Here is a 72,089-nt window from a genome sequence, read left to right as displayed (position 1 = left end):
AGTCAAGTCACTCCCACACTCTATCTTCAGGCATAGTCACAGAGTCACAACGGCAGTAATTGGAGCCTTCAAGATATTACAACCTCTAACTGTTCATTACTGTCCCCACTTGTCACTTAGCATCTTTCAGCTGGTGGTTATCAACCCACAGTTGAGCCACCAGAACAGATTATGTAAATCTTAATAGATTCAATACCTAATCAGCCAGGTCTTCTCAAGTCACCTTCATCTCCTATGAGGAAAGGCTAAGAGAGTTAGGGTTCTTCAGTCTGAAGAAGACTCCAGAAATACCTTATTGTAGCCTTTTTATGCTTAAAGGGAGTCTATAAGAAAGTTGGGGACAGATATTTTTGTAGGGCCTGTAGTGACAGGACAAGGTGTAATGATTCTAAACCGAAAGAGGGTAGATTCAGACTAGATATAAGGAAGAATTCTTCTGTGATGAGGGTGATGAAACTCTGGAACAGTTGCCCAGAGAGTGGTAGATGCCCTTACCAGTAGCATTTTTATCACCATCTCACCAGTCTTCACCATGACTTCACTCCCCCAGCCTCACATATGCTCTGCTAGAACATTCTACAGATGAAGATCTTATTTCTCTTGAGCCACATCACCTTGGTTTTGTCACATGGTTGAGCAGCTGAGCACATTGATGCTGACAGCTGTGTCTTGCTGCCTCTCACCTGAAGTTACACCAAGCCAGGGCCTTGCCCAGCAAACCAGTAAGGCATAGCATGCTTGAAGATTGCACTGGACAGACCATGGAAAGAGAGACCATTCTCAGGAGAAATAAGTGTGGGATAGAATATTTTTGGAAGCACCAAATTACATGGGTGGTTGACCATAACAACAGACTGTCCTGTCTCCAGGGAATCAGTTGAGGAGTACAGAGAAACAAAATTCATGAGGTCTCTGAGACAAGATGAAGATGACCCCAGCACAATGTTGCAGTGACCCAGTGGTGTTGATTAACGATCAAAGCAGATCCCAGGAGTGAGGGAGAGGATACATACTCACCTGGGCAACACTCACTCTAAGTCCGTGCATGCCACACTCACATCATAAGCTGGGGCCCTTCCAAAGATCATTTTGAAATTAAGCACTGTCTTATTTTCAGCCCCAAATTGATTGGGACTCCAATGTTATGAGTCAAGAATTGCCACCTCACAGATAGCTAAAGCCTCTTTCTTCTCAGTGCTCAGGAAGCATTGCTGGGTGGGTGAGTACCTTCTGGAGAAGCAGCTACAAGCAGGTGTTTGGTAACATTTCTTTTCATAAATTCTCCCCATATTGCTGATCTCCCCATATTTGGAGTTATGCTTCTGCTGGTAGTCATAACTCTTCTCACAGACCCAGATGCTTCAGGGAACAGGAACCTGCAATGCCTTGGTTTTACTGTACCCCGTTTTATCATCAATAAGAAAAGGATTGACAAAAGAACCAGTTCTGTCCCCTGTTCCCTGCTCGTGCAGCCCAGCACTGGAACACCATATTCAGGCCATCACATCTTCACATCTCTATCACCGGCCTCTAGCAGGAAAGGGCCACTTTCAGAGGTCCAGCCAGCAACAGATCCATGTTGCCACCTACTGCCTCCTGGAAACTGTGATGCCCTGGCACTTGGTGACATGCAAACAACACCTTACTTGTGACACAGTGACTTTCTAGGTTTGTTCCTGTGGTAATAACAGCCTCGTAAGCAGGAGCTAACTTTCCTACCACAGTGCAACAGGCCATCATCCCAAACTACACTTGAGAGATGAGAATGAATGGCATATGGGATATGTTGTACTCTGGGCTATCTATCTCAGGGCACCAGCTGACATAAGCACTATCTGATGTGCTGTGAATAATTCAACAGGAATGGATGCATGTCTGCACCAAATTTGTATTGCCAGGTGATCCAGTAATGCATAAATCCAATCTTAGTGATCATCTGACCACAGCCTAAATGTTCAATGCCTGGCTCTATCATTAATCTCACTGTGTGATTTTAGACAAGTCATTTTCCCTTCCCTGAGAATCACTTTCCCCCAGCTGGAAAACAGGACATAACAGGTTTCTGTAAACCTGTACCTTTTGGGGGCCTACTGTCCCACTGCAGGATATAAGTAAATGCTGGTAGGATAGAATGAGTGTTTGCAAACAAAAAGAGATAGTAATAAAAAGAGATGAGATATGCGAGAAGGGAGAACAGCTGTGTTTGAAAGGTTGGTTGGAGGCTAACTGTCTCTGAAAATAAGAAGACTTAGTTTTATTCAGAAAACCCATTTTAGAGAAATAAACTGCTTCTCTGTCCATCTGGTAGATGCAATTAGCCCAAAAGAGCCCTTTCTGAGGACTGTACTCTGGGACACATAGATCAGCATCACACAGTTAAAATAGATATATGGGAATAGCATAAATAAATTTATCTTTCTTCAGCCAAATTGTTGGGTGGGGAAAAGAAAAAGAGAGAGGAAATTGCACAATATGGATGAGAACTTATTCTATACTCTATTTAAGCTGTTCCAAACATACACCTTTCTAAGTTCCACAACAACAGTTATGCTAAAGTAGTGTGCAATGTTGAATAAAGTATTTCATTTACACAGCCTATTTTTCTTTCACTATCAATGTCAATCGTATACTGCCACTGTTACTACTGCCCTTAATGATTAATGGGTTTGCCATGTTTTGGAAGAAAAGCACTTTTAACTTGAAGCCATAGAAGAAATAGGAGAGCAATACTATGGGCTATATTCAATAGTGGATTTGAATATTTCAAATCTGCCTAAAGCTTGGTTTAAGCCTATACATCCTTTCTGGTTTGTTCTTTTTGTTCTCTTCTTTTTAATGTATACCCCTAATGCACAAAACTGAGACTGCCTGTAAGTGAATTAGTCCCCACTTTAACAAAGCTGTTAAAGTTAAACATGTTTAAGTATGTGAGTAATCAATAAGCTCAACTCCAGGGACATGAAAAAGCATGTGAATACACAGCTCCCTGAATGCATGCCTTGGCATGGCTGAGAAGGGGAAATTCATCTGCAGAAAGCTGATCCCAGAGCTGCTCAGCATGGGGAACTACAAATTAAAGCAGCCATCCATGAGTTGAACAATTTTCTGTCTAACACAGCCTCCTGAGTTTGGATATCATGTGTTGCCCATCATCATTGTAGCTGAGCACATTTGGAAAGTTAAGCCAATCATTTTACACCAGATTTTAAGATTAAAAATGCTTATGCTTAAGTTAACAACCATGACAATTTACTTATGTTAGTTTTGGGCCACAGAGGGAGCATGTATTGCTTTACACACCCACCCAGAGGTAACTGATGATTTCAAAAAACCCCAGGCCTAAAGAATATGAAGAAAATGTATTGTTCAAATCAAGGTTAATTTATAATGCACTTTGATCTTCTACTAAAAAGTAACAAATTAAGAACATTATCCTATGCCTACCACAGATTTAAAAATATTAAAGATCTAGTAACTCCTTTTACGCATAGAGATCTAACATCTTTTACCATTGTGTGGGATTATTTCTTAATTAATATCACATTTGCTAGCATTTTATCCAGCAAAGGTTTAAACATCTAAAAGAAGAGAATTTACAGTTTATATTCATTCTGTCAGTGCTGAGATAATGGTGTTACTGCTGTTGCATAAAAATATTTAAATAAGAAAGGTTCTTGCCAATCCAAATAAGAAACAGTCTGCCAGGGTACTATACATGTGTCTGAATTTGAGCTGGTTTTTCAGATTGTGAGTTTTACTAAATCCTTCAGGTAAAATGAAAGGCTGAGTCTCTGTCAAATTACTGAGTAAAATAAAATACCCCAAACAATTACCACCACCCCAAAACCCTTTATATTTCTGAATTATATTTAGGACAGGTATTTTCAGACAATAAACTGGACACAGTGGTCTATCAAAACCCATCTGTGAAATGCTGATCTGCCAAAGACTTTCTTTTAGAAGTTAAGCTGGTGCTCTTTTTATTTCTTTATTACAATGAAAAATGTGAATCTTTTTTCTTCTGATGTGGGTTTTTTTTCCCTACACTTGTTTGCTTTAAAAATAATGGGTAAAATCCTCCCCAACTTAAGCCCCAGGGGGATCTGCCAAGATATCACTCATCTAGTACAGATTTCACACCATAATGTAAGTATTATGGATGTTGCATTTTAAATAAAAACATCCTCCTTCCAAATGCTTTTTAGTCCACAAACTTAAATAAACTGAAAAAAATCAAAACAATAGAGGCTAAAAACCTTTTTTTTCTCCTAAACACTTGACAGTTTTGCTCTTGATTCTTCCAGTGTTATAATTTAGTGGTTTAGTTCTCACAGGCAAGCAGGCGAGACAGGACTTGAACTGTAAACATAAAATCCCCTCTTTCTTCCCCCGGTTTTAAAAAAATGCCTTTCAGACAGACTTTATATGGCTAAAAATAAAAAAGCAAACAATACTATTATTTTTATGGGTCATGATTAAGACCTGAATTAGTTGCCTTCCTCAGTTAATTCAACTTTTAGCTAACATTTCATTTTTGAGCAAACAACATTGACTCATTCATCGAAGTTCCTAACAAACACTTCCTCTCTATTCTTTGGAGTAGAGATCTTTAACTTTTCCTTAACTGTACTTTTTTTCTGTTTTCAGGGGTTTTTAATGCTTTGATGTGCAAACAGATTATAGACACTGTTGATTTAGATATCTACATGCAAACACCAAACAATACTTCCTTTTCCCTCAGATGGCTAGTCATTGAAATGCATGAGGGCAAGGCAAGTTTAAGTTGTGACACTGTAATAGGAATTCTTGTGAAGCACAGAGTGCTCAATAAATGACAAAGGTATCTCTTGAGGAACAGCTGAAAGCCATTTATATTCAGGCATTTCTACAACACAGAAAAGCAGAATGAGACAAATTTTCTGCTGTTATTTTTATTGATTAAACCTCATGTTAAATTTGAAGTAAGTGTATTCAGTGCAGTGTAGTCTCTGGAACCCCCTGTCTAATCCAACTAACTTGAGGATAAGCTCGCAGTTGTACAGACAATTTGTATAAAGCAGCTGTTAGCCATGACACATACACAGTGATGCAGCATAAGAAAATTTGGGAAGGGGAAGATTCTTTATGCTGGAAAGAGGCTTGAAATGTTGCATGACAGGACATGCAAAATGCTCTTCTACAACATAAAACAAGTAATATGCAAGAGCTACTTAAAGAATAGCTGAAATATGAGCAAACGGGTTATAAATCGTTATCCATCTGTTACATGCAAGGCTTTAAGAATGCAGATTCATGTCAGCATACAGATTGCTATTGTATTATCAAAGATGTGTCAAAAAAAAAACCAACCCAAAAACAACAGATGAAAGGAAGACAGCAAAACACACAATTACCTACATGCATCTATATGGGATTGTATTCCAAAGAGCTGGTCACCTCTTTATTAGCAGACTTTACAGCTTCCCACTTACACTTCTTAAAATTATACAAGTATGTGCCACTTTGCCCCCCAGTGAGGCAATACATCACTCACAGTGCACCCATAAGCTAACTGTGTTGCAACTGTGTTTGTGTTTCTTTCCATGAGCTCAGCTAGAGGAGGCCCATGCCACAGCCTTGTGTCCTCTACTAAAATGCAGCTACGGACTACCTACAATTGCCTATGTCCCCACTATTAGTGGCCTAAGAGCCTCACTTGCAGACAGGCAAATCTGATTCCACCTGGTCTTTCCCTTGGGGCAGGTGAGGGGTATCTTTGATTTTGCTTCACAAAGAGCAGCTCCTTGTCTGGGGGGAGTAATTCTGATCTCTTTTCATGGGCTCTTGCTCTTTACTTTCACTAGTAGCTCTCACAGTGATTTCTCAGCAAACATAGGCCTCGTTCTGCTCTAAAAGGTATGTATCATTATTTCAATGTCATATTCCTTTACAGTGTTATTTACAGCCATATAGTGTGCTCCCATGTTTTTGTTTTCCTGCTTGTGTGTGACCCCAGGAGAAAAGCAAGTAACTCTCTTGCTGCATGCTATCCCTCACCTCTTCAGTGATGGTAGCTCTGAATACTGGTTTCAAGCCCTGGCCAGAAGACAAAATATGCATGCCATTTCCAAAAGCTGAATGTAAACTTTTCTGACACCTCAGAAAAACTCATTTATAGTAACTGCTTCTGGCAGAAATGTCTGATCCAGAGAGAACTTGCTTGAATTGGAATTTACTCTGGTCTGAGCTGTGAATTATGCTTCTCTGATTGTTTAGTAGTTTAGTCTTCATCTTCTAACACCTCACTCCCTTTCCTCTCAACTTTGAGCCTGACTGATGGGGAGGGTGGAAAGTCTTTCCTTGCAGACATTTGGGGCTCTCTGTAGGGAAGGAAATCTGCAGATCAGGTGATGGGCTTTGCAATGCCTGTTTAGGCTGGCAGGCTGCAAGTTTTTCAAGCCTGAAGTTCTGACCCACAGAAGGCATTTCTGATGTTTTCTCCCATCTTCTGTCTTCCCCACTCTCCTAAAGATACTATTGTGACTTTGGAGCACCAATCCCTGATATTTATACACAGTGCTTCCGGTCCGCTATCTCATCCAGCAGAATGTAAGTCATTTAAGTTAAGGATGTGGCATTTGCAGGCTTAGTCCAACAAGTAAAAGATCTGAATTTCCTCCAGACCGATAAAGACAAAGGGTAATATTACCTACCAGTTCAGCTGCTTCTCCCAGATTCACTGTGTTTAAGTGAACAGTGATAAACTCAGATACCTAGTATAGCAGAACCTCTAGCTTCTTTCCGAAGCATTCATCAGTCCTCCCTCAAACAATTCTGTACTTATGGGGATTTTTGGTATTCACCTGCAGTCACCATAGAGCAATATATAAAGGGGACAAACTGCAGGAGGAAAGACAAACTGATAGATTGTTAGACAGACTGAATCAGTTTGTAGAGTTGACAATTATATTCATTAACTCAATCAGCCTTCGGTTAATAGTGCGGGTTTGATTGCCATCTTGCCTACAGGTAAATCTCCATCAAAATTACAACCATCAGTTAGTCCCCATTTTTAGAAACTATATGTGCTGGCAAAAAAAAAAAAAAAAAAAAAAAAAAACAGAAAAGAAAAAAGGGAAAAAAAAATCTGTTGCCGTTTCCTTTCTTCCAGCAGCAAAAAGCTGCTCCAAAAGCAGCTGGAGGTGCGGAGCCACAGTGACCTCAGCCGGCGCTGGAGAGACCATGCGGCTCCAGCACCCCGGTGGGGACCGCATCCACAGCTCCACATAGCCATGCTCCCAGCTTGAGGGTGCAGAGCACTTTCCTGCCCTATGGTACTGCTTCTGTTCACTGCTACTGTAGATCCAGATGCTATAGTCAATGCCAGACTGAGATCTTCCCCAATCCCTCACTCTCATCCTCTCTGAGAAATGTGGTTCAGGATGGGCACGTCTCCATTGCCACTGGGTAAGGATGTATGACAGCAACTTGGCAGATGTTAGCTGGTACTAGTGATAAGGGTTTATTATGGGTTAAAATTAATTTTAGATTTCTGTGCAGGCACTTTTAGGGGTCTTTTTGAAACAGTGTCCCAAGCATTTAGTAAAATAAGCAACATACATCTTATACTGATGTCAGCCTCAAATTTAAAGGCTATGGTGACTTGGAATTAATAATTCTGAATAAAATCCCCTATAAATTAATTTTATTTAAAAATTTTATGCTATACAAAATTTTGTTTCATATTCTTATGTTGCAAATTCTTGAGTCACAGTCCAAAGTACAGCTTCATGAAAAAACAATGCTGTAAAAAGTGTTTACATACATATCGCAAGGCGAAGGGTGATAATCTCCATCAAAGAGCTCAGTTACATATTTCTGCCCATATTTTGTGCTAATTTATGAAAATAAGAAGATCTTTACATTTGCAAATGGCAGAGTTGTCATCTTCACCAGAAAACAAAACTTTTTAGCTTCCCTCACTTTAAAATGCATCAGGTGTTAATAAAGCCATATAAACATGAATGAGTCTTAGTTTCATGGATAATAGAGACCTCTTTTTTTTCCACTGGTAAGCAATAAACCCAAGATCTTTTGTTTCTCACCACAGCAAATAAATCCTGTGTAACACCAGAACCTACAGGTTGTACACTCAGCTAAAAAGTATTAATTTTGTTCCATTTGCATCCATGGAGCAATGTAGGTTTGCATTGAACCAAGAGCTCAACTTTCTGTGTGTTCAGGAGCAATGACTCCATAGTCTGCAATCCTCATAAAATGTAACCCGTCTTTTCCTGGCCCAGGTTCACATGCCATGAAACAGAGATCCCGTTGTTGGGAGCTGGAGGAGGTCACAGCACCAAGCTGCACTGTAAGAGAAGGTCGCTTGGAGGGTTAGGGAACGAGGGCAGTTTGGGTTTACAAGTGGGAAGAGTGGGCTGGGAATGGAGCACAACCAGTGTTCACAGTTCATGTCAGTAACATGATGGACAAGTTTCCAGGGAGCCCCGGCTTCAGCTTTGAGCTGCTCTTGGAAATTTTGAAAAGTGATGCTGTGTCCCTTGTTCAGAGAAAGTTGTCTTAAAACTTACACTGCTGTAGAGACAACTTTTTGGGGGGTCTGATGTGGTGTACCTGGGTCCTTTTTATGTCTGACCACTTGTGTCCAGGAGCTTTAAACCTGTATTCATTTTACACCATAACTGTATTCATTTTAAACCATAAGCAAATAGTACCTGTTTCCTTTCCCCCCTTTGAAGTTAGCATGGAATTCATACACACCCTTGGTTTGCTGTTTTGTTTCTTTCTGCTAGCATCATCCAGGGAACCGGAAACAATCCAGAGGCTTCAGATGTGTCAGAAAAAGGTAATTTTTCAGTCAAATCCCACCACTGCTATCAGGAGTACAGATATTTCCAGCCTAGCTGCAGCCTGGAGTCAGTTTTCTTTTGTGTGCTCTAATGTGCTTCAGACCAGCCAAGGCTTCTTTTTCTTGTTGTTTTTCTTGGCAGGGTGGATGTTGGCTTATTGGTTATGAGAGACTGTACAATCATTGCAGTGGAAATAAAAAGCCCTGACACTAGAGCAGTAGAAATAACAATGTTGGTTTCTTCCCACTAAGTGGAAATAACATGCTCAGTTCCACCAATTTGAGGTACAGAATACCTGACACAAGATGGTGTGTAACACTTTGTGTTTTTCTGGGAAAATGTCTCAGCATCACTGCACTGCGCCAGAGCAAAACTGCACCAAAAATGGTCAGGTACAAGGTCACTGACAATAGGCCAGATTCTCGGGGCTGAGGTAAATCGGAAGAATGAGACTAAAAGGATTTCTATCAACTGATAATACAGCCTGAAACATTTGTTACATTATTAAGTCAGTTCCTGGGTACTGTGCCCCCATACCTGTCTGAGGAAGTCTTTTAAGAGACTCTCTCTAACCTCAATAAATAGATAACAATTGATAGGCACTTACATATAACTGACAGGGAGAAATGGTGACCTGGGTTTAATAAATCATGCAGCTTGCAGAACTTGACAGCATCATATATTTAAAGGTAAGCCCTCATAGATTTTGAATAAAAAGGAATCAATTAAAGAAAGGCATACTTTTTCTGTTCCAGTTTCACTATATTAAGGTAATAAAAAGCCAGTAAGTGGCCAGATTCACCTCTTTCTTCCACTGATCCCTTTGCAATGCTGTATTGTTGCAGATTGAAAAGAAAACAAGTCTTTCTAGTGACTACTTGGAACATCATTGTTAGTATACACTGTATTTTATAGGACTTAAATAGTATCTGTAGCTAAAATGTAATCTTGGGTTTTGGATGGACTCTAGATGTGTATTTTCATTATAGTTTCAAAAACTCTAGGTTAAATTTAACAGCAACACAAGGAAGTACAACTGTCTACTTCAGTGGACAGTGAATCAGGACTGACCTAATCCAGGGCAGACTGAACAGGCAAGGAGGGTATTTTCCACATGTACATAAATCACCAGCATTTCCATGAGGAAATTTTAAAACACAATTATGAAGAAAAAAACAAAGGAAACATAAACATTTATCTTTAAGGTTTTTCCTTTCCCTTCTTCCCACAAGCATTCTTATATTCTCAAACAAGATAATTCCTACAAAGCTTCTATCCTTTTATCCTTTTTATTCTATAATGCTTTACTTAGCATTAAGTTCTTTAATTTTCCTTCACATTTTGCTGGCAATTTATAACGAAAGCGAGTATCATTTGGCATAATGGAATCTTCACCAGGGTCAGCAGTAGCCTTCATTCAGACGAAGCCTTGGCCTATCTTTGTGAGGACAAATAGGGCTATACAATGGAGGCTGAGCAGTGCTGCTACATGACTGTCTCTGTTTCACATGACACAGAGTACAATGCTGATGAAGCTGAGAGAAACATGTCTGAATCATCCTCATCATTGGACTAGTCTCCTGTTAATGGCATGGTAACAGATAGTATATTTTAAATCAATAACCACTGCCTTTGTAGAGCACCCTCCATTTGTCAGCTCACAAGGCAGTCATTTCAACTTTTCCATGTTGGTTAAGCTGGAGTATAAATAACTGACTTTCCAAAGATTATTGATAGAGCTTGTTTTAATTAAATAACAGAAGGTGAACTAGGCAGGCAGAAATGGTCAGGGGACTGGGGCATTAGCTCAGCATGAGAAAGATTTATGTTCTTCTGATACATGCTTCTGCAGAGCCTTAAGGAAACCCCCTACCCTGTTGTGCTCTGTTTGACCAAAGTGGACAAATAATCCTCCCTTGTTTCACAAGAGTTTGATGTAAGGATAAATGTATCAAGGATGAGAAGAGCATACAGCCTGTGTAACAAGAGTGACGATGTGCATGTCTTACCATATGATTAATTGTGAGGGGTTTTTGAACTTTGCATGGTCTGATCACCTTACACCCTCCCTTGAAATAAATTGTTTTCAGTTACAATGTGATTCTATCCAGTCTTTGTAAATAGCAGATCGCAGTATTTGTTTGATTTTTTTTTTCCCAGCACTGGTCTGAAGTGCAAGAGGAAGATGTTCAAGGGGAAGATGAAACTATACATGGATGCATTTCTAACTGACTGTTGCAGCTCCTCAGTCACATTCTCAGCTGAGACAGCTACAGGGTAATTGGATTACAATTACTGTAAGTCTCCTTATTGACACTATTTGAGCATCTAGTCCCATCTTCCAAAATCAGGCACTTTTTCAAAGGACTATGATATCTATAATGTTTTTCCTGGCTGTTCACAATTAGAAAATAGAATGAACTTTTACAATGAACTTCTGAGCTTCTCTGAATTTAAGTTTACTTTTACTATAATACCGTTTTTTATGTCACAACTAGACTGCAGATTGAAAGGCTGACAGTGTCGAGGGAATTTGGTGTTTTACATTTAGAAGGAACATTTAATGAATTATGCTGCCCCCAGATAACCCCTATTTCATTTGTATATAATGCTCAGGGCTAAGGATTGTCTTCCTGATCCTTTTCAGATGTTAGGCAGTATGATTCAAGAGTGGTCACATTACTGCTCCCTTCCTTACTTCAGACTCAATCCTGCAAGTGCTGAGTGCCTTAACTCCCACTGAGGACATAAAATGGCTTTAATATAGCAATAATCTTAAATTTATCAAAAGCATAAAGTTCAGAGTGAAATCAAATGATGAATTTTTTTCTCTGTGTGGCTGGTGGGCAAAACATATTATGTAAACATGACCTTTTAGTAATTTAATATTTAGTGCTTTTTATATTTATGCCTAATTGCTAGATTTCTTTTAAATGAAAAGTACTCTAAAACATTAGATTACCTATAAATGTTCTGTCCCCTTAATCCCTGGAGGTATTACTGACTCAGCTCCCACTAACCGGGCTTGTCAGTTTGCTGTTCCACATCTTCAGGAGGGGGGCTACAGATCTTTAAGTTGATGTCGGAAATGAACTAAGAGGAGTGCACCAAATAGCATACTGGTAAGAATATAGGAAGAAACTAATTTACTACTTAACAGCCATGTAATGTAAAACTGAGAAATTAATCAGACATCGGGCTTCAGGGTGCAAGTTTGTTGTCTGTCAGGGTCAGCGAAAAGATTTCTCCCCCTCCCCTCTGTCAAGGCACCGGTATAATTGGCTCCATGCATTATAGAAAGCAGCACATGGTGATTGTTAGTGGGCTCTGGAAACTGGGCTTTACCTCCAGCATGCTTCTATGTTTCACACCGCACATCCCAATTTTGTCTTTGTTTTCGTTTTGTTTTTAAATGCGTACATGATTTGCAGCCTATAAATGCATGTGTGTATTGAACCTATGTGAGATATCAGACCAGATGAAAAGGTTTTGCTTTTCAGCTGTGAGGTTTAGCAGGTGGATGTAAAGCCAGTTTCATGGGGGTCTATGAAGTTGCAAGCCCTCCAAGTGACTGGACCCTCACCATGGCTGCATTGTTTAGCTAGTACAGGTAGTCCTCAGCTGTAAAGTGATGAAAAATGAACTAAATTCACTCTGAAAATAATTTACAATTTTTATACAAAATGCAGCACAGTCTTAACACAACCTGAGGGCTGTGTTTAGCCACTGATTTCTATCCCACCCAGACATACAAACAGAGCAGCAGCCAATGCACAGTGATGTGTTCAAACACTGCCAGCCTGAGCCTTGGCTAGGAGAAATTAAATAACTTCGGTAAATACAGTATATACCACTGCCTACAGTGGAACTGTGCTAATTTAATTACCCGAGGATCTGCTCTGTGTTTCATCACCTATGCATCTTTGATTCATTCACCTGCTTTTAAAAGCAGGATATGGAGATCCTGCTATGATATGGAAATGGTGGCATCAGTGTTCCTGCAAGTGCTCAAGAAACATGTGATGAGGCCCTTGGTGACATGGTTTAGTGGTGGACTTGGTAGTCTTGAAATAATGGTTGCACTTGATGATCTTAAAGGTCTTTTCCAACCTAGCTGATTCCCTGATATTGAGACTGTGAGCTAAGATGCTAAGACTGTGAACCCAACTTACAATAGTTTGAAACTTAACTGTATTTTCTGGATACTTTGAAGATACCTGAATTCCTTCAAAAATCCAAAGCAATTGAAGATATTCTGTTAGCTCTCTGCTGAGTGTTTAATGAATCATTTCACACTGACAATATGGTCTCAAAGCTGCATAGACAGTCTTTGAGATTGGTCTCAGCCTCTTTGCTATCTTTACTTAACACTGCATCTTTCTGGAAAGACAATGAAGCACAATCCTAAGGCCTCAAAAGGATATGCATTAAAACTCATAGATCCACATCTAAATCTCAAGAAAAAAAAAAAAGAGAGGTTGCATTGCATGCAGTAGGCATGTAAGAAAATGCTCAGCAGGATCTGAAAGGGTTTTGTTATTTCCATTTAGGGAAATAAGTCAATGACAGCTATACCCTTATTTCAGGCAAAGTTCTGCCCTGAATAATATCATCAAGAATACAAGGGTTGTTGAGTTATATATACTGAAACAATTAAATAATATGGTGGTGTTCTGCCCAAAAAGGAACAGTTTTAGTAGTGTCTTGAATAACTGAAACTTGCAGAGTTTTTTCTGCTAATGTGCCCAAGAAGGTAGTGCAAGACCATCCGTAGACAGCTATGTAAACTGCAAATATGTAAGCAATGACTCTTCCCCAATTCCCCATGTAGGTGCTTTTAATCATTCAATACATCATATCTCATTTCATTCCATTCACAAATAGATGTTCTTAAGATTTTTATGTCGTTACAGTGCCTGCCCTACTCTTCTGACAGCAGTTTTCTTCCCTTAGCTGGGGCAGCAAACCCAAATGCGGTTCAGTCCTTCAGCCTCCATCAAGAGGAGCTCAGCCTTCTCTGGTAATTTCAGTGAATTCAGCAGGCTCTGAAGGAGGATGGCAGAAGTGTGGCTATGAGCTTCTTTCTATCACCGCTGGAATAGCAGCCATAATCCCCAGCCAACAGGCAAAGCAGATATCCAGGGACAGTGATCCCTTAAACTACCTCAGTAAGCACTGGCAGAGGCCATCTGAGCACACACTGAGGGCTCACCACTCTCCCTATGAAGAATGAATGCAGATAGCTACTGTGCCATCAGTTTTCATCTTACCATACCACATGCTGATTTCCCTATATAAGCAGGCCTTTGGCTGTCCTTTAGAGTCTGTTTGCTCCGAAGATCTTTCTTGGTCAACTTTAGAACTGCGAGGAGTAGTAATTTGCATCAGAGATGCCCCTGTTATTTACAGAGACTGCTTTTGGACCCTGACCATATTAAAAATCTAAACAGAAAATCTTGCTGACATCTGGGAACCAAAATTTTTTGGGTCAAACTGATTTGTTCACTGCAACCTACTTATGATATATTTAATTAGTCCATACTTCTGGGCAGCTGTCAATCACTTTCCTCTGTTGATTGGTCACAGATGGAGGTGCAGTGCTGGGGCAGGTGGTGGATGTTCCTGGAACTATTGAGGAAGATCAGCTATTTTGTTAGCATGTCTTTTTCACGCTCTCAGGGTTAAAATTGTCGCCAGACTCAAACTGATGGTTTGATAGTAAGACATTTCAGGATGAGATTTTACTTCAGGAAACTAGCTTCAGGGAATATCCTTTCTCCTCTGGAGTTTGGGGCACGGCTCACAGTACCACAGATTCCTAGGAAGATCTGGAAACATCACCTAAGAAATTCCTGCTTCATCCAAAATATTTGCAATGTACCCTTTATTTCATCTCTTCCTTACCTGTGGCACCACTTTTGAGGCTTAGAATCTTCATAATAATTGTACGGTCTTTCATTCAAAGGTCTTGGGGGGTGTTTTATAAGTTTTGGTTAGTCTGTATTACAGAATTGCCTGCAAGTGTAAGACACTGAATATCATGACACACAGTTGGTCCCTTGCCATTCCTACTTTTCTAAATGAACATGAGCTCAAAGAAGAACCTGGAAGGCAACACATCTTTCCCAAACTAAGAGGAGCTTAACTCCTAGGTTTAGAATATGTCAGACAAACAATGTACATAATTTTATTTACTGCAGCAAACGGACTGTTGATGTTTTCCTTCACCAGGTCTTTTCCACTAAGAGATCTCAAAGCAGCAGCCTTTGTTGTGAATAGTAGAGAAAAATGATAATCGCAGTGCTGTCTCCTGCATCCAAATGAAGGTGTGTGAGGCACACACATAACTTCTTGGCAAGGATCTGTTTGTCAAAATGAAAGAAGCCAACTGCACGAGGGAAAGAGACGACAGGTCTTGACAAACCTGTAGATGCTAGCAAAAATGTAAACAAGAAGTTGCTGTGACTGATGTATTAATGTAACACCGCCAGAGTACTTGCTTCAAAAATTAACAACTGTTGATGCTTTTATGACTAGTCAAAAGAGCAAGTGTCATGATTTCTGCTATGTTTGACATTTTCTACAGTTTCTACTCAATTTTAATCTCTGTGTAATACTCAGTACTCAGCTTTCTACAAGAAAGACAGAATAAGTAAGATTTCTACAAATGGGATAATACATTTGAAGACAGCTGACCTAAGAAAAGAGATAGCAGAGATGAAAATTTCTTGACATTTTTATGAACTCATCATTTTTGCCATTTAATATATAAAAAGAAAAACCTATTTCCACTGATTGATTACTTTAATGAATAAATGTACTCAATGATTTGGTGGCTTGAGTGGATTAAATTTCCCTTGCTGGCAGGAACTGGCCTTAAATGAAAGTGTTTTGAGGGTTTATTCATTTCTCCTGCACCAAAAAAAACAGACAGAAAATCAGTCCGGATTTCCAACCACTTTGATCTCTGTGTATATTTTATAAACTCTTGTCTGAACCTCTGTGAGCTCCTGTGAAGCAAAACCCAATTACAGGTCACCAGATTGTGGGCTCAAATAATTCTAAACCAGATTTTTCACAATGTCACTGATGTGTTGAACACCACCCAGCAGCTTATAACCATAACCACCTTATTTTGCATTATACCTCCTTGCTGTAATCAATTCAAATGCTCATCATCACATAAGCCTCGCTCCTCACCTCCACAAAATGCCTTCTGAAACACAGCAGCAAATAAACAGTTGATTAAAAAAAAAAGAAAAGAAAAAAAAAGGCTGCATTGCCAGGTATTGTTTTGTCCATAAGTTTTGGATGGACACAAAAAAAAAAAAGACTGAAGATCACTGCAGGGAACAACAGGGAAAAGGAAAAGAGGAGAGTTCATTACAAAAACCTAAATTTGCCCCACTTTTTTCTAGTAGATCCGTTATCAGACTCATTGGTTATGGTGCAACATAACCTGAAGTTCTTAAACTCATAAACTTAGTGTGCAGTTCTTCCTGCAGGCCTGGGTCAAGCACCATGTGATATCCCCACACTAATACAGATCTTCCTTTGGGTGATGTATGTGCTAACGTCAAACACACACTCTTGCCAAAAGGTGAATGTAAATCTGTTCTCCAAAAGGTAGCCTCGACAGAGTTTGTGTTGGCCTGAGCCTATAACATATGTTCCAAAAGTATCTTTAAGAAAGTCAGAAAAAAATGCATTTAAAAAGTTATACAATGTACTGCTTTACAGTTTTACATTTTGAATATGTTTGCTTGCTTTGTAAATTTATGTCCCCAGCAACTGAAAGTTGGAACAGACTGAATAAAGAGAAGCAAAGAACAAATAAAGGACCACAACATGTATTTTCACTAGCAACATCGGCTTCAAAGGGCTTTGCTGCAGACAGATAAACCTTGTGCATGTGCACAGAAAAGAACTCAAAACTATGGTGAGTCATTTGCTCCACAGTTTCATTTGCCTGGTTGTGTCCTGATGTTTGTGCCTGTCGTCTTCATGCAACTTGTCTCAAGCCACAGTTGCAGCAGAAGGGGTTTGTAAGCATTCCTTTGAGGCTGGCTGCCACTCTCGGAGGCACTCTTGGTGTTCATGTCCATACAAATACACCTGCCTATTCACTGTGTCAAGTCTGTATTACTTTTTTTCTCATTTCTCTGTTCTGCAACATTTCCTAGTTCTATTGAGTGGCTCCTCATTAACTTAAAAAAGATCAAAAGAAAATTGTGTTTGCGTTTAGTAGTTGGTCATTCTTGTCCTATTATGGAAAATGTACAGATACTGTAGGAAGTGTCAGATGGTTAGAGTAACAACAACTGAAGCCTGATTCCTCTCTTTTTGTTAGAATACTAAACTCTCTACATACTGAAAGATACAATACCGAAGGCCACAAAGACTTTTCATCCAGGATAAAAGCGTAAAGGCAGAGACAGAATTCTCTCACAACAATTATTAACCACAGTGCATCCAGTACACAGCGATACAGGCTATACCTGCCCTGGAGAGCCACCAAGGCTGCTATTTTGTGAGACATGCCTCCAATACAAGGTGTGTTTCTCCAAGAAGCTTTGCATAACTGTGTAGTCAGTGCAGACAGATGGAATAAAAGGGGGAGCAGAGACGTTGCTGTGATTGGCAATTAGTTATTCAAAACAGCTCACAGTGCAATAGCACAGCATCCAGGTGTGGTTTTAACCCACCTCAGAATTAATCTGTCCAGAATTCAAAAGGCCACTGTATTTAGAGCCACATTTAAATTGAAGTTTAAACTTCCTAGTTTCTAACTATGTCTGTTTATTCAAAATGAGATTTTCCTGTTGCTGTTCTCAGGAGTCCCAGCTAGCATACTATCTGACTCAGTAAATAAGGCAATTGAAGCTACATGAGCATCTAGACTATAATTCTAAAATGACACAGAGCCACAAGCAGCAATAGTTTACCCTATAGAAAAGTCTAGAAAAAAGGGAGGTTTTCCACTATTTGTTGTCTAGTGAGGTTTGGGTGAACTGGCTGAGTAGGTTTACGTGAGCTGGCAACAAAAGCTCTCTTGCTTCTGTGGAATTGCTCCAGCCCTGCAACAGATGAAGCAAGCTCCTTAAAATCCTCAATATAGACTTATTTTATTTGGGCTAACTGTATTAGCATGAGTCTGAGCACAGAGTATTTGTGTCCCTAAAACATGGAGATTAATTGATAATTAAAATCAGAAGAGGTGCACCAGCTCAGGAATTCTTGTACCCTAGCAAGAATCCTAAATGCATCTGATTGCAACTCAATACTGAGGAAACTTTCTATTTGAGGGGAAAAAAAAAAGCAGTTGATGCCCACTCATGGCATTTCTACACTAATGGAAAAAAAGAAATATTGGAAAGACTATTTTAAAATGCAGTTTTCTCTTAGAGCCCTGTGAGAATCACCTATGATACTAGCATAATCTGGTAGTGCTGTGATATCTCCTTTCAAATCCATCCTTTCCTCAAGGACATCAGGAGAGGTGAAAGCTGACAGCATTTCTGTTACACTGACAGAGCTGTGGGTCAAGCGAGCATCACACCAGTTTACACGAGGGCTACACTTGACCTTGTGTCACGACAGCTCCCAGAAGATCCTGCAGTAAGCAGTGATGTATTCAAGGCTGTCCATTCTGGCATTGCAACAAGATCTCCACTTTAAGGGCAACATTGAGGGCATCGTTCATCCTGGGGCAAACACAGAGCACTAGAAAGATGTTCTGCTACAAAAATTTTGCGACAAGCTGCCATCATCTCCTGCAGGGCAAATACAGGAGTCTACTGTTGAAGACAAGTGATCAGAGCCTGCCTCAGGTGCTGACAGCACTTCTTTAACACATCCACTTCTCTAACACAAGCCTTATTCTCAACAACAGCTGCTACTGATTGAGCTGTTACTGATCGGGCATCTCCTTCTTGTTGGCTAAAAGGCAAAAGTAAATCTGTCGGAAACAACATGCCCAGCATCTTGTGGGCAGAGGGTTAGATCAGCTTCTAGTCTGCTGACTGCATACTCACAACCAGCACAGCGATCCAAATGTGCTTTTGTACAAGCCTTAGGAAGACCAATTGATCTTTTGGAAGCAGGAGGGAAGGCTGTGTGATGAATGGGCAAGGCTCCTTTCCAGCCACCTGACCTGCCTGCCATCTAGTGTATGTTCAGGACATATTTCCAGCTCAGCACAGGAATAGCTGAAGAACAAAGAACACAATTAGCCTGGACGAATGTGGCGTATTACTGATATCTTAGGCTGAAATAGCTTGGCCTTTTTGCCCCAGGACTCTGCATCATGTAAATAGGGCATACCCCCCCCAAAAAAGGCAGTAGTGATTGTTACAACAAACTATGCTTGTTTTCAAAAACACAGCAGGCAAAACCCAGTGCTTACTTAACTGTAAAAGAAGCAGATTACATTTCCGACAACCAAATGTACCACATTTACATACAATGTGCATAAATTTACAAACTAGGTGTAGTGTTCTAGGCATACTACTTTTTAAATTAGTTATCTGCTTCAGCTATTTAGCTGTCTTTCAGTAACAACACTGATTGTGACAGACATGCACAACTGCTGAGCAGACCAGTGGTCCTGTGCCACACCAAACCCCAGTGTTCAGATTAGTACATCAGACACCAGTTTGTTCGCTGCTGTGCTGAACAGCCAGCTCTTTGCCACAATCCTTCATTTCCTTACACCCATCTATTTCAATTGTTTTTCTTTAATGACACCTTCTAATTTGGAGTGAGTGAATAACAAAGGATAGTAAATTTGACTTGATAAACAAGGGTGGAACCAAGAGTAGAGTAAGTCTCTACAGATCTCTCAGTAAATTTTCCATGCAGGTCCATGTTGTCTTGTCTCAGAGAAATCAAATTTGTACTAATAAGTGCCTAAGAATTGAACAATAGAATTACCTGGGCTTTCTGACAAAAAAAAAAAAAAAAACAAAAAAAAAAACACTTCAAAGGTGCATCAATGAGATATTTTAGATAGATATATATAAATTAATACATATATACGATTGGTCTCCAAATCCATGGAAAATAGTCAGAATTATAAAATTATCCTAAAATTATCAAACCCAGTCTCACATCCATGTTTAACAGTTGTTTAATCTCAAAACTGAGTCATGATGCTTTTGAAATCCAAACGCAGACATGCTTGTGACCGACAAAGTTCCTGGAACTCTGAGCTATGAATGAGTCTTCTCTGGGAGCACATTAAAATCAGACACAGCAGTGTGGAGCTAATTGCCTCCTACCTGGGCTAATGAACATATGCAGCAGTGCAGTAATGCAGCTATCCTACCTGTGGATCTGGCACTGCCTTGCAATTAAGATGTAATGCCGGGGCCGTGCTGTGAATCGCAATCATCTTCCACAGAACAGAAGACAGACAGAAAGAAGTCAATTTTGTAATGGTCAGTGATGAATTCTGTTGTAGCTCCAACTGCAATGAACATACACATGCGCTTATTTTGCTAAATTAAGACATGCATGTGCATGAGATCAGAGTTCTCAAGAGTATGACAAGTCTCCTTTGCCCTACTTTTGGTCTTGCACTACCACAGCAGCAATATCGTGCTGTTTCCTTCCCTGTTTCCTTTCCTTCCCTGTTTCCTTCCCTGTTTCCTTCCATATGCACCCAGGCTAAAATCAGGTACTGGCTGTGGGGACAGTAACATCTCTGAGTCATTGCCTGCAGAAAGGCTTCCAACTAGAAGTCCTTTTGTCAGTGTAACCTAGTGGAAATGAGGCAAAACGATAGAATTACTGTGCCTCTTAGGTGTAAAATATTGCTTTTGAATGAAGTTGTTTTCTGCCTGACACATACAAGAATGGTTAAATTTTAACAGGGACCTGGGGCTCATGTTTCTGTTGTACAGCACAGGGTTGAGCAGGAGAAAAGGGAAGCTGAAGCAGAGGAGAGATGGCTGTTACAAGAACCATTCTTTTTGTGTGTTCGATTTTCTAAGAGAATTTTGAAGAGAAAAAAAAAAGCCAATTTCATCTTTGTTTCATTCAGCCACTGCATGAACAGGGAACAAGTCTGGATCTTTCACTTTGACTGCATACATTCCCCTCATTTCAACAAGCAGAGTAACAGCAGCAAGGTCTTTTTTTTCTGCTCTTAAGCTAAAGGAATTGCTGTGCTTACACAGGCTGTAGATAGGTAGTGTAAGGGGTATCAGTCACAAACATTTAGCCAGTTTGTTACACGCATCTGAAAATTAATCATGAAACCTTGCTGCAAATCTGTGCTATTAAATCTTTGCTTGGGGTATTTTGAAGAGGTTTGGATTAGGAAGGTCCTACTGGTCCTATTAGTGGTAAATAATGTAGTTTATTGATATTTTTATTTCAACAACTGTGTAAAAGTGCCCATTGGGCAAACCTGCCTTCTCCAGTTCCCCCAGAGTACCTGTGAATAAATACACATTAAGGCTAGAGTAGTTCATTGTGATAAGTAGAGACATAAAATGCCAAAAGTGAAGAGAGATCTCTCTGCTTCTGGTTTGGGGCAAGGAGGGGATGGTGTGCAAGATGGGCCTCCCTGTGTCAGGGCAGTGTGGGCTGAGGAATGGGTGGTACACGCAGCTATAACCTGGGACACCCTGTGGAAGGGCACTGCAGGACTACAGCCGCTGCTGCTGAAATTAAGAAGAGGGGAGGAAAATTGAATGCAAATTGTAATTGCAGTGGGTCCAAGGCACAGGGCAGAAAACATTCTCCATTTGTATAAAATATAGATTTATACGTAAATATTCAACAACAACTTCTCTAGTAATGAATAAGAAATAAATTGTTTATTTGATGTATGATAAAACCATTATTTTGCACAGATGAGGCAGATGACACTTGATTTATATTGTCTTGTAAAAGCTTCAGACAATTAAGGAGAAAACTGTTTGGAGACTTATTACATTGACAAAATTCTGGTACAGCTAACAGCAATATGATTCACACAAGGATCGTCTGGCATGTAAAGCTCGTTTTAACAGATACCAATGTGACATACATAAAGCTGTCAGGCTTCCTCTAAAGGACAGTCATCCACTTCCCATTTCAAGTGCCAAATTAATTATATTTGACATTTAATTTATAACCTAAGGTATTTTAGGTTTGGAACTCTACCGTGATAACAGCAGATCAAAGCAGTGCTCTGTTTGACAGAATCGATTTTTCAAGTTATTTTCCTTGTATGTGAGGGTCTCGATTCGGATTTCTGTATCAAGCTTGCGTCCAGGACACTGATACCTCAAAGCAACGAAGGCTTCTTTCGCCTCCTCCCCCAGCCATTCCGTGATGAATTGTTCTGTACTTTTGGGCAAGTTTATTCCGCAGACTCAATCACAAAGCTCCACCTAATGGAACTAAGGGAGAACTGTGCACAGAAAAAGGAGAGAAACGCTGCTCTTATCAATGGAGACTGCTACACAACTGTAAACAATTAATCTCCTCCACCTAATTTATAAAGCCTCGTCGTATTAAGACTTTAAAAATTTAGATGGGAGAAAAAGCAAAAACTTCAGTTTTTCATCTGACTGAAATTGTAACTAATAACAGTTCAATCCATCAATACTTGTATTTCACACTGGTAAATCTCAACTTCTAGGTTCCAAAGCATTTTAAAATTGTAAATATAAATAATAACCTGTAAATGTAGGTATATATTTACTGATAGGTGATTCATTATTGAAAATTAAATCTTTCAATAATGAAACAATCAACTAGCTCTTTTAAAAAATGACAAAACCATTCTATCAATTTCCCCACTGAAAATGAAGGTTTTCTGTGCAATTTTAGGTCATCCACTGTTATAACACTAGAATACAGCTGGAACATTAGCATTTCAAGATACTGCTGCAGGAAAAGAGCTGAGGAATTAAAAACACTTTGCAAAGAGCAATGCCATTTTCAAAGCATAGCAATTTTTTTATTTTTTTTTTTTTTAAACAGAAGAGCTTTGCAAATGTTAATATAAAGGATTGGACAAATTCCTGCAAAACCTTAAAAATCCGCTCATGACTTCAGAATTGCTCTCCATTTAAAGGAAAGCTCTGTGGTCACTTTCACTTTTTCTGCAGCAGAAGGTACAATTCTAAATGTCACCTTGTATCAAGATAAAGTGTTTCACTGAGGAACCAGGACATTTATCAGGATCACCTTATCTGAGATGACTGAAGCAGTAATAGCCCTAAATCTGTATTTTGGAACTGTCAGTAGCAGGACAAGACCAGCCTGTTGTTTTTAGTAAAAGCAGTAGTATTTATTAGTCCTCTATCAAGTACTGCACTTTGATAGTCTGGACAAATACATCTGTATAACTGTTTTAAATTCTAACGTTTATGATCAGACATAGTGGTATGACATCCACAGCAGAATATATTCAATTAGAAGGGTGATTAAATCATGTCTTCAACAAATCTCAATTACGCTAAGGTGAGTTAAATCAGGCTATTTCACGGCCGGCTCAGATTTTGTGGGTTTTATCTTGTAACTTCACTGCTATCATTATCCGTGGTTCACTAACATGTTTTTCTTCACCCTACTTCTTTCCCTCCTCTTCCTTTGATGCCCTTGATCAGCGCGAGTAATGAATGGCTCTGTTCTGCGCGATCCTTCTTAATGGCACAAAAATGTAGCTCTCTGAAACCAGCTTTTGGCTACACTCGGACAAGCAGCTCAGAGTTTAAGAGGCGGATGGAGAAAGGCAGGACCGGTAAACGGGCGGGAGAGCAGTGTGATCTCGTTAGTCTCGGCTCCCGCGACACCAGAGCGAAGGGAAAGCCGCGTCCGCCTCGTTAGCCCGGCGGCAACCCCCCCGATGCGCCACAGGACAGCACGCTGCCATTGCACCCAGCGATCGAAGCACCGGCAGCAAGCAACCAGACAGGCCGGGAGGCCAAAGAGCGGCCCCCCAGGGTCTGGTCGCCCCCGCCCGCCTCCACCAGCCAGGATATCCCAGGGCCAGGGGCTGCGAGGGGGTCGCACTTTCACTGCCCTCTGCCAGAGGCACAGCGACAAACCCATCAACAGCTCCGGCCCCATCCCAGGAAGAAAGCAGCCGCTGTTCCGTTGGAAACGGAGGCTGTCTCCATCCCGAGCTATAAACCGACTCTGGCAGGGCCTGCCGCTCAGCCCCCGCCGCCGGTGCCCTGGCCATAGAGCAAACAGCTCAACCCCACGCTCCGACCCCTATCCACCCACCACCAACCACCCCCAGAAGGCGGGGCGGCTCCGCGGCCCTTCAAAGCTCGCCCCGCCCCCGGCTGAGGTCACGCCCCAGAGGCGTAGCTTAATCTCTCCGCGTGCGCGAAGCGGGCGGGGGAGGAACTGTGCGCATGTGCAATTCATGGTCCTCCGCTTTTCCCCGCCCCCGAACGGTTTCCAACGCAAAGTGCGGCTTAGCGCATGCGCTGACTACTAGCCGAGCGTCTGATTGGCTGTCCGGTACCTTCAGGCCAATAGCAGTGTCGGTTCCTTTGGAGGTGTGTTGGTTCTGCTTTCCAATGGGATTGGAGGTTGTTGTCAGGTGGTGCGTGACGCTTTCCTTCCTTTCCCACGTGGTCTTCCGCCAAAGATGGCAGCTGCGGCGCGGCCGGGGCCGGGCGTGGAGGAGTTGGTGCTGCTGGAGAAGCTGCTGGGCCTGCCGAAAGGGAGCAAGTACGGCGTCCAGGGGGAGCGGAAGGTGAAGGGAGCGAGGAGGGGCTGGCAACGGGCGGGCGGCCACCCACCCTCTTCCCCAACGGTCTCTTACCTTGCCGCTTCCCCTCCCATCTCTCTGTCTTGGCCCCGCCAGATCATCCCCTTCACCGCCGTTGCGACGGTGGCTGAGACCCCCCAGACTCCTCCTCTCGGGGGAGGTATGGGGAGGGTGGGGCGTGCCCTCTGTCGGCCTCAGCTGCCCATCCCGGCTCCGTCAGCTCTTCGCTTGAGCGGGGGTGTCATTTTCTCCCCCCAAGTCGCTTCCTTCATCACCTGTCCTAAGCTGTGGCTGTAGGGCCTTGCTGCCTACTCGTAGGTTCTGGAAACTTCTTTCTTTCGCCTGTGGAAGGAATATTGCCTTTCGTTGGAGAGATGTCGGCTTAAAATGTGCTTGTTCTTACATCACCTCTCCCTATGCTTTTCTTGTGCCAGCACAAATTACATCTGTGCTGGCATGGTTAAATTGCATGGAAAAAACATACGGTTTTGTGTATCAAGAAGGTCTCTGTAGTGAGGAGTTGTTGCTCTTAAATATTTTGCTTTTTTAAGTAGAAAGCTTGGTGTTTTGAAGTTTTTACAGAAACATTATGTTCTGTAGTTTAAGAAGCATTTTGGGCCTGAAAAGTGTGATATGGGGCTGAGAGTGTTACATATGTGTAAAAATGGTGCTTTTGGAGAAAAACAACAGAAAAGAAGGTGTGTGGTTGCCTTGTGTTGGTTTCTAGGGTTTTTTCCCTTGACTTTACTGCTTATGATTGAAGTCTTGAATAGCAGTATATGAAATCTTTATTTGCAGAAGCTTCCTAAATTATTTGACAACCTGAGTGGTGTTTTAATGCTCTAAAGTAGAAGTCTGAAAAATCAAGTAACTAGATTGATCTGTCGTTTTCCAGACTGCATACTGAGAGAAAAAAGTGAGTAATTGTCAGACTCTTGGTGCAACTGCAAAATGAAAATAATGATTTTTAGCTTATACTTTATGTTAATTAAATCCAAACATAGAGGCTCCTTTGTGTGGTCAGATACTTTGAAAAAAAAAGAAAGTATTGCATTTTAATCAGCTTTTTTTGTCTTTTGATGTTGTAAATGACTGAATGGGCTTTAGTCTGTTGCAGTTAATTTCAATTCATTCACTTAATTTCTGATTCTTAGCAGTTCACTTTTCTTTTCCTACAGTTTAGTATGTGCTAACATCACTAAAAAGAGGTGGTTAAAGCTAGAGGTGTGATGTGTTGTCCTCCCCTGATATCAGTGAATTACTAACTTCTGTCAGAGCATTTGGGAATAGGATAGTAAGTATGAATAAGCATTTTGGTAAGCCTTGCTGCTGTGATCTGCTCAGAGAGAAGTTGGATGCTGCTGACTTTACAATCCTAGGTCAAGGTCCTGAATTTGAAAGTAAGCTAAAAGTTAATTACATTTCTGACAGTGTTAGAATGAGCACTTCCATTTTTTGCTAATAGAGGCAGAATTTGATTAATTTGAGCTAAAGGTATCTTGGCTTGTGCAATACCATTTCTTCTATAAAAAATGAAAATATACCATCCCAAAGAGTGAAAAGAGAATATATACGTGGTTTTAGTGTTATGAACTTTAGCATCAATATTTCTAAATTCTAACATACTGCTTTAAAGATCCTTCTGAAGAGCTCCCAAAAAAAAAAGTCTTTTCTTATTGAACTTTTTTTTTTCCCTATTCTAGGTTCCTGTTCTTCAGACAAACAATGGACCTGGTCTGACAGGAATAATGACCATAGCTGGCTACCTAGTTAAACAGGCTAAGAAAGAGCAACTGCTTGGAAGTACTGCAGAAGAGAAAGCTATTGTCCAGCAATGGTTGGAATATAGAGTGACTCAAGTAGATGGAAGCTCTAGTAAAGAAGATACTAGGATAATTTTGAAGGTAAGGAGTATTTAATTACCTTGCCACTGAATTTTGGAGTCACTCGAGCTTGAAGAAAATTACGATGCTAATGTGTGTGAGCAACCAAGTAATAAAACTGAGCAAATGTTGAAGACTTGGCCGTATCTCTCAGTACTGGCTTTTATTCTGCTTGCTGCTTTTCACTTTTCTTGACAAAAATACCCCAACAACCTGAAACAAGAGGGAAAACAACTTCAGCTGTAAAGTATGGGAAGCAGAGCTCTTAGTGTTTTATGGCTGTAATGCTGGAAACTGCCCAGGGTGTTCCAGATTGTTTAGAGATTGTTCAGCTGCCTAGTCTCATATTTGCCATGTAAGATGGCACTTTCCTACCATCTTCCTAAGCCTCAGTTAAAACAAGTTGATGCTGTATTTCAGGATAACACTGCTCTGTTTTAAGAGCAATTCTTACTGATTTAGTAATTATGGAATACAGGCCATACTTTATGTTGCGGTACTTGATACTGATATCAAAAGGAGTTACTGGACAGAATTCCTGTGTAGAAAAGGGAAATCATAAAGGAACTCTGCAAAACTACCCTTCACATAGAGCTGCCTTATATGGAGGGTTTAGTCTGCTGGAGTAAATGTTTCTTGTACTCTGAAGCTTACTTTCTCTTAAGCAGGTGGAAACATAAAAGAGGATCTCAAGGGTTACTCTGTTATTTGAGCAAGAAGTATATGGCAAGGAGTAGATAGCAAAACTTACTCTATTTGCTCCTTCTTGTGACTGTTAATCAGTATTTTTGAAGTCTTGTGGGAACAGAGCTTGAAGAGAAAATTTGATTTACACAGTTAAGTGTTAAGGGCTCTGTTTAATAAGTGTATATGAAACTAATAAAATTCAATCAGTTTTTAAAGTGTTTATTTTTTCTAATTTTAAAGGTGTATTTTAGATGGCAAGTATGCAATGCTCAATGCTACTTTTGAGTCTGGGTTTAGAAATAGCTTTGTGACATGAGCAGTATTAGAAAGGTTGAGTTTATGTGAGTTTATAGCAGAGTTTATATGAGTTTATAGCAGAGTCTTAACACTTCTGACTTCTGTTAGGTGTGGCAAATCTGAGTCAACTAGAACTATTGCAGAAACAAAAAAAAAAACTAACATTCAAGAGTTAACGTGTTACTTAGTCAAGGAAGATCTTGCCTCTTAAAATTGTGCCAAGCAAAACCTTGTTAGTAATCTTTTCGAACTGACAGCCTCTTTGATCTTGAGGACTTTTAATGTCATGTCTGCTTTACAAGGATCAACTTGATGACAGCTTTAAAGAACCATTTTTCTCGTTTATGCCCCCAATAATCTTGAGTTATCGAAATCTCATTGTGGCCATGTACTATCTTCCATCGGTTAAGCATCAGTTTGTTTATATTACTTCCCTTTTTGTAACATAACTGCTGTTATTTTCTACATGCAAACCCTATCAAAACCGTTACAGTCATGGTTACTCTACAGATACTGCATGAAAACTATCTACTCTTTGGGATTTCTGAAACTTTACTGAAGGAGGCATTGATTAATTGGGGTTTAATATCAGTTTTACCTGTACTTTGAACAGGTGGTATGACAGGGTGGCCCTCAGAGGTTCCTGTTGTCTAATTCATGTTGTTTAAAAAAAACCTTTATGGCAAGTATTACATAATTTCAGTCACTTTTTCAAACAAACTGGTGATACTATTTGTTCTTTCCCAAACTCTGAGAAGACCATATGAGAATAAATAACTTTTATTTGCTTTTCTTGCTCTTCTGTTACACAAAAACAAAAGCAAGTTTTCTGCCTTCTTGTAACAAAATACATGTGCTCTGGATGGCTTAAGTGATGATACCTTCTTTGTCAACGCACACATGTGGGTATCTGCAGAACTGTATTTGTGTATTAAAACCAGACACAGTGATATGATGGTTTCATGTTGAAGCTGATATCTCTTTTCAGTTTTAATCTTAGAAGTACTGGCAGTGTAGAAAATACACTGAAACACAAATATGTACATAAATTGGGTGTTTCCAAACAAAGCAAAATTTCCTTACTGAGAAATGGTGTCATGTGAGGGAGAATCTCTGCCTTTAAGTATTATCTGATAGATAGTACAACTTTAAAATATTCCTTAGGATTTTTTTTTTTTTCTTAGCAGATGTTGAATAACCAGAATTTATTTTGACAGAGGGCTGCTGTGGAATTGTTCCAACACTAATAATTTCATAGTATAGCAATTAAGATTTTTTTTTCCTTTTAATTTGTTCTCTTGCTACCATTATTAATCAGAAAAAGAGGCAGCCTACCATTAAAGTATACTATGCCAAGAGGGAGTACGGGTGAAAAAAAAAATTAAAAACTAAAATAGGAAGGGAAGTCTGAGGTTGTAGTTTTACAACGTGTCTGGAATACACAATGGCAGTCTTGGGACAGCTGCAGCCTAGAGCCACAATTTATAATAAGCTGCCAAAAACAGTTCAGTTACTTCTGCTATAAACTTTAGGCTGTCTGTTTAACCCTTAATTGAGGTGATGTGGTTCTGAAAAATGTCAGTAACTGGTTTAATGTTTGCTAATTTGATTAGGAAGGGGTTTCTGTTGGCCTTAGGAAAATAGGTTCTTAAGTTGTTCTTGCTGGCATGTTGATTCTTACTAGGCATGAAAGCAATCATGAAGTAGCCAGACCATCTCAGCCAGGCTTTTTATTTTCCTTCAGAGCAAATACTATGCTGTTCGAAGTGGCCAATGAAAGTGCTCTTGGTGTTTGGTTTTTGATTTATGTTCCTGTACTGAGCAAAATAAACAGGAGTAGTACCTCTGGGCTGTTCTTCAGCACATATGCAGCAATGATGGTTGTTAATAGTGGTGATAGCATAATATCTTAACTTTGTTGTCCACAGGATGAGCGCGTATTTTCATTTGCTTCTTTGGTTTTTGGTTAATGGTAAACGAAGCTTCATAGGAAAAACTTGGAAATTACTGAGGACTTGTGCCTGATAACTAGCAGTGTTTCTACTCTTCCAGGAAGGAACAGAATGTTTGCAAGACACTTGTGCCATCAAGTGTCCACTTACGTGTTAATTAATTCAACTGAAGAGATCTGAATGTCTGCCTTGACAGTTTTAGGTACCTGAAACTTGAGAGTTCTTCCCCCCTACTACATTTTCAGGGGCATATGCTAAACAGTTGTGAACTTGCTGTAGAAATCTCTAGATTCTGAAGAATAATTAATTATAGCAAAGAATTTTTTGTGTTCTGCTTTCAGTGTCTTAAACAAAAAATGTTCCAAAATTTCAACTAGTTTTGTCCTAATTTCCTGTGCTGTCTGGCTATAAATATGACATCCAATTAGAAATCTGAATGAGAGTTTCAAATCTTATTTAATGTCCTTGTTTGAAAAATCACTGTTTCCACAAATATATAAGCAGGTTAATCCATACTCTGCCCATGCCATTAATCTCAGTTCTTGTACACTGTTTTTTGACAGACTTCTAAATGGGATGCCTACCCACTTTGGCAAGCTTGTTCAGCATGTGTTTATTAAACTTCAGGTTTCTGTGTTCACTTCGCTACCTTTCCTGTTAGCACCGGGATATTTTTGTGCACTTGCAGGTGTAAAAGATTTTATTTTGATTACTTGAGCAATGTGTCTTGAGTATTTTTTCTTCCGTCCCTTACAGGGAACTCAGTATGTTAAATATAATTCTCTTCCAGACCAGGTTTAGCTCATAATTTGCCAGTTAGAGAAGTCTTGCGTGAGAATTAAAAATATGCCTAAGACCCAGCAGTGGAGTTCTGCTTTTCTTGGGTATGGCTGCAGAATCCTTTCTTGAGTTCTGCATCGTCAGAGGCTTTCCTGACACATTCGAGAGTGCTCAGCTCTTTGTCTTTGCATGATGAGATATAAAGGCATTTAGGGTATAAATGACCTTGAGAATACTGCTGATTGCAAGGATGTGCTTCTGTGCACACACAGTATGTGCTGGGCATACATACACACACCAGTGGTGTGTTGTAGAAAAAATAACGAAAACAGTATCAGTATGATTAGATCCATTGTCATCTCTTGAGTTGTGTAAGAACCAGCTGTTACTTATCTGAGCTATTGTCTTGACTTGTGGTGCTTGGAAGGGATTCAGTAGCCTTAGTGGATGAATAGGATTACAGACACTTAAATTGCATATTTAAAAGATAGTAAGTGATACTGTGGGGTAGCCAGAAGTGTGTCGTGGGTGGGATACGTTGAGCTGTTGCTCCAGATATAGGCTGTAAATTGGATTTTGTTTTTTTTCCATAAAACAAGGAAGTGGGAATCCATCAGTTAGTCCATAAATAATGCAACATCTCTTCTTCCTGTTGCTTTTTCCCCCTTATACCCAAAAATGGAATTTGAATTGCTGTGGTGGTTCAGTGTATACTAGTGCATCAAACTGCAGTTATGCCTTAAATACCTGTTTGAAACTTAATAATAATATTGCAATAATAAGTTCATAGAGTTCCAAGCAATTTCCAAGTCTATTTCAGTCATTTAATATTGGGATTGTATATATGTAATCAGTTTAAGTAGTGATGCTCAGTACATGAAAGACAGTGGTACAAATGACAGACCTGAGTCTTCTGGATGTGGTAGAAACTCAGATACAGTTTTGTGTTCATGTTTTCATTAATCTTTCCAGGACAGGAACACTAGTTCAGTTTAATACCAGGGTTACTTATGACAGCTTGACTTTAACCCAGAATTCTTACACAGTTGGCTATCAGCCAATAATATAATCATCTATGGGAAGCAAACCCATTAGGCAAGATTAACTAGATGTGCCTAGTGCACATGAAAAGAATTGTGCGTTTATGAATTAGTTTGACTTACAGGATGAACTTGTAATATCTGTCTGTATTTTATGCAAGAAAAGCACATGTGCAAGAAAAGAATTTAAAACTAATACTAATTTATCCAAGACTAAGCCATTTTTGCCAAATTCCATTTGTTCAGTTAACTGACTTCATAAAATTTTATGAACCAGAATAAATAATTGTTCACACTGTAATAGTTTATTTTGCATTTAAAGTTTTAGGATTTTTTTTATTGATTGATGAGTATTCTGTGTATATATACATGCACAGTACAAAACTTTGAGCAGGGAAATAAATGTGTTGATTATGCCATCAAGAATGATGATCTTTTTACTTTATGAAATACTGAGTCTGTAGCTTGCACTAAGAAGAAAGAGGGGAGGGAGGATATAATTTCAGTGGTGTTACTTCTCACTATGTGCTAGATTTCTGGTTAATCAAAGTGAAAAATACCGATCAGAGAATCTGTGTCACAACAGATCATTTCACTTTTTTTTTTTCCTAGTAGACAGATCTCTGGGTATATTTGGGGGTTTTCTTTCCTGCAAACCTTTTCTTAACATTGTATTTGCCTTTGTGATGTGTGTATGAAATTCCACAGAATGGTAGTTACATACTTAAACTAATCTGAGAGCTTACTAACATGAGCAAAGCAGTAAACCAGTCTAAAGAAAAGAAGCTATATAGCCAGGAGCAGATGACCTTACAGAATTTAGCTATGCAGGGGTAATATTTTTCCCCAATTTGCTCTAATAAAATCAAAGCAGACGTGAGGATGTTTAAATACTACAGAAGCACAGGATTTCTGTCATGAAGAGCTAATCAAAGAATAAGGTAGCATAATGGAGTCAGACTTGTTAAAATCAAATGCAGGGTTAGATGTCTTTGTCTCAGCATTTTAGTTTTGTGTTTTGGTTAGTTTTACATAGGCACTGTAGGATATCTCTATCAGTAAAATTATGGAGCCACAAGACTGCAATCTGCCAATGGCTAGATATAATTTTAAAATTTTTCTCTAATTATTAACCCCTTCTCTTTGCCCTAGACTTTTTTTTTTTAAAAAAAAAAGGTTGTCTTAAAATGGAATGTGCTGTAATTGAGACCAAAAATCTATTTCAGGGTAATTTTTGAAAAAAGCTATATTTGAGTTTCTTGCCTCTGTTTCTGGGGCAGAGGAGGGGTGGCTTAACGAGGTTGCTGAGGAAACAGGAGGGCATTTACTACAATTTTTTTCAATAAGCAGAGGAATACTAACCGAGAGAGCTTCCAGATTGCAAAAACTAAAGCTTGCTTATGCTAGGGTCAGGTTTAATGTAGGTAACTTTGCTGCTGTGTTTCTTCAGAGTGAAGTAGGGGGCAGAAAGGTGCATAAATACAGTGAGAAATAGGTAAGATGTGGAGGAGGGAGGTACAGGTTATGTGTGACTGCCTGTATTATCAGAAGCAATACACTTGAGAAAGAGTAAGTCTGTCAGCCCCCTGTTTTGCAGCAGAGAATGACTGCATACAAAAAGATAGAATAAATGGACTTTCAGTAGTACAGATTTGAAATAATTACTCCCTGAACCTAAATGGAAGCCTTCTGCTACCCACCCTTAGCCTCTGTTACAGAATAGTTAAGAGATAATCTTAAAATGCTGAAGCAGTGTTCTTTTTGAAGGAACTTGAACAACAACTGAATTGACAGTATCAATCAATACAAGTTGCTAACAGTGATTTCAATGTTAATAAAAGCAGGTGTCAAATGATACCAAGATATGCGTAGCAGTTCCAGATTGCTGACCAGCAGCGTTGAGTCCTGGAGGACAGGAGAAGCTGCTACTGTACTGGAAGAGCAATGCGCTCTTTTTTGGTTGTAGAACTGTATTTTCTGCTTATGAAATGTTAAATGTCTTAATAGCAATGTTTCTGAGTCATATGTGCTAACAATAAAAGAAGTCTTGGTTTTGGAGTTCCAGTAATTTGGAGCCAAGAAGACAGACTTGAAAGTATTTGTGCGGAGTCAGATTGGAATATAAAGTAAATCACACTTGTATATACAAAAATTTGAGCGGGTATAAGGGGAAGAATTATAAAAAATTATGTGCCAGCAGCAAACTGGCTAGTACTGAGTTTAGAGAGCAACATTTAAATTTCATTGAATCCTCGCTGTCAAGCAAGGATGATAGTTTATTATCTTGACACTTTTTTTTTCTCCTTTGCTGAACAGGGATAAATTAAAGCTGGCATTTATTTTATGTGCATGGTCTCCAGAGGTTTTCTGTTATTTTCAACAATTGCCTTAATATTTTGTCTTACGATGTCAATACTACAGCAGTACAATGACTTTTTCATTTTCAGGATCTTAACATACACCTTGAAGATAAAGTGTACCTTGCAGGAAACATTTTTACCTTAGCAGACATTCTGATGTACTATGGATTGCATCATGTCATGGTAAGTGTTATTTGAATTATTTTTATATATACAGCTGTCATAATTGTTTATGTAAAGGGCAGCTTATTGTTGTAGAAATTGACCTACTGAATTGCTTAGTGAAAGTCACAGAATGAAAATTGAGAGATTTTTACAAAAAACTTCAACTAAAACTTGGGTTTAAGTTGTAAGCTTGTTTTTGTGGGGTTTTGGTTTTGTGGGGTTTTTTTTTCCTTTTAGTTTTTTTTACTTATTTTAATATTAGTTATGGGTCTGTCAAAAAGAAGTGTATTACCTGTAGTGTTCCGAATGCTTTAGTTACCTCTACATTAACCAGAGGTGCAAGAACAGTACACTTCGAAAATCAGGCTGAGGCAGAGAAGGGGAGGGAAGATAAAGTAATGAAATACTACCAAAAATGAGAACTTAAGACTGTTGAGGAGTAAGTTCAAATGAGAAAGTGTGAAGCAGAGGAGCAGGAAGGGAAGCTTCATTTCAGGAGGTTTTTGAAAACATGTTAGAGTATGTCACCTAAAATTAATTCTGTTAAACCATATTTGCCTTGTAAAATATCTTAAGTAGTAGGATAGATGTGCTGACTAGAGTGTCAGAATGGGTTACCTTTCATATATGATATGTAGACAGAAAAAATGTGTAAGTACTTTCTAAAAATGTCTGTATATGCTGTAGGAAAGTATGAGTTCAAATGGTAATTTTTTTTTTCTTTAACAATTTAGGCAGGGGAAAATCAAGCCTATTTTAAATTTAGAGTTTGCTCTAGAGTAGACCATCTAATCAAGAAAACAAGCTTCAAGTTACTGCTCTGGGAAATAGAACAGATGGTAGAAACAAATGACTTGGTGTTCCTGGGTGCCTGCAACCATCCAGACGCTACTTGGGACAAGTTTATAGTACAGCGTCTGTTTCTGAAATGTTTGGCTTCATGGAAGATCATTTTCTGAATTGGAAGGGTATAAAGAGCAAATAATGGGGTGGCTGTCCTAAATAAAGAGGAAGAGTTAGAAGCTGCTAGCTAGGAATTGCATGTATTTTGAAGATTTCAGACTTGGTTAATATAGGTTCCTGACTATAAAGTTAAATACTTGAACTGTAGAATCTTGTGATTTATTTTTTCCTGTAGTGAGAGTACATCCAGAGCTGCAGCTCTGCCCTACGTTTTGGGGGGTGAAGCTGCTCTATCTTTTAATGTGATGTGGTCTAGTGAAGCAGTTTGTCGTACGCATCACTGTTTCAACTAAGCCTTGTGCAAAATATCAACAAATGCTTCCTTTAATCCTTCAAGAGAGAAGGTGGAAATGGGAGGTACGGAGAGGGAGATCCACAGTTCTTGCTGTCCATCAAGCTGTTTACAACATTGATCTGAAAATACTACTGATAATGACCTTCAGGCTTAATCTCTTACCTTTTGCTAGACTAACAACTACATGCTAGCATGTACATTAGTAACAAAATACTGTAAGTATTAGTGGCAGACCATGATTGTCCTGAATGAGCCAAGTATTACTCAAACATTAAAAATCTTCTGGCGCAACTTTAGTTGGAAATGATTTTAAGACCACTCAGTCGTTCTTCACCCACAGTTTCATTTTCCTTTCGTGTTACACTTTCCATAGTGTTTCTGAATATAGATCGTACGTCTTTATGTTACTTCCCTCCTCCCACCTTCATTAATGAAAGTCAGATTCACAGGTAGTTTTTCAGGCTTATTGCAGACTTGAGTTTTGAGTCTAGAAATACACTTGTAATAATAAGGCAAGAACTAAATTGTATACATTGTTGTTCTGCATCATAATATAGGTCAAACACCCAAAAAGTGTAATGCTTGATACTAAGCTTTTTAAAATCAATGTGATTTACATTGTCATATGTAATTCCATGTCTCCATGTATCTGATACAAATATTGTTGTCTTTAGACACTTTGATTACTTAAGTATATATGTGGATAAGTATAATGAACAATGAAGTTCTACTAGATTAAAGCATAGATTCAGAGAAAACATAAATTTGGAAGCATTGCTTAAGGATAACTCAAGCAATCAGTAAGCATTAAATTCCCCCTGTGGTAATGAACTTGTTTCCCTATGTTTTTATTCTTAAGTATTTTCAAACAGCACAAGTTCAGTTCTATTTAAGAGAAATAATCAATACAAAACTTTGACAGAACCAAAGAGGTAGTCTGAAATTTGTATGTCTGACTTGGATATTTCTGTAATAAGGCCTAGAAAATAAGTTATGGGTGAAATTCAGATCTGCAAATGGAAGATGCCTCAGTCAAAGTTTCGGGGTCAAATCAAGTACAATCAAGTACAAAAAAATGTTGTTCTCCTCAGATCAGAACTAATACTGAACTAAAATGAGAATGCACTAGGAGCTTGTTTTCCACTTTTTTTTTCCCCATAATGAACATTTCCTGTATAAACAGGTTGCTGTGGATTTTTGTTAATATTCACTGATACACTGCTTTTAGTAATGTGGTAACAGGCTTTCCTTCTGAAAAATTATGCTAGAAATGGTACTTAAACTGAAATACAAAACCAGTTTCACTTTAAAGAGAAGACTTGATTTTAAGCATGTTCCTTCAACAACAGAAAATTAGTCAAAACTATGTGAAAGTGCATGTATTTCATGAAATACACTGTTCAGCTGTTTGGGGTTGGGGTTTTTTTTTCCGTCTTTCCGTCATATATAAAGGCTAAATTTAAAAAGATCCTTTTCTTGATATTTCTTGAACTTGAGATATATGCAGGTATTTTTAGACTTTCCATGCACATTCAGTGTGTGGGAATGGGAATTTATGCCTCCATCCCCAGTGCAGCTGTAAGCAAATATAATTAAAGCATGTATATTTATAGCTCTTTTAGAAACTCTTCTAGTTGTGTTGTATGATGACCACCTTGATTACCCTTTGTGAGCTTTGTGGTGGAAGAATAAAAGACTTTATTCTTTTTTTTTCTTTTCCCCATGACATAAAAAAGCCTGACAAATTGAGTGTCTGCTGCTTTGCTATTAAAATAATTGCTTTAATAGCAAATAATTATTTTAACAGCAGAACAGCAGCCTTTCTTAACTTGGGGGAATTATCTAATTTAATGAGGAAGAACAGAAAATACCCATCTAACAGTGTTGTAAAAAACGCCATGGAAGTGATCTCTAAACAATTAACCTAAGAGTTATGTTCCAAGTAAAAAGTAGAGCATGCCACAAAGTGCTTTTTAATATGTTTCACTGATGGAGTACATTATGTAAATAAGTAAAAATATCTTGCTTGTTGTGCCTAGAGTACAGAAAGGGGTTTTGTTATTAGAGTAGCTGTCTGTTTTGCCCTTCAGATGTTTTTTCACTACACTAACAGAAGGGAGGAAGACTAGTTTTCCAGACTTTATTTTTTATTTACATCAGGGAAATGTGAAGATTGGGAATTGTCAATATAAAATGATGGGAGGAAATACTGCACCTGCTGCAAAATCTGAAGTTTAGTTCAGCATTTTCCTAAACATGTGCTTACCCATTAAAGACTTTGAAAAAGGGCATTGTAATTATAACTTTACATGTGCACAACTGTCAATTAAAGCTGACGGTATTTTTATTACCTGCTCATACGTAAATATTTTTCTTCATTTTCAGTAATTTTATGATGACCTTAGAATACACATGTTGCTGTTTTCATGCTTTGTGTAATTTGTAAATGGTCTACAATTTTATACCAGACACTAGCTTCCAACTACCATTATAACAAACTGCAGATGATCAAAGCATTTTCCCCTAAATGGTACTGCATGGGAGGTTTTGTCATGGATATCCTGCACTTGCAGAAGCTGAGGCAATTTGTGAAGCACTCAGTGTTACATCTTAACAGCTTCCATTATTTTTGTAATGCATTTAAAAATTCTGGAGTTTTCCTGTTACCAGTGTCATTCTCTTCCGCTGGGCTAATGCTGATTGACTCCTTTATGTTTCTAGCTCAGCAAAAATAATATGTGGCTGTGTTTTAATTGATTTGTCTGTGCACTATACAGCTTGTAGGAATAGTGTTTACATTTCCTTGCCAGCAGGAAGAAACTCAGATTTTCTCATGCTGTTTAAGTGGGGTTCATAGCAATTCAAAATCGCAGAAGTTGTTGAGGAAATACATGTGTAGTGCTATGCTTGTATTGTGGCAGGTGAGTTCTATAAGAACAGCTAGTTGGGTTTAGGAGCAGCTGCAAGATCCCCGATTTTTGGTTGTTGCTGCAGTTATTGTGCTCTTAACTTCCTGATAATAGAGTTTTAATGGTATGTGGCATTGGTTTAGTATTCCTTCCTCCTGCAACTCCTTGAAATTATTCTTCTTCGATAGTTTTCCCATGGCTCATCTTCTAGTATATATCCATATTTTATTTTTACTACTACGTACTTAAATCTTCACAGTTCTTAGCCAAGTGCTGGGCTGTGTGAAAAAACAGTCAGGAAAAAACAGCAAATATTACAGGCAGCTCTTTTTCAGGAAAGGGTTGGTGCAGCACAGGGTAAAATTTAACATGACAGTTGGTTTTGAACACCAGCTTTTCACTTAAACAGCTGAGTAAATGAATGTGTATAGTTCTTTCTGTGATTTAAAGTTTGTTGCAACATTTGTTTCCAGGTGTCCTGTGCCCAAGATTAAATTTGCAGTGCACCTGCATTATCCGTGAGATCTGGTATTTGTAGAACAAGGCATAAGGAATATGGCATCTGTTTAGCTTTTGAGGAGGGGATTAACCTTGATTAGCTCTAGAAGTCTAAATGTGAGAAGTATTAGGCATGTCTAGCTATGATTTGTCTATTAAAACTATCCTCTACAGGTGTGCCCTCTTTCATTGCAGGTGTCATCAAGATGACTAAGTTAAACTTGATGGGTAACTTAGCTAACTGAAAATGAAGTGAGGTGAATCCCATGCTGCTTGGTTTAAGTATTGGGGAGATGAGATAGGGCAGTTGATGTGAGGATCACATTTGTTTCTGATGCAGATTTTGTAGTCTGTTTTGAGGACTACCTGATATGTAATTCAGTTGTAGCGGGTTAATGTGAGGAAACACATGATTGTCTAAACTGATAAGCTGACTTCATAACACAGGAATGAGGAGACCTAAAGTTGCTGATCAAGGAGTAGTAAAGCAGGTGATAGAGGATAGGAATGGTTCTTCTACAGCTGGCTTAATTCTGAAGTAATGAAAGACTTCAGTGAGGATGCTGGTGATGTGAACTTTGGTGGCTTTAAAAGGTATAGTTAATATCTGTACTAGTACATGACTTCATCTGAGCCAGTTCTCTAATAAAAAGTAAAGGTAGGCTTGAAGCTTCTGATTAATTTTGGCCACAATTCCAGTGGCGAGGAGCTGTTGGAATACCTATGTCGTAGTTGGAGGCTTCTTCCTGTCTGCACTTGCAGCTGTTTAGGTTTGGATTAAAATAAACAAGTGTATATGCTGTTGACTTGAGAGTACAACAGGACTTCAAACTGTAGGAGTAAGTGATAGTACTTTAATAAGTTTATGAAGTATGGACAGGTTTCCAGTTTGGTTTACTGTAGTAATTTGAATCATTCCATGGCTGCCAATGTGAGCTAGCATGTCTAAACATTTAAGTGTTAAGCTATGCTGTTTCTTAGGAACTATTGTATGACTACTGCTCAAAATAGAAAACAATTTTCAACTTTTTATCGAGTCTGAAATTGCCTAAAAAAAACCCAAAACATATTGCTGTACTTATCATACACCTTGAAATACAAAGCGGTTACTTTACTGATAAGACTGGTGGTTAGATTAACATGAAAGGCTAGTGCCTGTTGTGGAACTCTTTCCTGCACCCCCAGAAATGTGTGCTAACCCCATAAGTAGACAGATGCATTAAATTCAAGCAGGCTAACACCCTTTGTAACCCATCATTGTAATGCAAATATATATTTCACTTTCCAGGTCTGTTCATTTGAGTAAATTAAAAGTAAATCCATATTTTGGGTTGTGATTTTTCATATGTGAAGTTGAGATAGAATACTGCCGGACTGTAACAACTTTTTATACAAGTTGGAATCAGCTATAAAACTGTCCACTTTTATTTTGCCTTACCACATGTTTGACACTAATGATGCAGTGCCTTGTTTTATTGATGCCTTGTGTTTCTTCCCCATGCAGGTGGACCTCACAGTGCAAGAAAAGGAGAAATACCTTAATGTGTCTCGTTGGTTCAACCACATTCAACATTATCCAGGTGTCCGGCAGCATCTCTCTAATGTAGTCTTTATCAAAAACAGATTATACACTAATGCTCATTAAGGAAAATCCTAATGTCATGTCAGAAGTGTGTTTGGGAGTTTAGAAGTCATACTGTCCAAAACCACTAACTTTCAAATACTGGTTTGTAACTTTCTGTATGTGAACCAAAACTGTTGATGCCTCAAATAGAATTGCATTGAATTGCTGTTGTTCATTCAAGAATTTGAACTTATTAAATTGTATCATGTATCTGATTAAATACAACAACGGTAGAAAGATTAAAATCTAGTTTTAAGTCACTATTTTTTGAAAATGAAAAATTCTTTCAATTAAATATTCAAGGGTAATAACATGGTCCTTATAGGAAAGAATGACTTATTTTCCTTCAATTATTCACTCCTTTTGCTATTTATTGAATTTTTATGTATGTCATGCTTTCTTTTCATTTTATTTTCCATGGATGTTTACACTAGTTTTGTAAAAGTGAAGAGCTATATTGTGTGCCAAGGGTATGAAAAAGGGAACAAGCAAACGTTACGAAGTATTTATGTGACTGAATAAATTATTTTAAAACTCTTTAGTCTTAATTTGGCTGTGAAACTTCTTAGCTCTACAGCACAGAAAATTTTGTTTCACGTGCTGCTTCATTTTGTGGTATATGGATTTCTATTTTGATTCTAGAAGTGTTTTCTTTCAAACTGAGTAACAAAGGTTAGTGTTCTGTCAAGATTCCTGCTTCATATGCTGTTTCCACCCAAGTGCGAAGGCAAGTTTCAAGATGATAAAACCCAAACCACATAATAGGAAAAAACCAACCTCCCCCTCAGATTAAGATGATAATGAGATCCTCTATCAAGTTTACTCTCAAGGTTGGATCAGCAGACATTTGGACAGTGCTAACATAATGCCATAAGGATACACCTGAACTAGGTAATTACCTTCTGTGCAATTCAGTTAATGTTTTCTTTTAAAATCCTGAAAGAAATATAAAGATACTTTCATATTTTTATTGGTAAACTTCCATTTTGGTTTCTACAACAGTATTCAGCAAACAACTTCTCAATTGTAGATTCTTTTGTCTTGTGCTCTGCTTTAGAAACCTCCCACCCAGTAAGGTGAATATAAAGGTACCTTGGAGAGGTGTTTGAGCCTTAGGGAAAAAAATAGATACTAAAATCTATCCTAGGACATAATAGGATAGGAGAAATTTGCATGAGTAAACTTACCTTGCACAATTCCAGCCTAAGAGGTATTTTCTGTATATACATAATTTCTTCAGAGGGTTTACAGGCACACTTTCAGGAATGTTGTATATTGTTAAAAATGAAAATACTCTGGTTTGAGAAAGTTCTTGCTGTTTCCCAGGGGAATTAATTCTTGGCTTCTACTATATCTCCTTTAGTTACCTTTCTTCCTTGCTATTTAGAAGTAGGCTTTGCATACGTGATCTCGCTAAAATATTGAGATCTGTTAAAGAATTGTGGAATGGGCTTTAGCAGAAATGTACATTGGAAACTTCATACTCCAAACTTTTCACGTTTGACTACCTGAGGATTTGGGGTTTTTATTGTCAGTACTTGCACTCTTCATTCCCAATTTGTTACCTAGTAAAATATAAGTATATAAGCAAGTTTGCTTTTTTTTCCCATTTATGGTTGGGAGAAAGTGATGATGAGACTTGGCAAAATGCCTTTTATGAAACTCTACTGTGATTAACCATTTCCTGTTTCTGAAGGGTAGCATGGGTGGGAATCAGTGCATTTGGTTGGAGTTTGCGATATTTCCATGTTCCATCTTACAAACATTGGTCTTATCAGTGCTGTTGTGAGTGAGAATGATTGAAGCTTTGTAAAGCACAGTATGTGCGAGCCTTCATCCATGGAAACAAGCAGCTTATGTTACAGCTAAGAACACTGAAATGGAACTAGAGTTAAAAATACTGCTGGAAACAATAGTGTCGTCTGCTCAGGCAAGTTTTGTAGGGATGCTGCTGTGAAGTGTCTTTTTTAAATCCCAAACAGCCACTGTTTACAAGTGTAACGATTTCTCAAGGTAGCTGCATGCTACTGTACCAGTATCCCCTAGCCTCTTGTGCCAGTTTTATTTTCTCTGGTGTAGAATGGAAGTGTTTCTTGCTGCTGAAATGTTTAAAAACAAAACAAAAAAAATCAGCTAACAGATGAAATGTTTAGAAGTAGATTAGCAAAATTTAACTCTGCTACCCAAAAAGGCATTTGGTCATTATCGTATGCTAACTTGAGCATTTCTGTTTTTCTCCCCTGCATGAAGGAGCTCAGGGAGGTAGAGGGCTAAAAGCAAAGAATAATAAACTGAGATTTTTGTCTTTAGAGAGATAACTGAGAAAACTAAAGAGTATTGATTTTCTTTCCTCTTCCCTTTTCTGTATAGTGCCTTTTGATCATCAAGGACAACTAAATCTATACAAAAACTTCTGAAAAAAAACACAAAATATAGCTTGGTCTGTGTAGGATTGTATGAGATACATTTTTTTATGATGATGCTTCTTGGTATTTACAGGTGAGCTGTGTGTGTGTAATCTTTCAAACTAACATCAATGGTTTGTATGAAGAGTGCACATGGGTAAATGTTCTGCTGATTTTAAAGCTACTAACACTTGTCTGTGCAATATTTTATCATACTTTCACTGAGCATTAGTAGAAGTGACTTTCCTCCCTTGCAACCTTCTTTCTCAAAATTTCAGTTGCTGAAGGGCACAGTAAATACTGTGATGTTGTTTTACTTTTGTTGCTTTGCAGTTTGATGATGATGATGACCACAGTGATGTGTGGAATTTATTTTCACAGTATTTCATAAACAGTGGCATTCTCATTTGTTAATGTATCTCATTATTGCAGTATTATTATTTTGCATAATTGTTCTATCTAATTTATTCAAGGGGCCTGACATGTTATGGTCTTTTAAGTATGTGCCTCTGGGACTTGAGGTTGTTGCCATATGGTGAGATAGTGCTGCATGATAACCTTTCAGCAACTGAAGAATTCAGCAGTAAAATAAATATGATAATCATAAGTGTTCAGTGAAAACTTACACTTACCACTCGTCTTTTCCCCTTTGATGCCAAGATGGCAGCTGCTTGCAGAAAAGCCAGGCCGAAACAGGTATCTGATATGTTAGAAATGTGCTGATGATTTTTAGTTGTCTTTATATGTATGACTTTATTTTCAAGTGAGAGTTCAGAAGTCTCACGAGGCAGCTCTTGCACTGAGACTTATAACTGGGCAGCAGTGATTTAAACACAAATCCAGGGTTAAAGAAAAGTGAGTAGAAATTAGAAAATTGAGAAGATCTGATTTACACTGGACAGAAAAAAATACATTCCAGTTTAGACCTGGATACTAAGAAAATCTGACTGGACTTGATGCCAAGCCTTTTCAGCAGGACACCTGTAAAGAGTTTTGTTTTGGTTTTTTTTCTGTGATAGATTAAATGTATAATGGGTAATAGAGGGGAGAGGGAGGGAGGGAGGGCTGGCTGAGTTCCTTTTGTGTTGTCAGTGATTTACCTATGAGATTGACATCTCAGTTTTCGACACAGAAAACAAGTTAGGAGATACCACCTCAGGTTAACAATTGAAACAGCCAAAGTCTGTTACCTTTCTTCACTGCTCACCCACAGTAGGGACTTCCTTTCAAAAGCTTTGCTCCTATGGAATTACCAGAGATGAGGTCTCCTAGCTAGCATCTTAGCTGTTAGCATGTAAGAGGTGATACTTTGACATCCTTTTAATCTTGTTTTTTGATATTGTGACAGGACAAGGGGTAACGGGTTGAAACTTAAACGGGAAGTTTAGACTGGATGTAAGGAAGAAATTCTTTACTGTTAGGGTGGTGAGGTACTGGAATGGGGTTGCCCAGGGATGCTGTGAATGCTCCATCCCTGGCAGTGTTCAAGGCCAGGTTGGACAGAGCCTTGGGTGACATGGTTTAGTGTGAGGTGTCCCTGCCCATGGCAGGGGGGTTGGAACTTGATGATCTTAAGGTCCTTTCCAACGCTAACTATTCCATGATTCTTTATAGCCTACCCTAGCCTCTTCAAAATGTTTTGAAAACAAAGTAGCTTTTCTCTCAGGATTTTTTTTTGCTATTGTCTGAATCTTTGGAAGTACACAGGCCCAGAAATGGGGACCTTTTTTTTTTTTATGGTACATCTTAAACTTCCCAGAAGGTGGTGTAGTTCATTTCGGTATCTTGATAAAATAATTGTTCAACTTTGCTTTCTTTCTCTCACACGCATGTACACCCATTTATTTAATGTATAACTCATGAAAGAGTAATCTAGACCCTCAGTGTGGGTGTGGATCCTGGGTTATTAGCAGGGAGCTGAGACACTAAAATTTAAGATGCACACGATCTTTGCAATTCAATTAAGACACATTTGTATTAACTATTTTATATGAAAATGCAGCTTAGAAGTGTTAACATGGTTTTTGTCTGTGAAATAAAATACACTCAAGTGACATCACAAATGAAAACAACTATAGAACTTGGGCATCTTTATTCTCCTCTTGTTTTTAAAAGCAACAGATGATCAAAACTCTGCTCCCTAGTGCTGTGGATTTGGAAGAGGTAAGGACAAAGTGTTTCACAAGAGATTAGCTGAGAAAGATGAAAATAGATGCAACTATAAAATCATTGTCAAGAAATCCAGTGTAAGCTCTTTTCAGAGGTCTAGCAAACCTAGACTCTAGTATGCGATTTTTTTTTATATATGTATATTTTTTTTTTCCTTTTCACTTTCAATCCTATCATTTCTTTTAATCTTCGGTGTGTTTCATGGTCTTTTAACTTCAAAGTGTAATTGTAATGATGCAGCTGCTTAATGGATTAATATGTTTAGTATTTTTCCCCTAAGAGCAGAATTTCTTCTTTGCATCTATAATTGGATCGCGCTGCTGCTGTCCCTAATGGCTATGCCAGGTTTCATAGTCACCATACACCTGAGCACATGCTTACTCACTTGGTAATGTTAATTTTTGTTCTAGATTTATCAAATGAATTGTGCTACACACTTCTTTCGTGCTTTATTGCAGAAGATGAGAGAGGGGAGATGCCATCGTACACCTCTGCTGCACGAGCTTTCAGATTCAGGCTGGTCTTTGCATTCCACTGCTACATGTCTTGAGTATTAGATTTATAGTACTTCAGAACCCAGCTCTAGGGAGATACGTAAAGATACCAGAGATTTGGAGGGGAGGGAGGATTGATTTTGTAGCAAAGTTACTTGTTGCTGCTCTGTGCACATTCCTGCAGGCGTGGCCTTTATTTTCCATGCTGGTAGTGATAGTAGCCTCTGCGGCTGCTGCAGAACATGGCACACCCCAGCTCTCTGCAGGCAGGCAGGAGATGAGCAGTTTTTTATCATTGCTGCATCTGAAGGATTCCCCTTTCCCTTCCCACACTACCTTGGCCCCTTTAGGAAGGTTTACATCTATTAAACTTTCCCTTCTGTGTTGGAAGAACTAAATCTTTTTCAGCATTTCCAGGCTGGTGATCTAATTTGACAGCTCCTCGGTGATGTCTATTCCACTTCAAAGAGGCAGGTAGCCTCAGGCAAGCCAGCTGCATTGTGGATTCTGCAGATTTGGCTTGCTGTTCCTGCTGGGTGTCATCTGTCTTCTTAGTCCTGCAGTGGATAATTTTTGTCCTCCCTAGCATCATCTGCCTGAGCAGTTTCTGCCTGGCAGGCCTGTCCATCCAGGTTGAGCATCAAATACAGTAGCCGCACAGCTAATCTGACAAGGCATTCCTCCAAACAGTGCACCCCCAGGCCTGCTTTGGCCAGCATCGGCATCACGGCCCGCAAACTTCCACCCATCACGATCATGGTCTCAGTCTCCCATCACGGGTGCAGCCCATGGACTTATTCTGCTGGCGTAAAGTATGTCCCCCGCCTTGCCCTCTTAAGGGCCGTCGCTCCCATTCCTCCCATCTTGGCAGATGTCTGCCTCAACAGGTTTGGGCTTCCCTGCCTGTTGCCGGCATTTGACTCGGACACCGCCACTTGAATGAAACAATCCTTTAGTGGATTACCATCGCTAGACAGCCTGTGGGGGAAATGACAGGATTCGGCACGTTCATCTAGAGATTCTGCAATTCGGAGTGCTGCTAACACTAATGGGAAGTGACAGGGTGATCCCTGAAAGAGAAAGCGGGTTCCATTGCACGGCAAAAGTGACAGAGGTTGTTTAGCCTATCTTCCAAAAGAATACATGATGACTACATATGTTGATTTTCATGCTCCAAGCCAGAGCTATTTCCATATTTTTGTGACTTGATGGCTACTGCCTACAAACTGACAGGTTAGGGGCTCCACAAGTATTGTCTTTTTATAGCCATTCCCTCTTTAAGTCCTCCTTAATTTTTTTAAATATGTTTTGAAAATAAGCTTGACAGTGCAGTGAGAGTAAGCAAGAGGAGGAAGAAAAAAAGAAACAAACCAGGCATAAATGCAACAAATAAAGCATATACTTAAAAAAACAATAAATAATCAGTGTTCAAACAGAGGAGAAATGGTTTCAGGACAGCAGTAATAGAAACCAATGCACTTATCTGTCAAAGGATTTGTCCTTGTTGCAGTCCTATAGTTCCGAACCTGACATTACTCATGATGCAAACACTCTTTCCTAGAAGTGCAGTAGTTATAAACCCCCTTAACCTACAGGATTTTCTCCTCAGCAAATAAAAAGATAGCTGGAGCATAAGGCTTAGAGGGGAAAAGAACTTGTTAGAGGGAAAGACTAGGAAAGGATGGCAACTAGACTGGAAAGGGATAAAATTAACATTTGAATAATTCTACCCCTAATTATCAGTGAAAATCAAACCAGCTGATGATCAGTACAAATACTGATCAATACAATAAAACCAGTATAGATCAGTACAAATACCGATCTATAGGCTGCAAGAGTGGTTACCTTGTTCAGGGGGTCGGGGGGGAAGGGGGATGTGAAAGCAAACAGTATTTTTAGTAACAATTCTTATCTCTGCTAGTAACCTATTTAATATAATATTTACAGACCATGTAACAATGAAGGACTGAAGAACTATTTTAGGTTACGTATTTATGCTGATTTTCGTAATACTTTAAATGGGGTATTGAACACTTCCCAGGGATTCTTTTTATTATTTAAACGGATTCTAACCACATTTTTACTCATTTTGGAGGAGTTTGTTTCAGTGAAACCAATTCACTCATTTTTAAGGCTGAGTTCACAAGGTTATATGTATTGTCAAAAAAAATAGTAATGGTGATTTCAGTGGGCAGTTTCTGAGCTTTGATGATGGGAAACAATTATGAATGGGAACATTTTTTTGTGTCTGTTGTGTAATAGTTTCACACAATAAAAATAAGAAAGTCCTTTTTTGGAGGCAGGTGCTCCTACTTACAAAAGCTATGCAGAGAAGGAAATGGGCAGAACTAATTTCTAATAATGAAATGTATAATACTTCTGCTTTCAACTGATAAAACACTAATTGTAAACTGTCTCTTTTCGGGTATTACAGGTCAGAACACTGAAGGCTGCAGCAGCTGTGGAAGAATTTGTGGTCCATTTCTTCCTCATTGACCATACAAAGGCACTGAGCAGTGTGGTATGTAATGCAAAGAATAAAGAATGTGTTAAAGAAAACAAATGGTAGGTGCAATGACTGAAATAGGGTCAAGCTGTTCTAAAAGTTATTGAGCTTATGAAGCAGGAAAACAAAGTCCCAAGAGAAACTTATTATACTGTAACTACAACTGTTGGACATGTTGGCTACAAAACTTAAGCACGGCAGTCTATTTTACATCCAGCAAAAAATACATAAAATCGATAGAGTTCTTTCAAAAACACTTAAGAATATTAAGATATTTTCAATATAGTTTGAAAATATTCTATGCAGTTAAAAAATATTAAATACACTGAAAATATTTTATATACTTTGAAACATACTGTTGTAAATATCAGCAAACTGATTTATCTGAACACGTCTTCTAAACATGAACAACATACTGGTGTTGGGGTCTGGTTTGGTGGTTTTTGGTTGGTTTAGGTTTCTTGGTATGGGTTGTTTTTTGGTTTGTTTGTTTGTCGGGGTGTCAAGTGTGTTTTGTTTGGGAGGCTGTGGTGTGCGTTTTGGTTCGTTGTTTGCTCTGGTTGGTTGGTTTGGTTTCAGGAATGCATGGCTGTGCTGTGCTCAGAGGAAGCCGAGCCCGAGGATCTGGAGCCGTCCCCGGCTCAGCACTTGGGACGGGACAGTCGCAGCGGGGCTGGCCGCACAGGTCTCCCCACGGCGGTGGCACCTTCCTTCCGTGTAGAAACCATTCCCCTCAGCGCAGCCAAGGGGGGATCGGGGGGAGGATCTGGATGTGCCCGGTGACAGTAGGTGGTCAGACCAGCCAGCCCGACCCGACCCGCCCGCCACGGTTACCACAGCAACACTCGCTGCCGCTGCGGCCGGCGCACGGCAATGACCTCACAGCCGGCTCTGGGTCGAGGCGGAAGCTCGGAGGGCGGGGCGGGGTCGGGCTGCCCGTGGGCTGCCGCGGGAGCTGGGGCGCTGAGCACCATGAGCGGGGGTAGCCCCGCATCCCCCAGCCGGGCCCGCCACAGGAAGCGGGAGGCGCTGGCAGCCGGGTCCCCGATCCAGCCCATCATCAAAGGTAAGGAGCGCGACCGGCCCAGCTCGGTGGCTCCTTACGGTGGCCGATCCCGCAGTGTACAGCGCGGGAGGGAACGCCGCGGCTGGACTGTTGCGGGGCTGCGGGCCGTTAGCGGGGCCTCTTGAGAGGGGCGGAGCTTCGAGTCGCTGCGGAGGGGCGGCTGTAGAATCACCTGGGTTGGAAAAGCCTTTGCGATCATCAGATCCGACTGTTACCTTAGCACTGCCAAGACCATCACTAAACCTTGTCACTACGGGCTTCTAAGGGCATCTAAGGGCACTAAGGTTTTTGCGCGCCTCCAGGAACAGAGATTCCACCACTTCCCTGGGCAGCCTGTGCCAATACTTGATCATAGAATCATAGGTTAAGGTTGGAAAGGACCTTAAGATAATCTAGTTCCAACCCCCTGCGATGGGCAGGGACACCTCACACTAAACCATGTCACCCAAGGCCTTGAACACTGCCAGGGATGGAGCATTCACAACCTCTCTGGGCAACCCATCCCAGTACCTCACCACCCTCACAGTAAAGAACTTCTTCCTTATATCCAATCTAAGCTTCTGCTGTTTTAAGTTTCAACCCGTTACCCCTTGTCCTATCACTACAATCCCTAATGAATAGTCCCTCACCAGCATCCCTGTAGGCCCCCTTCAGATACTGGAAGGCTGCTATGAGGTCTCCACGCAGCCTTCTCTTCTGCAGGCTGAACAGCCCCAACTTTCTCAGCCTGTGGTATTGGTGAAGAAATTTTTACTAACATCCAGTCAGAACCTCCCCTGGTGTAGCTTGAGGCCATTACCTGTTGTCTTCTCAGTTGTTACTTGGGAGAAAAGACCAGCCACCACTTTGCTCCCTTTCAGATAGTTGTAGAGAGCCTTCTTTTCTTCAGACTAAGTAACCACAGTTCCCTTGGTCTTTCCTCGTAAGGCCTGCTCCAGACCCTTCACCAGCTTTCTTGCTCTTTTCTGGACCTTCTGTGGCATCTCAATATTTTTGTTGTTGTGAGAGGCCCAGAACTGAACACAGTTTTAGAGATGCAGCCTCACCAGTGCCCAGTACGGGGGGAGATCACAGCACTGGACCTTCTGGCCACACTGGTGCTGATACAGGCCAGGATATCGTTGGCATTCTTGGCTGCCTGGGCACAAGCTAGCTCATGTTCAGCAGCCGTCAGTCAGCACCCCCAAGTCCTTTTCTGCCAGGCAGCATTCCAGCCACTCTTCCCCAAAGAGTGGCTGCTTTCCCTCCCTCTGCGGATGTGGCATGGTCTGAGATTCAAAGCTGGGCATCTGGGAGTCTTAACTGGCTTCTTAGTCTCTTGGATTTGGCTTTACTCTATGGAGTACAGCCAAATCCAAGACAGGTGTCTGGCTTTCCTTTGCAAAGTAGAGTCCGACAGTGGGTCCTTGCCAATAGCATTAAGTTCCTGGGAAGTTCCTACTTTTATCTTGTTTGCCCAGGCACATGTGTTCTCGCCTAGTTCATCTGTACACAGGAGCAGTTGAATTTGGAACTCTTTCAACCTGTGCTGTATCTACTGCAGTCATGTTCCCCAAATATGAATTAATTGTTCTTTCCATGTGGCTTATTTTGACCCTTTTAAGAGTCCTCTGGATTTTCTAAGTGGCTAGTTACAGCTCAGAGAAAATGCTCCTGTCTTCAGATTTCCTAGCTAGAAGCCATCCAGGTCCCTTTCTGTCTTATAGCTTCCCCAAATACAAGGGTGTTTAGCACTCAAATAAAAATCTCAGCAGAAAATAAAGTTTGTTTTTATTTTAATTATCCCGTTAAGTCTTTGGGTTAAAATAACAAAAAGGTCATATAACATGGTTATATGATTGCACTTTTTTTTGAATGGGACAGGATTCAGGGTGTGAAACAGGCAGGTGTGGATACAGTAGAGAGGGAGTTCCATGTTGTAACTCAACAGCTTGGATGGAAAAAGTAGGGCTCTTTCTGCAGACCGCAGTACCAGCTAAGTACCAGTTTAAGTGCTTGGAGCTACACTGGAAGCTGTACTAAGGAGGAGGAGGAGGATTGAAACCGAGCATGCTGAGAGACAGAGGAGAACATTCACCTTCACAGAAAGGTGTCTGCAGCACCTGGAATACCAGTTCATTGCATTTTATCTAAGTTGCTGGTTCACTGAATAGATAGATTAGCCAGCAAATAATGTTCTGGTGCTCTTTTGATTTTGCATGTGTTTGGAGAGCAGTAGTCTTTCTTACATTGGAGTATGGTGTGCTACTTTGTGTTGTGTAGCCTAGTTTGGAGTGTGAGAATAAAACTAAAAATCTGACTTTCATTTATCTTCTAGATGTTGGGGAAATCTACTCAAGACTACTGGATCACAGACCAATAATTCAGGGAGAAATACGTTACTTCATTAAAGAATTTGAGGTAAGTATTTTTATCATATCTGGTGAAGCAGTCTTTGGGGTCTAAGACTTTAAACAGATTTAGAGATTATTATGTGTATGTAAATTATTCAGAAAGACTTGATGTATATTTGCTGCCCAGGATAACTTAAACTCCTGTGGTGTATATATAGTATATATAGCTTTAGTAAACAAAGCAGTAATTGAGGTCTTTTTATTTAAGAAGTTTCAAAAGGGGCATAAATATTTTTCTGGCAGAAGACTGGCAGGAATACTGATGTAGGAGAATGTAGTGTTAACATCTTAGAGATGCCTAGTTGTTTTAAGGAATATATTTTTGGCTAGTATAGGTTTATGTCTCTTTAAGAAACTGGTTTGTTCCTCAGCTGGATTCAGCTGGTACAGTTGTAATTTAATTTTGCTTTCATTTTTTTGTTCTGTGAGAAAGTAATATTACATGAAGAGAAGAGCAACACTTTATGCAAAGTAAGAAAATGGTTAAAAATCAGATCAATGTAATCTGATTAGCTGCAGGTAAGGCTGAAGTATGGAAGGTATAAAAGTGTTTTATGCAACTTTGCTTGGAAAGTGTAATACAGTTACCACAAGATGGCAGTAAAAGTGTAGAAAAGTAGAATCTTCTGTCAGCCAAAGGTGGTTTCTGAGTAGATTTTCATTCTTGCAGAACGGGGATTAAAATTAGTCCTGAAAATACAGTTATAACTCAAACTTTCAGTCTGCAGACCTCATAAAAAAAAAACACAACAGAAAAAGAAACAATAAAATATCTTCCTTCCCCCCAGATTTTTTCTAGGATTTCAAGCAGGTCTAATTTGTCTCTATACTGGCAAAATATGTATGTGAACCAAAGTCTCCTCAGATCTATGGTGTACGAGCTTGAGAGCCAGAAGGAATGATCCGTTTTCTTTGCTTGCCCTAAACAAGTTCTATGATGCACTAAACAGCTTTAAATGGCTTTTCAGAGGAAGAAAAATTTTCAACTCAATTATAAAATTAGAACCAGTCTAATGGAAGGTGTCCCTGCCCATGAAAAGTAGGCTTGGAACTAGATGATCTTTAGGGTCCTTTACAATCCAAGCCATTGTATGATTCTATGATAAATTTCTCTTATTCTATTACTTAGACAAGTTTCATATCCTTAGATATTTTCTTTAATTTCTGGTGTATATTTCAGGGGGGACCAGAGGGGGTGAGACAAAGCAGAGGATTATTTACAGTTTTGCAACTTAAAATTTCATCCAAAGTTTATACTTCTTTCTCACTTGGAGATAGCAGATATTTTTTGGTTGCAGTAGGATAGGACATATGCTTTTTCTTTTGATAATTAGCATCTGGTGCATAAAGTATGTAGCTTTGCATTCAGGAGGTCTGGAGCCTGTTTAAGTGCTTTAGTTGTCTGTGCCTGTGTTTCTGAAGTTTTAAAACTGGTGTGGTGTTCCAGTTGCTCACTTTGTGTGGTGCAGTATGTTTTGATTATCTAAAATTGCTGTATGATTCACAACTTTCAGTACAGGAATGCCTCTGTACAACTACTCATAACCTGGAGGAGATTTTAGAATCCTTTCCATTGTCTTAAGTGAAAATACAGGTGAAATTCAGGGTGGAAGTAGTGCTGTGGCTTCAGAAAAATAGGGGTTTGGGTTTTTTTATGTAAACAATAAAGCAAGCACAGCTTCTTTTTGTAATTATGATCAGCAGTGGGCCAGAAGAATGGCTGCCTTTTTAGTCAGCTGTCTTATGTTATTTTCTTAGTCTTGACGTCATTGCTTTACTTCAGTAAAAATAATTTTACTCACATTATTTTAACCATGTAAATCCATACGGTCAGACATCTGCTAAATCTGTAAGGTCTGACATCAAGCAAGGAGAATCACTGCTATGGTATTTCTCTGTGACAATGAGTTATAAAAATGCAATGCTTTCAAGCTCTGCTTCTCCCTGTTGTTCTTGATATGCTGGAAATAATTTATACAAAAAAATGCATTTTTCCACACAAATGTTTTCATTAGTATTTCATAAGGGCCAGAAATGTTCAACATATTGTTGCATTTTAATTGAAGAATGGAACATTACTCTCTTTTTATTTTTATTTTTTATAAAACTAATCTTATCAGTTGTGCTGAGTAACACTTTAATAGACAATGGTATAGTCTCTGAGATAAAGCTTTTAGTTTATCAACTGGGAAACCAACTTATTTTGGAAAGTGGAAATTCCTTGCTAGCCACTCATTTTATTTCAATTCTTCTGGCAGGAAAAACGTGGCCTCAGAGAACTACGAGTACTTGAAAATCTGAAGAACACAATCTTTGAAACAAATGAACACATTCTTCCTAAGTGTGAGCAGGCAATGAGTGACAATTTGAATGAAGTATTCAAGAAATGTAAGCATGTTGCTTCTTCTTTCTGTTGTTGCATCATTTTGAAGAACAGTTTAAATAGCTTGGATCCAAACTATGATTTGTGGAAAAATTACCACCCTTGGATAAATTTTCTACCATTTATGTGCTTTGTTGTCATTTCTGTGAGATTCTGTAAAGGAAACAAGGACTTTTTTTATATCTGTTGTTTGAGCCAACACAGCTCTTATTAAAGTCATGTTAAAGCTTTATTGTTGATTGAAGTAGAAGTTATTTCATCTCAATCTTGATATTCACTTAGAAACAGGATGGGTTTTCATATTGGCTAAAGTCATGGATAAAATTTCAGTTTTCTGTTTTGTTGCAAGTGTTCTGTGGTGTGACTTTCACATCTCTTTCTGTGGGAGAGAGTAATACTGCCACCATGATTTAAAACAAAATTTGCTGCTCTATAGTTACAAAATGTGTTATTGTTACAATCTTTAGTCACAAATAGAGTAGTAGTAATAATTGTTGTATGTTAATCTAGTTTCGTCATTATAACCATTCAGTCTAATTCTTATTGCTCAGATTTTAGAAGAAAGTTTAAAACTTGTTGTAATAATTTTTCAGTAGCTTTTTTTTTCTTTACTCATTCATGAGGATAGCTTCTGGAAAAGGTATTTCAAGGGAGTATAGCTTTAGCTGCCAAATTTATGCAGTTGAAATGTGCCAGTGTGAGTTTTGTTATATTTGATGTATAGCGTATTGTATAAGCATTCAATTTTATAAAATTTATTTATATGGCATCTGGCATATGCAGAATAACAAATGGTAGGTGATGCTATGCACACAAAATAATGGCAGGAAAATACTTGAAACTTAAAATTTAGTCATGCAAATAAGGAATTAATGGAATAAACCTCTGATATTACTACCTGAGTTCCTAATGGTCAGCTGTGCAATACATTATTATTACTAAATCACAGAATGGTTGAGGTGGGAAGAGTCCTCTAGAGATCATTTTGTCCAACCTCCCTGCTCAAGCAGGAGCAGCTAAAGCCAGGGCTTTAGGTTGTTCAGGGCTGTGTCCAGTTGGGGTTTGAATATTTGAACAGATGGGCACTCTGGATGACCCATGCCAGTGTTCAACCACCCTCACAAAAAGTGTTTTCTTCTGTATAGATGTAATTTCATGTGTCTCAGTTTGGGCCCAGTGTCTCTTGTCCTGGCAGTGAGCACTATAGTGAAGAGTCTGGCTCCTTCATCTGCATTCCTTGCAATCAGATATTTATTCGCATTGATGAGTTCCCCCCCAGGCCACCTTTTCTTCAGTCTGAACAGTCCCAGCTCTCTCCACCTTTCCTCATATGAGAGATGCTCTGGTGCCTTAATTGTCTTTGTTGCCATGTGATGGACTTGCTCCAGTAACTCCATCTCCTTTATTTACTGGGGAACCTAGAAGTGGACAAACTACCACAGATGTGGCTTGTGTTGCTGGTCCTCCTGCTTGGGATTATTTCTCCCTGGGTACAGGATTTGTCATTTCCATACAAGTTCAACACTTCATACAAGTACAACACTTGTTGAACTTCATAAGATTCCATACAAGTCCATAAGATTTCCATACAAGTTCAACACTTCATACAAGTACAACACTTGTTGAACTTCATAAGATTCCTCTCAGGCCAATTCTCCGGTTGTTCTCTGAATGGCAGCACAACTATAGTCTTTCAGCCATTCCTGGTTTTCTGTTGTCTGCAAACTTGCTAAGGGTGCACTCTGCTCCAGCATATTGGTCACTGGTGAAGACATTAAACTGCTGGCCACGCTGACCTCTGGGGTAAACAGCTAGTGACTTGCCTCCAACTTGACTTTGTGCTGCTGATCACAGACTCTAGCAGCTAGTTTTCAGTCTTCCTCACTTTCCACGTATCTCACCTGTATTTTAACTTGTCAGTGAGGATGTTATGGGAGACAGAATCAAAAGCCTTACTGAAGCTGAAGTAAACAACATCAGCTGCTTTCCCCCTATCCACCAACCTAGCTGCTGCATTATAAAAGGCTATCAGGTCATTCAAGGATGATTTCCCATTTCTAAATCAATGCTGACTACTCCCAATCACCTTCTTGTTCTCCATGTGTTTGGAAATGCCTCCAGGAGGATTTTTTTCCATCACCTTTCCTGAGATTGAAGTGGGGCTGATTGGTCAGTATTCTCTTACCTTCCTTCTTGCCCTTGTTGATTCAAGTTCCTTGAAGAGTCAAGTCTTCAGGAACCTCTCCCAGATGCAGTGACCTTTCAAAGAGAGAGAACACCCTCACAATACTGTCAGCTCCCTCAGAACTCATAGACACAAGCTGTGCTGTCCCTCAGACCCTGTGGACTTAACGTATTTTCAGTTTATTTAAGTGCTCCCTAACCTGCTCCTCCTCTACCAACAGTAAGTCTTCTTTGCTCCAGACTTCCCTTCTGATCTCAGGGGCCTGGGATTCATGAAGGCTGGTCTTTATCTTAAAGACTAAGGGAAAGAATGCTTTGAGTACCTTGGCCTTTTCCATGTTCGTTGTCACCAGCTCCCCTGGCTAATTCAGCAGATTCCATGCCCAATTCACTGCAGTTTCCCTAGTTTTCCTTTTGCTGATGACATACTTGTAGAATCCTTTCGTGTTGCCCTTTGCATCCGTCACCAGATTCAGCTCTGGATCAGCTTTGACTTTCCTGTCCTGTCGTTGCAGATGATACAGCAACTTCATACACCTCCTGGATCACCTGCCCCTGCTTCCACCTCCTATATGCTTACTTTTTCAATCTGGATTTAGTTTCAGTTAGGAGCTCCTTGTTCATCCATGCAAGAATGGTTCCTCCTGCTGTCTTTGCTCAATTTCCTGCTTGTTGGGATGAGTCTTTATTGAGCTTGGAGGAAGTGATCCTAGAAAAGGGTGCTATGTCCTTTCTGTTACCATCATCCCAGACCCTCAATTTGCCTACCCTATCCATGGCTTTACTTTTGGTTTGTTTTTTTTTTTTCTAATTTTGAGGAATCACTCCTTCACCTGTCATTTTGTAGTGTAAAGCTGTCCCTACCAGGTTGGTCAGCCTCTTGGCAAAGGTACTTTTGCCCTCTTTAATCATGTAGATTCCAAATAGTGTTGATGCTCAGAATGAATCTCGTGGATGTAGAAACTGAAACCCTGCTGCCAACACCAACTATGCAACCAACTTTTAACCCCCAAAATCGGTCAAGTCCCCCTCACCAGTAAACCTGAGGAGAACATTACCCAGATCTCATGCCTTGACTGTCCCAGATCCCTGTAGTCATTTCTGGTATTTCTCAGGTCACCTCTACAGTAATCTACAAGGAAGAGGAGCAGTGGTAATAGTCTGAGCCTCAATAGCCTGTCTACAGCATCTTGATTACAAGCTCCTGGCAAGCAGCAAACCTCTTGATGCCAAAACATTGATAGGTGGGAAGCCGCTGTCCCCTGTAGTAGGGAGTCTGCTACAACTATTACTTGTCTTCTCATGGTCCTGAATGGCTCAGCCTGAGCCACCAGATGTTCCAGTTCCTGGTGCTCCCAGCTCCTCATCAGCTAGAAAGTCAGTGAGCCTGTTCTGTAGCTAGAAGTCCTCAGGGGGCAGGAGCCTGCCTCCTGGTGTGAGAAGTCACCAGCTTTAAGTAAAGTATTTCTTGATACCAAAATGTGTTAGTGGGAAGAGTGGGAAAATTTTGCTTTGCTGAAATTAGTTTATTTGATTCTGCGTTAATTAGGTGTTAAATAAGTTAGGAAAAAAAAAAAAAGAATGCATAGGAACATAGTTCCTGTTTCCAATTGAGGAGTTTTCCTAGGCTTAGTCTCATGAGAGAAGACCCTGCCTGGCCCCAGCATAAAGATATTCTCCATGCAGATTATTTATACTAAATCACCTTTTGCATTTGATGGGAAAAAATAAGAAACAAAACCCAAATAAAACGTGTAGCTTTCTCACCTGGTTCTACTTACTGAATTAAGAGTTTTTTTTTATGTCTTCTGAGGTGCTGAGTAGTGCACTCTAGCTTGTCAGCAACACTAAGGCATCTGGGCACAAGTGGACCTAGCTGCCTTTCTCTTCGGCTTCTAGAATGCGTAAGGGTTTAACTTGGATCAGCCTACATACAGTTACTAGTGTAATTTTCTGCAAGTACTGACAAATCTTTTTCATGCAGAGTTAAGTGGCACAGTGCAATATGATCTTTGACCTTCAGTGGCCTCATGTCTCCTAAATGCCTTTCAGGCAAGATTTTTTTTTTATTTAGAACAGCAGACTGATCTACTGCAATTTGTTATTTCAGTGCAAGCTGCCAATGGTATGATGCATAAACTCCAAGAGAAGGAGCATGAAGAGAGGAAGGTAAAGGATGGTTGGGTAGATTTTTACAATGTGATCTAAGTAAGAGTCCTGTGCTTCTACAACAGTATCTTCCTTCAGTATAGCAAAACTTAAAAGCATATTTTTCTATACTTTATATACTTGTAGTAGAACTTATTTTGGAGGGTTTTCTCACTCATAAAACACTTACATGTCCCTGCAGTATGTTCTTAACTGCAGAATTAATGGATCACTAGCTCTTCCTACAGTCTCCTGATGTATGGAAACATCTCCTTTGCTTTATTTTTCCCTCCGAGCTCAGACTATAATATTTGTCACATACAAGGAAAGCTTAAATATAAAAAAAGATATATTTTCTGTGGAACAAAAAACACCTACTAACCTACCAGAATGGAAATGTAAATCTTTCCTAGTTAGCTGAGAACATTGACCATATTATATATATTGCTTGTTGAAAAGGAAGTGTTTTTCACTTGTGGATGGGTTGTTTAATGAAGGGCTATATTATAGGAACATGCGAATCATTGGAATTTTTTCAGTTGGCTACACTTTGCACATTTGAAATACATGTGCTCTGAATCTAAAATTTGGAAAATTATACAAGAAATTAGTTACATGTTTTCCCATTACTCCTTCATGATTGTGTTCCTATGTTATCTTTTTACTTGCAAAATGTTATTTATAATCATTTAGTTCAGAAAAACTGAAGACGTTTCCGTGGCCATCATGCAAAACAGGCTGAGTATTGATTTATGTAAGCTGATAGTTGTGTTTTTCTTTCCTTTTTGCAATTGATGAAGATGGGCAGTCCGGCTGCAGTTTGAATACTCGTACTGTGCTAATAGCACGCCGCTGAACCCTGACAAAGTTTGCTTGTGTCTAACCCTAGCAAAGATACTGTTAGGGAGGTTAAATAGGAAACTCTTTACAGTTCTGCTACTGTTTGAATTAAAACTTTACTAAAATATTATAATTTATAAAATGAACACTCAATGGTAACTATTACTTTTAAAAATATTAGCTGTATGTTTTAACTCGTTTTGGTTTTTTGGTTTGGCTTGTTTGGGGCTTTTTATATGCAGTGGAGGAATACTAATAGCTTTTCAGGATTAATCCTGTTTCCTTAAGCTTGTGTGATAAGACTTTTTGACTCGAAAGCTTCCTAATGTGAGTAGTGTCAGGTAGGTAACTTTCTTAAAAATTATGGATGGGAGCTGTCATTATAGTGCTATTTGAGGAGAAATAATTCTTCCTTACTTTTTCCTTACTTTCTTTTCTGAAATCATATGTTCTGAAAATATAACGCAGTTTTGGTGGGATTTAGTGTCAGGTGATTACTGTTAGCAGCCCTCAGTGAAATTAATTCAGTGTCTGCTGAATGGAATGAATTTTAAGATAATTTTCTTTGTTTGTGGGGATTTTTTGTTTGAGGGGTTTTTTTTGCAGTTCCTTTTAGTTATTGATATCAACAAGTAAAAAAAATGAAATTATGTTATCCCTACCACATTATCACTTAACATGTAAAGTGATTTCTGATTACAGGGGTGTCATTGAATGAAGCATTCATAGAATCCCTGGTCTCATTGAGTCATCTTCCCATCCAGATCAGTAATATTTAGTTAGTAGTTCAAGCTGTGGATTACTTTAAGCTTGTGGGAGAAACTAGTGAAGACCTTCAGAAATTCTGTAAACCTGTTTTTGTGTACTATATTCTTTTTTTATTATTATTTTTAATATTTTATTTAGAAGCGTGTAGGTTTATACTGGAAGCTATCTAACACTTCCCATTATAGTCTTCTTTATGGGTTGCAGCATGAACTAGTATGGTGACAGTTCTCAAAGTCTGTGTCTTGCACAGATAGTGGTGGTTTTGATTTGGGGTTTTACAAATATGGTTTTGGTTTTGTTTGTGTTTTTTAATGTTAGCAAAAATAGCTCAACTAATACTAAAATCAGAGTTTCCTGAAAAAATCCATGTTTTTAAAAATATTAATATTTTGTATAACCAATGAGAGTAAAACAAGGAGAGAAATAAATACAACTAAGTCAGATGAGTCAGAACTATATACAAGAAGGCTTTACTGGCTTTCAGGTTCAAGCAGTATGCACTACTGAGTGAAGTATGGTTTCATAATCAGATTAGATTTTTTCCAAATAACGAATGTCTGAACTGAGGTGTTGATATAAAAGGAATATGAAAGATGTCACTGCCAAAATATGTAAATTTGCTAACACACCAAAAGGAATTCCCAGAACAGGAATCAGTAAGGCAGCAACTACGTTTGTAATTTAGATAAGCTTTGGTTTTTATCTAAACCAGATAATGGAACTTTAACTCAGAACTATTGTCAACTTTTCATATGAACATGAAAGCTGAAAATCTTCCAAATTTTGTGATGTCTAAATATCTTATTAAAAAAAATTACTCATAAAAGTAGTTGGCATTGTTACAAACATAGAACAGATAATAAGCCCAGCTTGAGTTTCCCAAACCCTTGTATTTACAAAGTTACACTGAAAGACAGAAATTGGGCCAAGTATTCAGCTTATGTATGAAAAGTGAAATTTAACAGCTTGCTATGGCTCATGTTCTGCTGGGTGACTGAAGGAACTTCCAGCAGTACAGCTGAAATACTCTTTGGAGAAGAGGAATTGCAGAAAGAAGAATAACCACCACAGACAGGAAAAAGCTGTATTGGTGTGGTCTGGAGCTGGAAACTTCATAGGAGGATAGAGCTGGAGTTCTAGGAGTGTTCGGAGGCAAGGAGATGATTCTGTGATTAAATAAGCAAATTTATCCAAATGTTGACAAATCAACAGCTATAGAGAAAGACCATTTGTACTACCTTGTAATTCTTTGCAGGTGGGGTAAAGATACGGAGTCTTTTCTATGCAGTAGAGGAGTAGCAAGTGCCAGTCACTAACACAGATAGTAAAAGCCTAAAGCATAATGTACTATTGCTGACAGTTAAACAGTGGTTTGGTTCAAACAGAAATCTGTGCCATGGCAGGAAATGTTGGACTGTCTAATGCTTAAAACATTGCAATATATAGTTAACAGTTTTTTCGGCTCCTAGCTGAATAGTGTACCGATACCATAGAATTTCATGAGTTACCTAAGGCTTCTTCTTGGCTCAGGAAAGTCTGTCTGGATGCTTTAGTTCATATGGCGATTTTTCCATGTTGCAAAGGACACGAGGATTTACCTAGGAACAAAATGTATTGTTCTGAAGCCTGAATATGGTATCTTTATATTGGCTTTTGTTTTGTTATCATGCGCTGGTATATTTATACAATGAAATACAAAAACAGCTTGTTTGTGTAGGTTTTTTACTTTTGAGTTTAGACTATAGTTATTTTACAGATTTGTTTGTTTTAGCAGTCATTTAAAATGAGAAAGGTAGGAATTACTAAAATTAAGCTATACTCTGTAAAGTTACAAGTTTAAAAATCATGAAAATTAACACTAAATTACCGCTTTTTCATTTATATATATATTTTTAAGGAGGAAAAAGGGGTTGCTTTTTCATGCAACTGTACTTGCATTTTCAAACATGCAAGCATTATTTCCTTCTTTGTCACAGTAAAAAATATTATTTTAAAGCTGTTACAAGATAGTGGAGAAGGCTCAGATGGGGGAAGCCTTTTAGTACCTTAGCTCCAGGGATGGTGCCACTTTTTGCCTTGTTAAAGGTGTAAATTACAATTATGTGGTGTTATTTTATTTCCAACAAAAAAAATACTGTTTCAGTAGAAAGGTGCTTGCATTTATGTACTTAAAGAACAAGTACTTACAGCAATTGCTTCTCAGTACTCGACTGTTTAAATTTTTATGTAAGCATAGATTAGGTAATGTACATAGCCTGGCCATTAATATCCCTTTATTTCACAATGTCACTTCTCTTGTGCTAGGACAAGCTAAAGACTTGATTGAGCAGGGAAAGGCAAAAGGTTTTTTTGGGAGAAGAAAGGAATTAAATCACAGATTTTTGATAAACTGAATTTGCTATCTCATGTTCTAGCAGTGTCTTACGTTGTTTTAACAGGTAAATCACTTTATATCCTTGGTTAGATATAGTGTAGAAGAAAATGAAAGTAGAAAGTAGCAACATAAATTTTATATTCCTTGCAAACTGTTCATGTTCTGAGGAGCATGGTTTAGTGTAGCCAAAATGTGGTTGGGGTAGGTGCTCTGTAATCCCGTCGAAAAGTGTGTGATGCCCGACAGTTTCAAAATGTATTGAGTATGAAGTAGTGTACAGGTTAAACTGTTAGTATCCACTGATGTATTTTATTAGTAGCAAATACTGCATCCGTTGCAAACAAAATGGATCTCTGCATAGTGTTGCTGCTATGTGTATAAAATGCTACATTGCAGAAATGGTGAATTTCACCTACAGTGTGTGATTTTGAAGAAAACTACATAGAGAGTATTGAAGAATGCATAAATGGGTTCCTATTGCATTGACAAAAATTCCAGATGTCTGTAAAAGCTGTATGATAGTTTTTATTCCCACACAGAAGTACTGTACATAGAAAATAGTCATTGTTGATATATCAAAAAGGAAAACAAAAGTGGAGGGGGGAAAGACTAATCTTTTTTTGCTGGAAGATGGAGCAAATGTAAGAACAACTGTCTACATTTATTGTGACATGAGCATCTGTAATATAAGGAGGACAAACTGTTAATACTGTATGCAAGGAATCATACAGTACAGAAGTACCTCTCATTTTGACATGCATATTGGATGTGTGTATGAGCTCTGTTCCTAAATAGCTAATTTTTTTTTCCCCCAAGATAAGAGAGTGAAAGGAATCAGGCTTACCAGAAGCCAAGCAGTATGAAAACATGAGGGGAAAAAAATAACTTATTTATAAAGGAAGACATTAATCACAGTGAGAGCTAGCTGGCTAAAGCAGAAACACTAACTTCCAGTTTCAAAACATTTAATATCTATGTGGTTATATTCTATTTCATTCTTTCCTTTTTGTGTTAGAGGCTTTTCATCAAGACTAGTATCTGATGCCTATGGTGAACTATTTTACCATGTGGTAAAATAGAAATGTAGTTTGTTTCTTCTTTTAAAAATGTATTCAAGAATGTAGAAGATAATTTTGTTTCAACAAATGGGATATTCAAGGGGAGAGTAGCAAATGTCAAGAAAAGAGGAACAGTATGTTGAAGGATTGGCTGACATCATTTGTAGGAGTGTTATTAACCATAGTAATTTGTTGTGAAACAAATAAGCATTTTGTTTATGCATATTTGACATAAAATCTCAAATGTTGTCTTGAGTGTTCAAATGTATCCTTTAAACTCGAGTAAGGTATATGTACCTAAATAATAGACATACATAACTTTATAAAATTTTGTCTAGCACTCACAAATATAAAATATAGTGAGCCTAGTGTTTTCCTCATAACTTGAACACAGTAATATGTCCAGCGTATTTTTAGTTGGTAGCATATATACAACATAGACCTGCTCATACTTGTTGTAAAATCTTTTAACACCACTTATTAAAAATTGGATGTTTTATTGGGGTTTTTTTAATTACATCTGGTTTGGTTACTTCCAGAACAGTGGACAACCCTGAGTCTTTGTCAGAAGACAGCTTCTTTCTGTGTGAACACAAGAAAAGGGGGGGGGGGGGGGGGGGGGGGGGGGGGAAGAGCAGTATTCATTTGCTGTTTGGTTGTTGGTTTGGGTTTTTTTTCCCATAACCAAGGGGCTAAAACCACTGAATACTGTTTCCAAAATCAGAATTTTATTTTAAAAGCAAATCTTAATGAGATAATATGGATTTATATCAGCTGCTTACAGTATTTGTAACATCATAAGTAATCGGAAGAACAAATAATGCAAAGTATGACCTTTAGAAACCAACAGAAGTGAACTAGGCAAGCTAATAATTTTAAAGTCTTTCCATTATTTTTTTTACTTTTCACTAGTATAGAAAAGCTATTGTTATGAATGCTGTCCTGTTAATATTATCACAGACAGACATTTTACTGTTTGTTTTCAATTGACTATCATTTATAAAAATAAATGTTTTCTGTTTAGTTTTACCCTTTCATCTGGTTTTTCACTAGTTTAACTTTCCTTTACTGAAGTAAGAGTCCAGTTTCTCTGGCTCTTAAACATTATGTATCTCTCATCAAACCCTCTGTTTTAATATGGAAATGATTGTTAAAACTTCCCATTTTCCTTCTCTCAGCTTCAGGCAGACAAGCTGATGGCTCGTGAAGAAAAGCACATAGCCCACTGGGAGGAATTCATGAAAGAACAACAAAACAAAAGAGCAGAGGTGGATGAAGAGCACAGAAAAGCTATGGAGCACCTCAAAGAGCAGTATTCTGATATGGAGAAGGAACTGGCCAAATACGCTCATTTTTAAGACCTTTCTTTTTTAATAATGCTGGGTTTGTGCCAATACTCAGTTGCTTCTGACTTAAACTGCAATTCTTTTGGGAAGCTGAAACACAGAAGAAAAAGAGCTTCCTCTACAGGTTTGGTATGGGAAGAAGAGGTTTGCATACTTTCAACTTAAGTGCCTATTTGTGCTTGTTTTGTTCAGGGCAGGTGGAATGCCAGTATTTATTCATTTGTTGGAAGGTGGAACTGGAAATTACATTGCGTGACTACATCAGCTCAGGGAATTGTAAACTGGAATTCTTTCCCATCTGCAGAGACTATCGTATCATTTGGGAAGAGAGAGACTAATGTAACATTAACTAGCCCAGTGTGCAGCCTCAGCTCTTTCCTGAAAAGTAGGTGTAATAGGTTCCAGCCATAGTTAGCTGAGAGTTCATTGGGAAAACCATAAAGCCCTTTCATAGATTTCAGGAAAACCAACTTCTTTTACAGAATATTTTATTCTGAAGCTTTAGCAACTCTCGACAGAGTTTTAAACCCAGTTCTAATTCCAGCTTTTGGGTTGTATGTTCAGTATTATAGAGTTGGGATTTCAATGGGTTTTTGCTAACATAAAAATGACTAAGTGAGCTTGGACAACAGTTTCTTTTCTCTCTCTGTAAATGTCTCAGGCCTCTCTTTTTAAGCTTTACTGTTCCAAGCAAAGCCAAAACAAGCTCAAAAGTAATCAAGAGAAACATATTGGTCTTTGTATTAGCTTTGTAGCTAGTACAGTATTTACTTCAAATATTTGACATGTTATTGGTTTACTTAGGATAAGCTTGTCAGAACTTTATAGAGCAATTGAGGAAAGATTTTCGTTTCTTTATCGGTATAACAAATGAGCAGATTAGTGGTAAAATAACCTATAATACTGATCTGCTTTCTTACTAACTGTTACTCTTACAGGGTGTGCAAACCTCCTTTTGCTTTCTTTTATTTACAGCTTGCAGTTAACAGCAGTGTAACTGAAAAAGTTAACTTGATCAGTTCATTAACCAAGCAAAATGAGAAATAGTCCCTTAATGAAATATGCTGCAAGCTAAGCGTTAGTACAGGAAATATCTTTCCATAATTTAGCTGGTGTCCAGTATAGAATGGAAACAGGTAAAAATAAACAGAATTTGCCCTTTACCTGTATTGCAACAGTAATATGCCAACAATGGTTGCTTGTGTAAGTTTATGGCTTCGTGTCAAGGCTCCGTTCCTGGCAGCCTGTTGATAGTGTGATTAAAGTTAGTAGAGGAGATGGAATAAGTATTTGAGATTTCTTTCAATAACACTGAATTCCTGCCAAGCTGCTCTGCCTGCTACTGTAGGCCCAACAGCTTCATCAATCATCATTGTGTATCTGGACTGGAAAGAGGACTTGCCGACGCTGGGGCATGCTGGAATGTTGTTAATTCTCTGTTGTGGATGGAAAAAACGTAGATGTCTCAAAAGTATCCCACACATGAAAAATAGGAAAGCCTCTTTTAGAAAACCCCTATTTGAATAGAAGGTGACCTCTGTAGTATTTTTCAGCTTATGTACCCATGATGAATGTTATAACGAAGCTCAGACTTTAAAAAGTTAGTTCTTGCCTGTCTTCAGAATTGAGTGTGGAATAGTTTTGATTGTTTTGAGCACAGACTAAAAGTGGCTTCTCTCTTGGAAAATTATTTGATGTATGTGCTCAAAGCCCACATATCTTTACAACAAAATGCATTTAATTGCATACTGAATTAATTTTTACTTTTGCACTGATAATTTTTATTAAGATTTCAATATCTAATTAACTGTACACTGGAGCTGTAGATTTTAGTATTTCACCAGTTCAAGGGCTCTTAAGCAATGATTACAAATGTTGCAAGTTGGATATTCACTGGAAAATAAACCAATATTTCCAACATTTTCTGGGATACATGCTCCTGATTCTTTGGAAAGCTTCTAAATGCCAGCACTAAAAATGTGTTCATCTTTTAGAATGATACAGGTATTTTTATACTGAAGATTATTTGAAAACACTTTTCTTCATAGTCTGTATCTGCCTGTTGGCCCACTCTTATTCATTGTGGCAACTGCCTGAAAACTGTGTTGCTGAAATCCTTTATTCAGAATCTTTCACTTTTTTTATATGATGTGCTGGATGTTTTAAGGTTCTTGGAAATACTTCATTATCTTTGAAGCAACTTGCCAATATTTAGAGGAAAACCTATTTTTTCTGTCCAAATGCTTAAACTCCCTTAGCCACCCCCCCAAAAAACACTGATGTGTTAAAACTGAACATACCTAATGGATAAAAAGGATCCATCTTCACTAGTTTTTTAGCAAGGTGGAACTATGGTCTGTCTGGACACAACAGTTCCACAGTGGGACTCTTTTTGTGAGATTTGGATTCTTATTATTCACTAGTCTCCTGTATGGGAGAAATATAAAAATTAGTAGTTTAAAAGTTGGGTTTATGCCGTTGGTGCATGAAGAACATGTTTTACCTTGCAATATTTACATGACTGAATTTCATAGTTTTGAAAGTCTTGAGAGTTTATTTAATCCCTGTTAAAAGCTATAGAAGTTTGCACTGGATTCCAGTAGGAGCTAGAAAAGGTCCTCCACACATAACTTCTAATATGGCAGGTGAGTTTTGCAATCCATCTTTGTGCCTGACTGTGTGTAGAACTTTTCACTTAACTATTGGTGCTATTTATTATATGGAACAGTAGGCTTAACTGTTCTTCTTTTGTAACTGCAGTGGGTTTGGGTGTCATATAACAGCATATTGGAATATTTTCTGAAATATTTTCTTAGTCTTTTCATTCTAATGAATACATAGGAACTAACCGATATCTTTCTTGGAACTGCTATATGAGATCTGCTGCTGCTGTATTTAGGGGTAATAAGAAACTGAGGAACTGAAGAAATACCTAATGGCTTCTTTTAACTGCCTTGTTTTAACAAAATGTGGTGTTCTCCTTGGAATGTTTTTTTTTTAATCTTAGCTCATTTACTTGCTCTTACTCTTCTTTCTATGCTAACACTGGGTAATACTTTTCTGTAGAAAAATTCCATAACTATTAAATAGCAAATAGGTGGCATAATCAGCCAATTGATTAAATCATATATAGTTCACTCCTAAGTAGAAAAGCCTCCTATAGGATTTTGAGTTTTCCAAATATTCGCCAGTAGGTGTCAGTGCAAGCCTGAGAAGAAAAGTTAGAGATATCCTTTTTCAAGAGTAATAGCATGTGAATACTTAAGTTCAGTTGTAAAGCAGTATTTTGTATAACTACAACACATTTTGTGCATGAAACCACATGCTTTTAAATAAAAAATCACATTATTTACCCACAGCATTTTGCCCTTTTAGTTTTCGAAAAAGTTTACAAGTCACTCCTAAAATTATTTATGTATAATTAAATATTATAATAATTATTATTGCTGATTTGAACAGTGTTGTCCACAATACTTATGTGTTCTAATTAAGATTTGTTATAATCAGAAGTTAGACCCATTATCAGAGATTAAAATCTTCACTGGTGTTCAGCTTAGTGGATCAGGTTTTTTGAAGGTTTGAGGCAAAAGTTTATGCTTATTGGTAGAGATTGTGCCATAATAAAGAAATGAGGACTTCTGACAAAAATTTTGTGACAGAATTGCCATACTTAAACTGCACTTTTAAAACAGGCCAGTTATTTTATTTGTTTGTAATGGAATGAACTTCTCAAAGTAATAAAGATGCAGTAGGCTCAGTGCTGTTGGTGTAGTTACGGTCTGTATGTCAAGATACAGCAGAATCTGCAGGAAGATGGGATGGCAGCTGCTGTAGTAGGATTTTAATGAATAACACAACTTTCATGAATAGTTTAGTCATAATATTATTCAGAAATTCCAAGTAACACAGACATTTAAAAGAAGGGAGAAGTCAAAAGTGTCAAAATCTATTTTAGGGGCAATTAACAAAGGGAGTTTTATAAGTGTTGAAAGAAATATTTTAGAAATACAGTACTCCGCCTGTATGTACCTTCCAGTTCTGAAAAGTGTATAGTATTGCATGCAGGACATTTGCAGTTTTATATATAGTCAGGAGCAAAGACAATGGTGAGCACTAGGAAGAAGAAAGGCTTGCAGAAGTCCTGTGAGGGCTTAAAGCTGTAGCACTCAAAATCCAGGGCTCAGTTCTGTGGTTCCTAACTAGGAACCTAGCGGAGTTATACAGCTAGATTTCAGATTGCCTCCTTAAATGCTTTCTCTGGGCCAAATCAGAACCTGGAGGGTTCAGTTTTTTATTTAATATTATTTTATCAAAAGTGAAGAGAAAGGTGACCATTTCAATATGAATTTTCAAGACAATTGCACTGAAGGATGGAGAATCATAGAATCAGTTAGGTTGGAAATGCTGTATTTCAAAACTGATTTAAAATAAAACTTTGCATTTCCTCAGTCTTCTCTACTGATGACTCACTGGGTGGATACAGAGACCTTTAACTGAGTATCATTGTTATGTTTAACAGACTTTGGATTTAACAATTTAGTGAGAACCAAAGCACTATTTATGGCTCTTGCTTGTTACTCTTTACTAACATTTTGAGATGCACATAATCTGTAAATTTATTCAGCCTTTTGTGACATATGCTCCCTATATTCTGTAATCTGGAGAAAAATACCCTTTGTTTTTGCTGAAGCAAACACTGCAGGATCTGGATAAGCATTTCTAGTTGTCTTAGAGTTAATTGGACAATAAATTCTCAAGCTTGCTTTGCAAAGTTTGTGGGGTGGTTCCTAGCCATGATCTCCCAAACTAGGATATGCAAAAATGCCTCTTGCTGTATCATGTTATAGAATATGCACAGCGCTTTTCAGTAGCTTTAGCTTTGGGAAATTTAGTTCCAGATTGCTTGAGGTCATAGGAAGTCCTTTATGAGTGGACCCAAGTTTGTCCTTTCCAGATGTTTTTTTAGCCCTCATTAAATAAATTCCGGTTCCTGAAAATCAGCTTTCCAGGTGACTCTGAGTTGTTCCAATATTTGCTATGTCACCTAGAAAGCTTCTAAACTGAATTACATAAATAGGAAATACTGTGCATCCCTCCGTGTACTGATTTGAAAGAAAATCAAGCATAATTTAGAAAATACATATTAAGCAATTGGTTTTGAACAACTGATCAGCATTTGGAATCCTAAGGAGGAATTATCCTTTAAGCTATCAAGCCCTAGATGGTTCAAAAACATTTTCAGGATCAGCAGCCTGCAATACATCACAACAGTGGAGAAGTTCTGTGGCATCCAGAAGCACTCTGAGGTGGTAGGGCTTTGATATTTTTGTCCTTAGCAAGTTCAAAGGTGTTTATGTGTTGACTTCATTGTCTGGGACACTGTGAGCGCAGAATACAAATGCTGTGCTGATACCTAGTGTAGGACAGTACCTTTCATTTTGTGCAAGGCTTTCTGTGTATCTATGTATCCAGGAGAAGTTGGTCCAAACCAGCCTGCCATTTCTGGTTGTGAAAAATACAAAATACATATATAAAAATGTGGGGTGACCAGGATGTATTGTGTTTTGAAATTCACTTGTAGTTGGTACAGCAAATGGAGTTTCCTTTAAAACATCCATGAACAGGTAGAATTTTATGTAATAAAGCTATTTAATTACTGATTTTTTGTTTCTTAGACAGATGTTAGAGTAGGGAGGAAATAGATGATGCAGTCCACTACATCAGGTTGCTTTACAATGGTGGTTGGTGTTTGTTGCTGAGGTGGCAGTCACCATCACCATGGGATCACGAAATGCAAACTCTTTCTTCGTTTTGTTTGGTTTTAGAGGATGCAAATTCTGGAGAAGTATATGGTGGTCAAACTGGAGTGTGAAAAGTCATAGCAGAGTTTCTGTATACTGTCCCTTTGTCTTCTGCAGTCTCTCCTGAAGAAGAAATAATAGTTCCCTCTTTCTGCTCTTTCCAGGCCCAGTTTTACTTTTATCAAGAATTTAATAGAAATTAAAAAACCAAGTTGAGCTTTTGCCATTATCTTCAGTCAAAATAATGTAAGAGGCTCAAGCTGAGCCTCTGTTATGAGTTTCAGTGCTGATTATATTTTGCCTGTCGACACAGGACTGGACTAAGACCACATACCTCTGCAAGGAGGTGATCCAGCAGCTATTGTATTCTTGCTACTGTAGGTCATTGCCTTAGTATGCTGCCTTTGAAACAGCTGCCATAAAGAGAAACTTCATCTGAAAACTATTTTGAAATAATTTTCACACGGTAAGAAATTATTCTTCATATATGATGTGATTTCCACGTGCACCTTCCTTGTGCTTTCAAGTTCCCAGGCTAGTTTGTCCCGCAGAATCCAATAAAGAAGTGTAATTTCTCCCTAGGGTCTTTTCTGGTCATGTTTGATATCACTTAACATAATGAGCTTTTTAATCCCACATCATAAAAGGTTTTGTTTGAGGCTGGGTTTTTTTTTATTTCTTCAACAAATAGTGTTGCTTACATCCCTTCTAAAGAATGCTCTTAGTTATGTGAAATGTGGACATGTTGTCTGGGCCAACCTCTTATCTACACCAGATTCAAAAAGTCTGGTTCAGTACAGTGGCTTAGACTGCATGTTTTTGTTGTGTTTTGTTTCTTTTAAAAATATGTATGTATGTGTCTTGTTAAAAAACATCACTGCCCCCGTCTAGGAACAATGCAACACTCACATCATTTCCTGAAATAATAGAGTTGGAAGGCAATTATCTACTCACCAAACAGGCTAAAACAACAGTTCCTGATATTCTTCTCAAATATTTCAACTTCCCAGGAATCCGGAAAAAATAATTCCATGAGACGGTGTTATGAATGAAGGTATGACATTCCAGTTTCCTTCACTTGGAATCAGACATTCAGAGGTAATAAATTACCATGCATTTGGCACTGCTGGAAGGGGGTCTGGCTGTGGCAAATTGTTTTTCTTCAGTGCAGGAACAGTGAAGTGCTTTTACATCCTCCTCTGTCTGGTGACAGGCATGGCTTCTTAATGGGCTTTCAACAGCAATTGCATGAATTACACCTAGAAGAAATATCAATCTGACAACAAAGTACCTTGAACAAAATTTATTTAGAGGTAGGACAGTATAATAAATACTTGGGGTGGGGGTTTCTCCCTTTTACCTCTGTGAGATGAAGTCAGTGACATGGTCTGAGAACTGCTCTGTAACAGGAACAAAATGGGAAAAAACAAGTGAAAAAGCATCTCCTTGCATCTCAAAGAAATCCATTTTCAACAGCCTTATCCTGGTCCCATTTCTGTCACTCAAATGACTAGCTACATCTGCTGCTCATATTCGTTTTATGTTTGGGTTTGGTTGGTTTTTTGCTTGGTTCCCCTCCCCCCATTAGTGCAAAGGAAAGGAGTAAATACACTGAAGGGGATTCAGATACTGCTTTTGCGGGTTCTCTGTCAGATTTGGTTTTCAGCTTAGTCATTAATTCATGTTTGAGTAGTTCTTGGAAGGGATTGTAAATTTGAATTGTATGACAGAGGTTATATAGGCATATAGAAAAGTGAAATGCTGCTGCTGGGAAAAGAGTTGATGCACTTGATCTTTGAAGAACTGACTTTAGGTATTTAATAATCAAGGAGATGGAAAATACTGGTAAAGGAGTGTATGTTTGGATCCAAAGTGAAGCATTTTGGCAAAGTAGCACTAGGAGCCTTGCACTGTTAAATTTGCAAAGTCACAACAAGAAAACAGCAAAGCAGTGTGCATCAAAAATCAAATACTGTTAAAACAGAAGCTCTTAACTGAATCTTCTCTCATCCTTGCTTCAGGGTGAAGTTTGAAGAGAACTACAAATGGGAAATACATAAACTGTGTTAAATTAATTGATAAAGAAAAGAGACCTGGTTTTATGAGAGGATATGCATATAGTGCAGTT

The 72,089-nt window shown here is 38.7% G+C and overlaps 2 protein-coding genes across 2 annotated transcripts; both read left to right on the top strand.

Annotated features, from left to right (window-relative positions):
* The first annotated feature begins 24,413 nt into the window (after positions 1–24,413).
* EEF1E1 (eukaryotic translation elongation factor 1 epsilon 1) lies at positions 24,414–40,567 on the top strand. Its single transcript, XM_005149906.3, has 4 exons — positions 24,414–24,558; positions 26,277–26,477; positions 33,660–33,755; positions 39,907–40,567. Exons 1-4 carry the CDS (start codon positions 24,451–24,453, stop codon positions 40,045–40,047), a joined length of 546 nt encoding a protein of 181 aa, XP_005149963.1. The 5' UTR covers positions 24,414–24,450; the 3' UTR covers positions 40,048–40,567.
* Positions 40,568–48,526: 7,959 nt separating this feature from the next.
* On the top strand, positions 48,527–67,919 carry BLOC1S5 (biogenesis of lysosomal organelles complex 1 subunit 5). The gene is made up of 5 exons (XM_005149981.3): positions 48,527–48,666; positions 50,984–51,066; positions 53,318–53,447; positions 57,737–57,795; positions 63,993–67,919. The coding sequence occupies exons 1-5, from the start codon at positions 48,573–48,575 to the stop codon at positions 64,170–64,172; spliced, it is 546 nt and encodes a 181-aa protein (XP_005150038.2). The 5' UTR covers positions 48,527–48,572; the 3' UTR covers positions 64,173–67,919.
* Positions 67,920–72,089: the final 4,170 nt, after the last annotated feature.

Source organism: Melopsittacus undulatus, chromosome 1 (assembly GCF_012275295.1).
Source record: "Melopsittacus undulatus isolate bMelUnd1 chromosome 1, bMelUnd1.mat.Z, whole genome shotgun sequence".
Lineage (NCBI taxonomy): Eukaryota > Metazoa > Chordata > Aves > Psittaciformes > Psittaculidae > Melopsittacus > Melopsittacus undulatus.
This window is presented reverse-complemented; position numbering and strand designations above follow the sequence as displayed.

Bases quoted from the DNA above. Each gene is read 5' to 3' on its own strand.
- EEF1E1 (XM_005149906.3), top strand. From the start codon at position 24,451: ATGGCAGCTGCGGCGCGGCCGGGGCCGGGCGTGGAGGAGTTGGTGCTG. The intron at 26,478-33,659 runs GTAAGGAGTATT...TTTCATTTTCAG, and splicing joins ATACTAGGATAATTTTGAAG to GATCTTAACATACACCTTGA. The intron at 33,756-39,906 runs GTAAGTGTTATT...TTCCCCATGCAG, and splicing joins ATGGATTGCATCATGTCATG to GTGGACCTCACAGTGCAAGA.
- BLOC1S5 (XM_005149981.3), top strand. From the start codon at position 48,573: ATGAGCGGGGGTAGCCCCGCATCCCCCAGCCGGGCCCGCCACAGGAAG. The intron at 51,067-53,317 runs GTAAGTATTTTT...TTCTTCTGGCAG, and splicing joins ACTTCATTAAAGAATTTGAG to GAAAAACGTGGCCTCAGAGA. The intron at 57,796-63,992 runs GTAAAGGATGGT...TCCTTCTCTCAG, and splicing joins AGGAGCATGAAGAGAGGAAG to CTTCAGGCAGACAAGCTGAT.